The sequence below is a fragment of the Cupressus sempervirens genome, chromosome 10 (assembly GCF_028749045.1).
Source record: "Cupressus sempervirens isolate cs-2001-9-10 chromosome 10, ASM2874904v1, whole genome shotgun sequence".
NCBI classification, from domain to species: domain Eukaryota; kingdom Viridiplantae; phylum Streptophyta; class Pinopsida; order Cupressales; family Cupressaceae; genus Cupressus; species Cupressus sempervirens.
This window is the reverse complement of record NC_143127.1, coordinates 240791832-240863920: the sequence shown is the minus strand read 5'-3', so window position 1 is coordinate 240863920 and position 72089 is coordinate 240791832.

Genomic DNA, 72089 nt, shown 5'->3' with positions numbered 1-72089 from the left:
TAGGAATGGTTATTCCTTGATTTAGGAATGATTTATAAGTTTGATCTTCTTTTGAGAGGCTTACATCCATGATTAGTTATATGGTATGGTTTTGGGTGTTGTTGAAGCTTCTTGTTGGGGTCTTATGGAGGAGATCATACTTGCACAGTTTACATCTAGAGGTGTGTTTACATTTGGTCTTGGTTATCTTCCTAGATGTATTGGATTTGAGATTGGTTACAGATTGTGATCATTGGTTTGTGCTCATGTATGTCATGTGAGAGATGACATGGTCATTTCTTTATCTCTTTGCTCTATTGATTGTGGAGAACTTGGGAGAGTATTGGAGACTTGTTATGAGAGTTGTTCTTGCAAGTTATTGGTTTATGTATTGTGGATGTCCTTGAGACTACATGGGTTCACTTCTTTGAGATGTTGTGAGTGAATTGGTTATAGATTTGACATTATCTTTTTGCAGTGGGTCTTCTTGGTATATATGTGGTAGGTATTGCTCTTGAGGCTTGTGATTGTAGGTTATAGATTATATATGTTGATGATGTGAGATTCACTTGGTGTACCTTTGGAAGAATGGATAGTTGGATGGGTTTTACACTTGTTGTGGGTGCTATTTCAGCTATGGATATTTTGACAACTATGAAGACATGTGATTGCCTTTGGATTAGGTTTTTTGTGCTTAGCATTACAGTTGATACATGATTTTATGATCTTCTAATGTGATAGGTTGGGTGGTTTTCTCTTTGGATGGCTTCTACGTATGTTTGGTGGCAGTGGCATCATTCATGTTTGAGATGTTGGATACCAGGATGAAGCACTTCATGTACTTTGATCCATAATGGTGGATGTGCTATAAGGGATTGTTTCCTTGTTCATTTATGTGGCTACATATTGACCCTATGCAATGTATACAAGAAGTGGGAGATTGTTGAGATAATGGGTGTTGCACACATTGCATAATATTTTTATATTGTATTATTTTATTTTATTATGTAATGTTGTACCTAGATGGATGTGCAACATGTAAAGATTCCCATGAGATATACTTGATGAGTTGTATTGTAACATTGCGATAATATTTCATGTAATTATTTAATACTAGGGAAAACAAATAAATACCCAATATTAAATGTGGGGTCAGTGGGTTAGGTAGCACATGGTTTATGTAATACCACTTGGTGGTTATGTGACTTGCTACTATATAAGCGGCCATAAGGGTAGTTGTAGAGAAAGAGTGTGAGAAAAGAAAGAGTTGAGTGGGACAAGGCTTGACAGGTTAGCCAAGGGAGCATTTGTGAAAGTTGGAAGCATAGCCTAGGATGTGTGGATTCATGCTTGCTCACATAGTTTGCTCAGTTGTGGCTATGGCTTTGAAGGCTTCCATGGTTGTATTGCAATGGTGTTTTTTGCTAAATAATACATGGTGATGGATGCTTTTGGAGACTGGGTTTTTCCCTCAATGAGGATTTTTCAAGGTATATCTTGTGTCACAATTATTGTGGGTATGTTGTCTATTCTCTTGCATGTGGATTTTAATTCTATATTTATTTCAGATCTATTATGTGTTATGTGGAAATGGTTATATTCTTTATTGCAAGTTTCCTTACACCACCATGATAACTAAAAAGGGGGCTAAATTCGTTATCCAACTATTAAAATAGTTATCAAAATTATTAATCCTTAACCATGTAAACAATATATCAACCATAAGAAGATATACAGACACAATAACACCAGATATGTTAACTAGGGAAACCCTTGATCATAGGGAAAACCCTGATGGGGATGGTACCCATGAAATGATGTACTAATATAAAATTTCCTTGTAAGAGGATGGACTATGTTAGGGGCCAATGAAATACATTCAGTATATTTTAGTCCATGTTAGGAGACATTGAATCCCTATTAGGATATTCCAACTCTGTTAGGAGTTGTAGAAGGTAGAAGGACCCACTATCCAAACAACTTTAGGGGAAAGACTGCCAAACTCATTGTCCAACTAGTCTCTATATTATTCCTTGTAGAATATAGAAATTAATGATCTCTAACTCCTCTTTTCTCTTGACCAGACTTATTCTCTTTTGATCTCAATACCAAATCACCAACTTCGCATATCCCTTGTACAATTCGCACTTTACACATCAATCACATAATAGGACCTCATTAAGATATTACAATACACTACATCTCTTTGTAATTATAAGTCACTATCAATTCACAATATTTACAAATTCTCACACATGTGACTACTAACCTTGCACACTTACTAACATCATCATCAGGTTGTCTTCTATCACTTTCTAATTGTGCTCATCATGATTCTTTGTGAGTGAAGAGATACAAATCAATCATCAAAAAACCACTTATCAGGTTCTCTGTCTTTTCACAATCTTCTATAATTCATGAATATCTTCTTTATGTCTTTGACTATGGTATGTGCACTTGTCCACAGAACTAGGATATGGTATCGAATACATTCTCAACTGTAGTTGACTTGATCATCAATACATAGTTTATACAACCTCTTTCTCTATCTACTACTATGCTAGTCTTCATAGAAATAATACTATGTTGACATCAATGATAAACACTATCATGAATGCAACATTTCAATTATGCTATCCATCTATCCAATGCTTAGAATACTCCTACAAAGGAATACCATCAAAATCCCTGCCAAAAACCTCTTGTATATGTCATTATATGTTATGTTGTACATGTGTTATTGTCTGTATTGGTACCCTTGTGTTTTGTACTTGGATTTGTGGTATAGTAGCACTAATTATTTTTGGTCTCCATGATGGTGGTCCAAAAAGACTCTTCTATATAACTCTTACATGTCTTTCCTCATATGATCATATCAGCCTCAAATTTGGTAAATCTTGTTAGAAATGATAGTCCACCAAGATAACTAGTGGGGGAGGGGGGGGGGGTGTGAATCAGTTATCCAATAATTATCAAACTTAAATAATCTTAACCATTCAATCAAAGTAAACAAAAAAAAAAACCATACTAAGATGCACATACATAATTACACCAGATATGTTAACTAGGGAAACCCTTGATCAGAGGGAAAACCGCAGTGGGAATGAATTCCTTTTTAGAGGATGGATCCTGTTAGGAGTCTATTACAACATTTAGTACATATGACTCCATGTTAGGAGACTTTGAATCCTTGTTAGGAGATTCCAACCCTATTAGGAGTTGTGCCAACCTTGTTAGGAGTTGTAGAAGTCAAAGGGACCCACTGTCCAAACAACTTCTGGGGCAAGACCATTAAACTCACTGTCCAACTAATCTTTCAACTATTCCTTGCAAAATAATTATCTTTACTATACTTTAACTTCTTTACTTTGTCCTATCAACCATACCAATCACTGTCAGACGTTGTAGACTAGGTCATGAACCTCAGACCCATATATCAAACTTTTGATCTTATAATAAAACCTTGGCAATGGAGTTTTCTTCACCTTCGCTCTGCTCTATGCATTTTGTTCTTCGTGCTTCTTGAAATCATTCCTTCATTCCATAAAAGATAAAGGAAAACACCCTTACTTTATACCAAATCCATAAAATAATTTCCTAAGTCAGCTATTACACGTTCTCAATTAATTATTATAGGACCTCATTAAGAACATGTTACACTCAACGATAACATTAAGCTTTTTCCTTGTAACTTGAATAAATTTCTATATGTGTAACATTATGATGAGTGAGCTTAGATATGTCATCTCTAGAAATGCTTATTCACATATTTAACTTTAGCTTCTCAAAATAACAACTTTGCTAAGAGATATAACAAGTTTACTAGAACATGCTTATGTAAACTCTATCTTGGAATAGTCTTCACTAAAACTTGCATAACTTCTTCCAGATTTAATATCTTATGATTTTGAGGTTAGATACATATACTAGACACTTAGTATTATCTCCCTTTAACCTTGCTAGTGAAAGTACTCAACAATCTATCTGTACCAACTTGATCTTTCTATTGTTCTTTTGCCAGATACTACAAAAAATTGCTATGTTGACATCAATGACTTATTGGGCCCATTTTTCGTTGCACCAAAAGCCATGACTGTTAGTGAACATGGAACACCACATAATTAACCACCTGTGGGCAGGGGAGCGCGTCACATCACCCAAAAATCTCCCCCTCGACGCGCATACCAGGTGCTTACACGGGTCGGGAAGGCATCGAGGAGATTTGAACCCATGACCAGGCCAAAACCAGGCTCTGATACCAATTGTAGGGCCCATTTACCATTGCACCAAAAGCCATGATTGTTAGTGAACATGGAACACCACATAATTAACCACCTGTGGGTAGGGGAGCGCGTCGCATCACCCAACGTGACAAACATAGTAATGAATGTAACATATCATCATGATAATGATCTAATCATGTTTCTAAAATACTCCCCCATAGAAGTATCATCAAAATTCATTCTTTCAACAGACCCCTTTGTGCTCTTTACATGTTATGTACTCATTCCCCTATATTTGTCTTCTCTTAGGGGTATCCCATAGTGGAGACACCTCTTAGTGGATGTACATATAATTTATTCAAGTAATTTCTCCTATTAATGTGTTAGTAATGACTTTAATGTGGGGACATACACTCTGCTCATTTTGCATTCCAATAATGGGGTAGTGAATATGGATTCTGAGTATAGCTTGGGGTACTTTATCCCTGGATGCTTAGTTTGCTTCCTAAGTTATCCTCAAATCCATGCATTGAACTTCATTCCATTCACATACATCTTGTGAATCCCTTTATGGATTATGTACAATCCTAAATAATGGATTCTTTGTGCACACCTTCAATATAGGAAGTAAGCATCCTTGACTTTGGGTCTTTCTTTCGTTTACATGCACATATGTTAAATCTCATCTATGGGTAACATATAACAATATTCCAAGTCCCATACATGGGTAACATGGTCTTATTGGACCATTTCATAGTGATATGAATAATTTTGGTCTATGGGTGGGCCTTTTGATGTGTTGACTAATGGGTTACCACCTTGTTAAACTATTTCAATGCCATCTTTTTTCCAGTTGCTCTTTCGAGATTCATAGTAGGGTGGGCACTCTACTGGGAAAGATAATCACTCCTCTTCTTCTCTTTATTTTCATTTAGTGATCTCTCTCTTGCTATGATCTAGGAGTTCACAAAGTTTCAATCTCTTGAGGGATTGATGAATTCTTTGTCTCCTTGATCAAAATAAGAGTATCTTATGCTTTGTGCTCTACTTTACCAAGAGTTTAGATTAATTCCATACTCTAGATAAAGTGGGGGCTAAATTAATCATCTTAAATTGGAAGCACCTCAATTTAATAAAGATTTAGAACCTATTTAATTTGAGCTCATCAATGTCCTTACATTTTTCCTTATTTATTTCATTTTTTGTCCTTTCTCCTATGTATAATTGGGGTAAAACCTAGTAGATCCTCTTTAAAGCTCCTATTTTCATGATGTTAATCTTGAGGTACAATCTATCCTCCTAGGTCCTTCTTTCCCTTCATATATCCACTTTGAATCAACACTCTACACTGAAATGACTATATCTTAGACTATGTGCCTGCTTTCTAGGATTCAAGACCTTTTTGGGGATCTCGAAGGAATCCCAAAGGTCGAGCCCCTAGTTGTCAGGGGTGCAATGCACCCCTGATTGGGCCCTATTTTGGGTCCTTTGTTTGGGTCCCATGTCTAAATAGATTCAAGGTGTTGATTCCTAGGTAGGTCTTCCTGTGGGAGTTAGTCAATTCTGAGCTCTATATAAACCCTTCCATTTGCTCCATTTCTCCATCACACTTACACACATGATCAAGTATTCACAAATTTTCAAGTCTTCAAGCATTCCTTCATTGAAGATCAAGGATTCAAGTATACAAGAAATTAAAGGATTTTATCTTTAATATCTTTATCACTCCATTCAAGAGCCTTTGTTGCATCTTCTACATCTATTCATCTTCATCTTCTTGATCCAAATCAATTGGTGAAGTAAACACATTGCATTTGACTCGAGAGATCCTACTATTGTAAGATGAATTTGTACATTTACTTTATAGTTTATGTTATGTCAATTCAAGGTTAATTCCTAACTAGGGTTTGACCAAGGAAGACCTGCCATCAATAACAAAAATATTCTTTTTGCAGGTTGTGGATATCGAATCGATGAATAGGTTGCAGATCTGAGTACCCTTTTTGGCTTTCTTCATAACTATGAAATCATAATCAATGTTGCACACATTCTAATAGGGCCAACTAAGCCACCGCTAATGCATCAATGGTGACTAGGACCCACTTGATTATCCAGTTCACCCTTGACAGATTGTTAGATTATTTCTAGGTTTTATTTGTTGTGTAGCTTTCGGCCTAGATCTGACGATTTCCCTTCATTCTAATAGTACAACAAGTATAAAAATAGATTCTAAAGGTGTGTTCCCTACCTTATTTTTCCTTTCAACATACTTATCTACATATAACTCTAGCTTATCATATCATCTAGTGTTCCCAAGGATTTGGTTATCCTTCCCCTTATTCTTCCTAGACCTAGTTTGCATTAGTGCTCCTTTCTTGTTTGGTTAGCACTAGTTTTTCTAGACCTAGCTCTTTAGAATTGGAATTGAAAGGGCTTATCTTCTTGACTTCCCTCTCTCTATTATCTATATGTGTGTTGGTTATGTGGTGAACTTAGGTCCTATACCCTTGATTCACATTTCCATTGCTACAATTATAATTTATTTATAATTTATAAATATTGTTAAAATATTACTATATAATAATTACATAAATTGCAAAAACAAATAGTAATACACTAAATTTTAAATAATAAATATTAAAATATAATCTATTTGATAATTTACTATATTTTAAATTTAATTATTTACCAAAATAAAATAATAAATTATTTTATATATTTTAGTTTTTAATTTTTATATTATACAAGATAAAATAAGTTTTAAACATTTTTAAAACTAGTTACCAAATTATAAATAAATTAAATTTTACAAAATATCTACAAAATCAAATTTAAATTTTTGAACATTACCTAGAAGTGTTTACTTAAAGCCAAATACCCAAATACTCTGTCATATGTCGCTCACCCTGGCAGAAGAAGTTGCTGCAGAAAAACAAAGCAAGTCATTATAGAAGTAGTCACCAAATGCAAGGGAGTCTTTGCTAGATGTAAGGAAAATGTTCGTTGCCACCAAAAAACAAAAATACCCAATGAGAAATAAAAATTAAAAAACATAACTTTGAAGTCCCAAATTTCAATCTATCATCAACATGCTAAACCTAAATGTTGACTTTTTAGATGATTTTTTGATTTGCACACAATATATCCTACAAAAATTACAATGTTTTTAAAGTTTATTTTGCCTACATTATTTCAAATGTTTATTTCAACAAGCAGTGGGTTCTGCAATATTTCACGAGTTTGGAGAAATAACACCATTTTTTAAAACTATACATGGAACAAAATGCCATGAGAAAAAAGAAACCTACCAATAGATTCTTCAACCCTCTCTTTTTCTTGTGCATTAAATAATTCAACAACATTGGTTTCCTTTTTACTCTTCTTTTGTACTAGAAGGCTCTTTCCCTTTATGATAGAAGTGGGAGTAGATGTGGCACTTTCTTCCCTAGTACAAGGTTGAATGAAATATTACAAAGCTCACAAACTAGATTTTGCATACTCTATCAGATTCCCTCAATTTAATGCCTCCCCCTCAATGTGCAATCTAGTTGCCTCAATTTTTTCTAATTGTGTTATAGCTTTGCAACCTTTCATCCCTTGACCACCTATCCACTAAAGATGTCAAGAAACTCTAGTATAGTTGCTAAAATAATATTTTTTTCATAAATGGAATTCCCATTCCCTATTACACTCCAATTTTTTCTTATCTTTGTTTGCTCTTGTGGAAAATTGAAGGAGAGGTCTCTTGTGGCTGAATGAGCCTCTTACATGCTTTTTTAGGCATTCAAAAGGGAAATTAAATGTGGAAGAGCATGTTGGCCATAATACATTCATACTAGTAGTAATTGAAGACACCCCTATAGATGCCCTAGTACTACATTGTTTTCCCTTTGAGATCGAATTTATTGAGTTCCACTACAACACTATCACTACTACCACTTATCTCACTCTCACTCCTACTGCTTATCATTTTGAAATGTCTAACATGCTTCCAAATTTAAAAGTAAAATAAAATCACTCAAAGTTCCCTCTTTGTATGTTTCACAATGCAAAACAAATGTAAAACTATAATGAATATCAAACATATGGCCATAACAAGGAAGATATACCTGGAATGAAAAATATTTTATGCCAAACCCTCCTCTTGCAACTCAAAAATGAAGGCTTTGTTGTTACTTGTTTCTTCTTCTTCTTGCCAAGAATGAATGAAATGAAGAAAGGAAAGAGAGTTAGCCTTTTTAGAATCCAAAATAGGGTTTACAATTTTTTATTTGATCTTAGAGTCATGTGGGACCCACCCATAACCCTCAATAAGATGGAAAATAAGGAACTACTTTGGGTATTAGGGATGGTTGGGCCATCCCTAGTACTCAAATTCATGATCACATTTTGAAATTGATGCTTCTTTTGAAAAGGAAACTTTCCCTTTTTTGGAACAAAAATGGCACGAATAGGGGACATCAAAATTATGTCTTAGCATCCTTGGTATGAAACAAGGATGAGAATAGGGGTACTAGGCCAGGGGGAGTATCCCCATAGAACACAATAGAAAATATATTTTGTTGTTTATATTCATATCATTGAATACATGGGTAAATATTCAATTGTCTTTATATGAGGGTAGTCATTGAATAGTTGTCAAAGTCCAAGATCGAATATTAGCTAATTCTATGAAGTAGAAAGTTAATTTTCTAGTGTAAATTCATATTGTTGGTTACATATGCAAATATTTGATTAAATTTTTAAGAGGGCTATCACCAAATAGTTGTCTAATTCTAAGATCAAAATTTATTAGACACCAATCTATTTACTGTTGAAATTAAAAGTGGAAGCTATTTCGAAGTGATCCACGACTTTCATTTTTATTGAATAGGAGTTTTGTATGGGTAGCTTAATTTTTGAGAAAGCATATCAAATCATATTCTGCAATTGCACTACTATATGTTTCATTATGACAATCGACAAGTCCTTTATATGGGGTAGAATTCAACAAAAGGCATTTTTTAAATTGAAGTAAGAGATTAACAAACCACAGGTGTTTGACAATACAGAACTTACAACTTCTAGCATAGGTAGAGGCAAATTTTAATAATAAATAATTGAATAAATTAAAAAATAAATGTATTATTTATATATTAAATTATGTATATAGATTATAAATTTTATATTAATTTTTATTTATAATATTATGTAAATAGTAATATATATTAATTCTCAATAATAATTTAAATTTTGAAATTACTTCATAATAGTGCTGAAATATCTTGAACTGGGATTTTTTTTCAAACCTGATTTGGGTTTTCAAATTTTGTCATGTTTTGCTTCATTTCATTGCAAAATAACACACAAACATGCAAACTAAATGTGCAAAATGAAATGATACCAAAAAATAATTAATTATAAACACAAATCTATTAGTAGTGATTCTGATATAAAACATGCATGATCATTGCATCAAATATACCATTGTTAAAATGCTAGAAAATGCAAATAAAATCTTCCAAAACATGTTTAAAATAGTATAAATTTTCTCAATGATGAACCTTGAGTGAGCCCACCTCTCAAGTAGTGTTGGGTTTTTGTCCATCATATGAATATCCAAGGGTTTCCATCCTCAAATATGGCTGATACAGTAAAAAAAGTGCAATAATGGATAAAGTTTTAAGTATTGAATCAACATATGATAATACTTGTTATATGAAGGAAATTCATTAAATAGATTATCTTAACCACTTTGCACCTCAAATCATAATGTGTGATTCACAATAAACTGTTTCCCTCCTCCAAGGGGTTTGTCCCACTTCTAGAAGGCTTAATAAATAAAATAAATTCATTTTATAATTTTTTCTTAATAGTTTAGTGACTTCATATTTTATTGCCTTCTAAATAAAGTCACTTTATGACTTTATTTTACAACTTAAGTCACTTTATTTTTATAATTCAATTTGGTACCCAAAGTGACCTTTACATTATAATATTATTTATGTGCTCAAAATAATATTATTTATTTATGAATTAATGCCAGCCTCTCATCCCTTATATCTCTAAAGTAGTCTATCAGGATGACAAAAGAATAGGTTAATCAACACTTGAATGATCATTGAGGAAAAGAAGACATTACAAGTGCATACTAGTTATAATTTTAGAATCAGTGTATAATATTAATTATATGGTCATTTGCATCAAAATATGTGGGATGGGCTTGTGGACGAGCTATGGTCATTTCAAAGTTGTGATTTAGAGAAAATTCATTAGTTGTATCTTAGATGCCTTATGCAATTAAAGATGTTTGAGGTCCTTTCAAATTTGATGGACAACTACCAGTGTTCTCCTGCTCCTCTATTTGGGGTTTTCTATAGGTTGAAAACTAATGGACAAAATGACAAATTATTTCCTCGACGATTCTACATTGGCTTTTATTTCATTTTGGAACTTGACCTTATTTTAAAGTAATTTGGCAATATTGTAAGCTTTTCAAGGCTTTCATGAGCTTTTACAATAGATTTTTCACATTTTTGAGGAATTTAACAATATTGTTATGTTCATTAAGCACAAAAAGTCATTGAAAATTGGGTCAATGATCTTGTCATGAATTGGAAATCTTTTACGGAAAAAATGGGTTAGCTCCAAGATCCAAGATTAATCAAGTATTATTATTGAAAACTTTTGTAGATTATTGCTTCTCTTCTTGACACCACATTGGTTGCAAACCCAAACATAACACCCAACACTTGGAAGTTTTTCCACCTAAAGTGGAGAATTCAAGTCTATGTTGATGTGGGGGATGTCCATAGAGCTAGAACTAGTTGCTTTTATATATCACTATGACAACAAGTTTAATAAACAAACACATTTGAAAATTTGAAATATTTGAAAACAAAAAGGTATATTATACAATAGGCAAGAGCCTACAATGAATCGGTAAATTGCAAGCCTCTCATCAAGGAGGTCTTGGGTTCAAGTCTACTTGAGATTAACACATAATAATAATTAATCTTGACAATAATAAATGAATAATAAGAAATCTAGGCTTTGGTCAATTACCTATAATAATAATAAAAGGTAGATTATACAACACATTTTAGATTCATAGAAGAATGAAAATTAAAGATGAGATTACATTGTGAAAAAAAAAATGTAGGCAAAAAAAAAGTTCAATAAATTAAGAAGTCCCTAGTGCTTTTGCAAAATCCTTTTAGTACAATTTCTTTGGCAATTAATAGGCTCTTGCAATTAGATAAAAATAGCAATCCAAACACTTTGGAGCCATAAAAATAATCTTTCTCTCACTTTTGCAATGACAAGAAAGAATGAAAGTTAAGAAAAGAAAGTTGATATTTTCTTATGCTTTCACAAAATGGAAATGTATTTTCTTTGTCTTCAAATTGCCTTGGAATCCTTATTTTAGGGTTAGAGGAATGTTTTTAGGCATGTGGACAAAGAAAAAAAAAAGAATCAAAACAAGGAGATTTCCATCGTAGGGGAAGCATGAAATATTTGTGTATTCACCTTCATGGCTTGGGAAAGGGAAAGGTTGTTGACACTGAAACAAAACATACCCACTCTATGTATAATCATGTGAAAGAGTGTGTAGTGCACTTAGTTTATACATAAGAGCAACTTGTTTGAAGAAATTTTATTTTTAAAACATAAATTTAAGAGTATCTCATTTAGATGTATTGGAGATGGATATAATATAATTTATATGTGTATCTGTCAAGCATGTTCCCATGGGTAGTGACTATCTAGCAAACTAAACCATAAAATTTATAAAGGAAGGTTGGAAAAAATACTTAGTGTCTCCCTTGGTAAGACATACATTTTAATTTTTTGTAATCTAGATCTCATGCCATAATCACCTCTATGTGTATAATATAGAACCTAAGAAGGTATCATTTTATTGTGTAGGACTCAAGTCTATGAATCATTTTAACTTGGATGTGTGATGTAGGTCTTTGAAGTACCACTCATTCATTGCTTAACATTAACAAAATTAGAATTTTTTGTAATATTGCATGCCTCCTCAACTTTATTGCAAAGGAGGAAAGTAATTTGAGGTAAGGGTAGGATGTTAATAGGTAGGAAAAATAGAAATTTTAGTTCTAAAAGTAGTTGTTCATTGACTAAGGGAATGTGGAAGGATTGAAGTGAGATATAAAATGCAATAAGTGGGATGCACAAGTAGTACCCTCCTTCCTCAATATAATTTAGAGTTACATGTGAGATATTACCAACGAGTAAGAATAAAGATAATGTATAAACACAAAAATGGGAAACTAGAATATTAGATTTGTTGATTTCATGGAATTTGGAAGTAAGCACTAAGAATGGAAGAATGTTTGACAAGTAAATGAGTGGAAGAATGTTTTCATAAGAAGAAAGAGAAGATGATATTGTATATGTGAGTTATGATTATCTAAAGGAATGAATGTTCTATAAAAATCCTTTGTATACTCCAACAAAATTTCTCCCTTGCCTTGATCCTTGCAATTTCTTTAGAAAATCTAACTTGTAGCCTATTCCAAAATGAACTATTTCTTTACCTTCTCAACCATCCAATATCACTTGAGAAATTATTTTTTTCCTCTCGTATTTATTTCTATCTAAACCTCCTTCCACAAAATATTGGAATGACCCTTCAAATTTTTCTTTGTAAACTTGCCTTGATCCCGATCCTCTATCTCCTCACTCTAAATATTCCCTCATCTCATTTATCCAATTAGTAAGCTATTCCACATTAATATTTGTGGATTAATGTGAAGCTTCAATCTTTGATTTCTTTACAATTTTTTAGATGGCCTTTTGTAGTCAGACTTGATGTTTATCAATAAATTATTCAATTCTATCCTTAGATGGATCATCAATCTCTTCATCTTCACTTTCTTCCCTTCTACTATATTGAAACCTCTTCTTAGCTCCACTTTTGATGTATTGATTTATCTTTTGAGGGATCTAATATCCTCATCTACCTAAGTATTCCTTCTATTGATATTTCTACCACTATACATATCTTAGAGGCAACTTATTAGTTAGCAGTTTGTCTATGTGCTTAGGAACATCATGCTGTAATACAACTTGATGAGAGAAGGAACCTAAGACTTACGACATAGAAACAAAATTGAATCCAATTTCTATATTATCTAATGAAATACATTTCTATTTAAAAGAGGTTTAAAAATAAGATAAATGTAATCCTTACATGTTGCAACACTTACAAACTTACACAAGTTTTGAAAATACCCTTTTCCATAACCTAATCTTCGTCCCATAAAACTTAATCATCCCAATCCATAAGATGGGTCTTAAATAAATTAATTTTTAGTTTGGTTCCATGAGTACAACTTGAGTTTTGAAATTTTGGTGGTTGGTGCAAAAATATCGATTTTGAAATTCAAACTAATTTGAAAATAGGGAATTTTTCAAAAGGTTTTCCAGCTTCTGGTAGGCATAATATTTGATTTGGTTATTTGATTGACATACCATTTGAATTGTTGGAAATATATCCAATGATTTATGCCCTATGAATCAACTCTACCCATTTTTTCAACCTTAGAGGAATGAGAAGATAAGATAAGATAAATTTATTAATGTCCAACAAGAGACCATAATGGGTCTAAGGGACTAAAAACATACAACTAGTGAAACAACTAATACCAAAAGCACCAATTGGTGTTCAAGAAAAAAAAAAAAGGAAAGGGAAAAGGAAAAAAACCCAACTAGAAAGACTAAGGATCCTTTCTAGGTGAGAAAAAGTCCAACACCAAATGATAGGGTCCAGGGTTGGGAAGAGCCCTAGACCATCACAGAGTTCACTGGAAGTGTAGTGTCACTATCAAAAAATATCTGCTATAAGGCCTCATGTGCCTAAAGTGAATAGAAGTGGGAGGATCAAGTCATTGCTTTGAGCCCTAGACAGGGGATGTTAGTGAGAAATAGGAAGTGATAATTTGATTAGAAACCTACCTCGAAGGGAAAAGAGTCTGCAAGGTGTGGTCATAGAGCTACATGGCCTTTTGAAGGAAAAGAACAAGGCATCATTGGTTGATGTAGTTTAAAAAGGATGAAAATGATGTGCACTCTCTGAATAAGCAGTGATACCTCCCTTTGATCTCATAGTAGATAGGACACTAAAAGATAAAGTGAAAATTAGTCTCAACCTTATCCAATGTACAAAGATAGTAGATTTGATCGTCTTTATTGATCTAGAAGACAGTTTGGATGTGAAGACGGTGGGTGCCAAAATAGAATAATCCTAATGAGATGTGTAGGGCATTGTTCCATTATTGAGGTAGATAAGGAGGGTGTGAAATGACACCATCTTGAATGTCCAAATGATGCTTAGCATAGAAGGATATCCTTAGCTAAAGACCACTCATGGGTCTACACTAGGTCATGATGATGTACTATCTATAGATGCCAAATAAAACATGGCCATTCAACTCCTTTTGAGAGGGGAGAAGGTGGATAGTGGCATCTAGAGAGTATTGGAAAGGAGTGAGGCAATTAATCTCAATCCCAATCAAGCCTACAAAGGTAGAAGCTTGTCCATACCTAAAATGAGCTTTACTACCAAGGCTAGATTAAAAATGGATGTAGACGAGTAATAAGCCAAGTAAGACTATATGTGATGCCCATCGAGAAATTTTGTGAATCCACAAAGATGGTAAAGAAGCCATACTAGGTTAAAGATGGCCCTAAGCCTAAAGGGATGAGCCCCAAACTTGGCCAAAATAATGCTATGAGGAGTTGATAAGTGGCATTTGATGGTGTGCTAAAGGATGAGGATCTTATCTGATGTAGGAGCATCCTAGGTTGCCTTGTTATCCTACTCATTTTTGTTCATTATACATGTTGATGTCGAATCATTGTAGCTCTAGTGGATGCTAAGTTACTATAGCTCTAATGGATGTCGAGTTATTATAACTCTAATGGATGTCGATTTATTATAGCTCTAGTGGATGTCGAGTTATTGTAGCTCTAATGGATGTCGAGTTACTATAGCTCTAGTGGATGCCAAGTTACTGTAGCTCTAATGAATGCTGAGTTACTATATCTCTAGTGGATGCCAAGTTACTATAGCTCTAATGGATGCTGAGTTACTATAGCTCTAATGGATGCCAAGTTACTATAGCTCTAGTGGATGTCAAGTTACCTTTAGCTCTAATGGATGCTAAGTTACTATAGCAATCTAGTGTTGACTGAGTTTTCCTTCATGTGTTGAGTTACCCAGTATATGTCGAGTGACTCTTCATGTACCGAGTTACCTGGTGTATGTTGAGTGACCCTTCATGTACTAAGTTTTCCTATTTATGCTGAGTGTCAACATTTGGACGTGATTTCTACGAGCCAACTTGCAGGATTTATTTCAATCATGACATTTATGTTAAGATCTTTTCTTGGGATGTGTCTAGACCATTGTTGGGCCAGCCTTTATCTTGTGTAATGTTTTAGAATGAGTTGTAAGTTGTTTTGGCAAGTATATATAGAGTGTTTAGGCTTAGAGTTAGGACTATTTTTTTGGGGGATTTGAGAGCAAAACGTGAAAGTTTGAAAAGTTTGTTGCATATGTATCTGGAGCTATGAATTTGATGTTGGATCTTTGATCTTCAATATATTTTGTATCTGGCCATAACCTAAAAGGCCTTATAGCTAGACATGTATGCTAATTTTTGATGAATCAATAAGTGTTTTCTCTTCTTCCTCCTTTGTTTTTTGTTCTATGTGTTGTGTTTTTGCTATGTTAAACTCTGCATAGTTGGTTTGGATTGTTGGCTGTGCCATTGGCCCTAGTTATTCAACCCTCACTACGTTAGGTGATATCAGAGCTTGAGGTTCGTTCTTGTGGTGATTCTATTGTGTAGAACCCTAAGTGAATTTGGTTGTGGGGTAGCAGATTTTTGGACTTGACCTATAACTTGCAAAGGGTTACGATCTTGCAGGAACCTGATTTGTAAAGATGGTTTGAGGTAGAAGAAATGCTAATAATGCAATATTGAATGCATTGAGACAAATTACAGCCAGATTAGATGTTGTGGAGACAAGCCAAAGGAGAGGAGCACATCTAGATGATTTAAGTGATGATGAAGCAGTAGCACCAAACCCTAATCCAAAACCTAAAGAAGACCAAGATGAAGCAAGGTTATTGAAAGTGTTGTCTAGGGAAAATTCAAAGCCTATTGTAGAAGTTGTTCCTTATGATGGAAAATTGGGTACTAATACTGTGTTGGATTGGATCTCTGATATGGAATAGTTCTTTGAGTATGAAAACACTCTTGATAATAGGATGGTGAAAATTGCTATTACAAGGTTAAAGGGTCATGCCTCACTGTGGAGGGAGTATTTGCAAACTAATAGAAAAAGGAAAGGAAAGGAAAATATTAGAACCTAGCTAAAGATGGTAAACAAAGTAAAGAACAAATTCCTTCCTACTAATTACCAAGTTAGCTTGTTGAGAAAGATGCAAAATTTGAGGCAAAGAGACATGAGTGTGAGGGAGTATACTGAGGAATTCTATAGATTGGACATCACATCTGGATGTGTGGATGATGATGTTGAGAAAATTGCAAGGTACATAAATGGATTGAGATCTGGAATACAAGATGAAGTAAGTTTTGTGAAGTTGGAAAGCGTGGAAGAAGCATACCAATATGCCTTGAAGGTTGAGGAGATCTTGACAAAGAAGCATGAAAAAAGACAAAGAGGTAGAGGTGGTAGATTCTAGAGAGGCAGAGGTAGATCTTATGGTGAAGGTGGTAGAGCTAACAATTTTGTATAGGATAAAGGAAAATCAAAGTGGAAGAATGATGAAAAAGGAAAGACTGAATGGAAAAGTGGTAATTCTTACCAAGGAGGTACTAATTCTTACTAAGAAAGAGGTAATTCTTATTCCAGAGGTGATTTTCATGGTAATTGTTTCAGATGTGGTAAAAAGGGACATAGATCTTTTGAATGTAGATCCTCTAAAAGTGGGCAAGGTAACAGAAATGTCGTGATTCAAGGAGATGATGAGGGGTCACCAAGTGGACCTAAGGCTAGAGAAAATCTGATGGTGAGAAGAACCTTATGTAATAAGGGAAGTGATGAGGAACCTATTTTAAGGAGAAGTCTTTTCAAGACAAGATGTAAGATGGTTGGAAAATTCTACAAAGTGATCATTGACAGTGGAAGTTCTACAAATTTGGCATTAGAAGAGCTAGTTACAAAGTTGCAATTGTAGAGGCTAAAGCATCCTAAACCCTATCATGTTTCATGGATCAAAGATGAGCATAAGATATTGGTAAGTGAGCAATGCCTTATGAAGTTCAAGATTGGACATTATTTTGATGAAGTTTTGTGTGATATTACGTTTATGGATTGTTGTCATATTTTGTTGGGTAGACCTTGGCAATATGATAGATATGCTATGCATGATGGAAGATTGAATCAATATACTCTTTGGGTGAATAAGAAGAAACAAATAGTGTTGCCTTTAATTGAAAGTCTAGTTGAGGTTAATTGTACTACTATAAAAATTTGCATGGTTAATGGGAAACAATTTGAAAAGTAAATGTAAAAGAATCAAGTTTGGTTTTCTATAATTCCAAGGAGACCAAGTTGTGTCAATAGTAACCAAGTGCCAAAAAATTGTGTTAACCGAGTGCTAGTTAGTGGTGATCAAGTGATAGCTAGTAGTATTGACCGAGTACTAGAGGAAATTGCAAATTTGCAAAATGAGTATAAAGAGATTTTTGTAGAGGATATACCTGATGGTTTACCTCCAATGAGAAGTATAAGTCATTGTATAGATCTGATTCTTGGAGCTAGTTTGTTGAATAAAGCACCATATAGATTGGCACCTACAAAGAATGAAGAACTTAATAGACAACTGCATGAGTTGTTGATGAAAGGTTTAATTAGAGAAAGCTTGAGTCCATGTGCTATACATGTTGTATTAGCACCTAAAAAGAATGGAGAATGGAGAATGTGTATTGATTCCAAGGCTATTAACAAGATCATAGTGAAATATAGGTTTCCTATGTCAAGGATGGATGACATAATGGATTGTTTGAGTGGAGCAAAGTATTTTACCAAGATTGATTTGAAGAGTGGCTATCATCATATCAGAATCAGAGAAGGTGATGAATGGAAGACCACTTTCAAGAAAAAAGATGGTTTGTATGAATGGTTGGTTATGCCTTTTGGTTTTACTAATGCACCTAGTACTTTCATGAGGTTGATGAATGAAGTTCTGAAAAGATTCTTGGGTAAGTTTGTGATTGTTTATTTGGATGACATTTTGATATTCAATAAGACTAATGAAGAACATCTTGAGCATGTTAGACAAGTATTGCAGAAATTGAAAGAGGAAAAATTGATGATTAATCTAAAAAGGTGCTCTTTTATGCAAGAAGAGATTGTGAATTTGGGATTTTTTATTTCAACTAATGGTTTGAAGATGAATCCTGAGAAGGTAAAATTTTTTTTGGAATGGCCTACACTTGAGAATGTGGGTGAGGTAAGATCATTTCATGGTTTGGCTAGTTTCTACAGAAGTTCATAAGAAATTTCCATTCTATTTGTAATGCTATGACTAAGACAATGAGAGGAGATAAAAAGGAATTTAAATGGACACATGGAGCTGATAAGAGTTTTGAGACTTTGAAACAAAAGGTTGTTGAGTTACCTGTATTGGCTTTGTCTAATTTCAATAAGGTATTTCAAGTTGAATGTGATGCAAGTGGTAGTGCAATAGGAGTTGTATTAACTCAAGAAGGTAAATATGTTGCTTTCTTTAGTGAGAAGTTGAATGATGCTAAAAGGAAATATTCTATGTATGATCAAGATTTTTATGCTATTGTTCAAGCATTGAAGAAGTGGAGATATTATTTGATTCCTAAGGAGTTTGTGTTGTATATTAATCATAAAGCTTTACAATACTTGGGAAGTCAACATAAATTGAATCAAAGACATATGAAGTGAGTTCAGTACTTGCAAAGTTTCACATTTTTTATTAAGCATAAGAGTGAAGTTACTAACAGACTTGCTGATGCATTGAGTAGAAGATGTTCTTTGTTGACTGAAATGAAGGTTGAAGTTCTTAGTTTTGATGAAATGAAAGAATTGTATGATGTTGATCCTAATTTTTTTGAGGCATGGAGAGAGTGCAGAGCACCAAATTTGACAGATCAATAAGTATGATAAATATTTCATTCAAGAAGGTATGTTGTTCAAAGGTATTCAGTTGTGTATCCCTAGAAGTTCTATGAGAGTTAATCTAAATAAGGAAAATCATAGTGGTGGATTGTTTGGACATTTTGGAATTGATAAGACATTGAGTTTTCTGAAGGATAAGTATTATTGGCCACAAATGTATAAGGATGTTCAAAAATTTATGAAAAGTTGTGGAGTTTTTCAAGTTGCAAAAGGAGTAAGTCAAAATACTGGTTTGTATACACCTATTATTGAACTTGAGAAACCTTAGAGTGATATTAGTATGGATTTTGTTCTTGGACTGCCTAAGACAGTGAAGGGGTATGATTCTATATTTGTTGTGGTGGATATATTTCCTAAGATGGCTCATTTCATACCATGTAAGAAGACATCAGATGTTGAACATGTTGCTGAACTTTTCTTTAAAGAGATTGTGAGATTGCATGGATTACCAAGAAGTATTATTTCTTACAAAGATAGTAAGTTTGTTGGTTATTTTTGAAAGACTTTGTGGAAGAAGATGGGTATTGAGTTGAAGTTTAGTTTTAAATTCCATCCATAGATAGATGGATAGACAAAGGTTGTGAATAGAAGCTTGGGTATTTTTTTGAGATGTTTAGTTGGAGATAAACCAAGTAATTAGGAAGTAGTGTTGTCACAAGATGAGTTTACATATAATAATTCCGTGAATAGGAGTACAGGGAAAACACCTTTTGAGATTGTTACTAGAATGCAACCTAGAGTTATATTAGATTTGAGAGATATTGCTGGTAAAGAAAAAAAAAAGCATTGTAGGAGAAGAATTTTTTGATTTTATGGAGTCTTTACATAAGGAAGTGAAGTTGTGGTTGGAATAAAGTAATTAGAAGTATAAGGAGAATGCTCATAAGTCTAGAAGAAATCATGATTTTGAATTTGGTGATGAGGTGATGGTTCATTTCAAGAAAGGAAGATTTCCTATTGGAACATATAGTAAGCTGAAGATGAAGAAATTGGACCTTGTAAGATCTTGAAGAAGTTTGACAGTGGTAGTGCTTATGAAGTTGAGTTACCTGATGACATGGATATATCTCCTATATTTAATATTGTTGATTTGTATATGTATCATGAGTTAGATGATGAAGTTGTATCAGAAGATTATCCTAAGAAGTAGATTGAAGAAATTGAATAGATATTGGATCAGGGAGTTGGTAAAAGCACAAGAGGAAAAGATTACTATGAATATTTGGTGAAGTGGAAGAATATGCCTATTGAAGATGCTTCATGGATTTCTCAATCTAAGTTGGATTCAACTCAGATTGTGACATCTCAATGATTTAGGAGAATCATTTCTTTCAACCTCAATTGTTTGATGCAGGAGTATCTTGGGTTGCCTTGTTATCCTACTCATTTTTGTTCATTTTGCATGTTGATGTCGAGTTACTATAGCTCTAGTGGATGTTGAGTTACTGTAGCTCTAGTGGATGCTGAGTTACTATAGCTCTAATGGATGCTAAGTTACTCTAGCTCTAATGGATGCCAAGTTACTATAGTTCTAGTGGATGTCGAGTTACTATAGCTCTAATGGATGTTGAGTTAGTGTAGCTCTAATGGATGCCGAGTTAGTGTTGCTCTAATGGATGTCAAGTTACTATAGCTTTAGTGGATGTTGAGTTACTATAGCTCTAATGGATGCCAAGTTATTTTAGCTCTAGTGGATGCTAAGTTATTATAGCTCTGATGGATGTCGAGTTATTGTAGCTCTAGTGGATGCCAAGTTACTATAGCAATCTAGTGTTGACTGGTGTTCCTTCATGTGTCAAGTTACCCAATGTATGTCGAGTGACTCTTCATGTGCCGAGTTACCTAGTGTATGTTGAATGACTCTTCATGTGCCGAGTTACCTAGTGTATGTCGAGTGACCCTTCATGTGTCGAGTTTTCCTATTTATGCTGAGAATTAGCATTTGGATGTGATTTCTGTGAGTTGACTTGTGGGATTTATTTCCATTGCAACATTTATGTTAATATATTTTCTTGGGATTTTTCCAAACTATTGTTGGGTCGGCCTTCCTCTTATGTAATGTTCTAGAATGAACTATAAGCCATTTTGGCAAGTATATATAGAGTGTTTAGGCTTAGAGTTAGGGCAATTTTTTTGGGGGATTCGAGAGCAAAACATGAAAGTTTAGAAATTTTGTTGCATATGTATATGAAGCTAGGAATTTGATGTTGGATGTTTGATCTCGAATATATTTTGTATCTAAACATAACCTAGAAGGCCTTATAGCTAGGCATGTATGCTAATTATTTGATGAATCAATAAGTGTTTTCTCTTCTTCCTCCTTTGGTTGTTGTTCTGTGTTGTGTTCTTGTTGTGTTAAACTCCACATGGTTGGTTTGGATTTATGGGTGTGCCATTGGCCCTAGTTATTCATCCCTCACTGTATCATTATCCATTTTAACTAAGGTCTAGTCAGTATCAAGAAGAGAGGGGCCCACACAACTAAACCATAGAGAAAATTCAGTCAAACCAAGGAGCCCACGAGGGACAACTTGTAGGTAGTGTCCTAAAAGTGATATCTAAAGAATTGTCTCTCAAGCTAGGGATCCAATCCCTTTTTTGACTCTATTTTGCATGGCGGGTCTCAAGTTGAAGCATGGACCAAAGAACTTAACCTTGAGGTAAGTATATGAGGAATCAATCTCAATCTTGTGCCCCCAAAAATAGAAGTGGAGATGGGAAGTCTTCACAAAAGTAAAGACCATCATGTGGGTCTTTCCCATGTTCACCACCAGCTATCTCAAGTCACAAAAGGAAGACAAGCCATCAAGAAGTCTTTGGAGGCTCTCTAGAGAAGAAGCCAAAAGAACCACATCATCTGCAAAAATGAGAGTGGGGATCACGACCTAGTACAAGTAGCAATCATCATTGGGAAGAGAAGAATCATGAAGGAAGGTCTCAATTTGATCAATGTAGATTCCAAATAAATTAGGGGGGAGAGGGCAGCTCTCATTCACCCTAATTGATGCTCAAGATCATGTTGGAGAACCCATGAGGAGACCTGAATCTACCCACCATAGACTCATTTAATCTTATAATGGTTTCGAAAAGAGTCACCAAGATCTCAATGTCTTTGGGCTACTAAAAAAGAGCCTCCCTAGAAATAGAGTCAAAGTTTGTGCAAAATTCTATAAAGTAGCAATAAACTTTCATCAAGTGGTAATGAGGCTCCTCAATAATAGCCTCCAAGAAGTGCCTCAAATCTAACTTAGAAGAGCTCTCAACATATTTTGAGAAACTAAAACCTTAATAAATTTCAAATGGTGAATTATTTTACTCTAATTCTTTTGCCAGATGTTTTATTTTCCATTTGAAGCTTCTCATGATCTCTTATCCTCATCAACCTTCAAACTAAAACTTACTAAAACTAGCATGTTGACCCAAAACAACACAACTTTGAAAGCTGGAATTTCTTTATTTAACAAATACGTATACAAAAAATTTAAAATATAGAGAAATATTTTTTGGATAATGTAAGATTTACTTTGTAGCATTAGATACTTGTATGTCAAAACCTATGCAAGACACAAAGGAAATGGTAAACCAAAATCATGTGGAATATTTAAAAAAAGTACTTTGGTAAACTAGAACTAGGTGTAAGACAAAACATATTTCGTCAACTTGAAGTATATGGAAGAAAAAAAGCTTTTAGTTTAAATCAGATGTATAAAAATGACAAAGGGGTTGATTAATTGGAGACCTCTTATTCATTCTACACATTCATCTTTTAATAGAGTTTGATTTTCTTGCAATAAAGTAAGGCATACATCTAATGAATGTAGAAGTTAGAAAAGGAGTTATGCTTTTAATGGATGATGATATCATTACAACAAGTTTAGACATAAGGTAGTTCTATGCAGAAGAAGACTGACTATGAATATATTTTTTAAGAACTTGATTTGATATTGTTATGGTTGCAATGGATATAGATATAGAAAGGCTGAATGCAAGATAAGTATCAATGCTAGGAATAATGAAAATACAATAATGAAAAAAGGTGGCCCAAATTTTTATAACTATAACATGACAAGACTTATTACAAGAATTTGTGAAAGTATGGATCAAAATAATGATTATTATGATGCTTACAAAATATTTAAAAGGAAGACATGATAAATATTTGATGAAGAAAATAGAAGATGATTATGAAGGTGATTTGATATTCTAGATATTGTTTCATCCTATACTAAATGACTTTGACTACAAGGTCAAAGAGGGATTTTTCTTGTGATTCTATTTCTCCCCTCTAGGTTCTCTATTGAGTATATCCTCAACGCAACAATAAGGCTTGAAGGATTTTTAGCAGGTTAATAGGTTTCCTCCTAAGGTAACTAACTAGTATGGGAATGGTGTTGTCTTATATGTAGACAAGAATATTTTCTACCTAAATGTAATAAATCCTAGAGTCATTTTGGAAATTGAGTTTCTTTATGAAATGTTGAGAAAAAATGCATGAGCATTATCAAAAAATTGGTCAAATTTACAAGGGATACTATTTGTTGTTGCTAGCTAAAGGAAGGAAAAATATAAGGATAAGAGAATGATAAGAATGTCTACAAAGGCTTCATTTTATGATAAACAAGAAAATAATATTAGAATAATATGCCCAAAGAGTTTCTCTACTATGGTGATTATTTCAAGTGGAAATTAATTGGAAGAATATAAGGGTATTGGTGATTAGAAGGAGACTATAGTGATTGATGTATAGGATACTATTGGTGAGGAACATGTTGTTTCTCTTTTTTCATTAGATGAAGATCATATATGAGTTAAAAATATTCTTAATCTATAGAGACAATCTAGAGGACTAAAGGTCATTGAAGATATGTTCCATGTGTTAGTGTAAATAATTATTATTTACACCTACTTAAGTTTTCTTAGGATAAATGCTTTATTTTATTATTTCTTAGGTTAGACACCTAGGAGTTTGCATACTCATATGAGTTTTCTTGTTGACAACACATGAGTAAGAAACTCTAATTTAGCACATGGTGTCTACAGCACTGGAGTTTGCATAATCAACTGAGTTTTCATGTTGACAACACAATTGTTCACACTCTTAATTAAGCACATGGTGTCTAAAACATAATTTACATCACACACCTTTGTAGGCTTATCCTCTCATCATTGCACTAACTCCTGTGCTTAATGGAGGATAATCCACTCTTGGTTGACATGTGCTTAGTTGTGAGGCTTATCATATTGCTAACTCCTAGACATTCTAGAAGCATTCTAGAGGCCTTTATATACAGGCATCCTAGTGTACTTAAATATCAATTACAATCAATTGAATATCATATTGTTATTATGATCATACTCTATTGGTCTATTTTGTGGAAGTTATTGTGCTTCTTGGTCTTGGGTGATTTTTCCCTAAGGAAAATTCTTACACCATGAAGTTAAATTGTATGCTCAAGACACTTTTCTATTTCTTAGGTAGAACCTTTGAGTTGTGTCCCCCTCATTACATTAGTAAGTGCATTAGAGTAGTGCAACTATCCGAGAGGAGAATTTAAGCTTGTTTATTTCCTAGAATAATGCTAGTGGTTATTCTAAAGGGGAGTAATGGTAAGTATTTTTTGTCCTTTGACCTTAATAGAAAACTTAGAGAGAGATAAAGGAAATGTATATTTGAAAATGTGTTTTATAGAAAATTGAAGTGTATATAGAAATGCATAAGGAAAGCCTTGGCTAAATTTTAGTCAGGGGAAGTTGACGATGATTTAATTTCTTTATCAAATAATATTTTGTGGTTTATTTTGATAAATGAAAAGGTGGGGGTTGTTGGAAATTAATTTTTTTGTTTTTGTTTTTGTCGTTGATTTCAAGAACTATAGTCCAGAGGTATGTGTGGAACATTCATACAAATATTCTAGTATATTTATCTAGAGGATGAATGTTGGTTTAGAGGAAGTACATATGTGTGATGAACATAATATTGCTATTGAGCAATGGAAAATGGGTATGTATTATGGAGATCATGTGAGAAACATGTTTGTCACTCTTTTAGCTTTATATTCTTAGTCTCAAAATATGTGGTTTAGTGACAAAGATATATAGTTAAAAATGACAAGCATTTAGTTGTATTTTTTAGAAGGATTCAAATTTAACATTAAAGGTTAAAGATGTGCAAATGTAATTTTTAATTTATTTTGATTTTTGTCTTGGTTGTAGTGATTCCTTGTGTTTTGAGAATGGTTCCTAGGGATTTTGTAACCATGTGATTCCATTATTATGAGTTTTTGTTACGGTCCAAAAATGTGTTGTGGTGACTTTTTTAATTAAAAATTGACAAGTGTGATAGATTCTATTGTAGAGTTTGGATCTCACCATTGTATGTGGAGGTATGGATACATTTGGCAAGTGATTTGGTCCTCTAAACATTGTAATGATATGCATTTAAGGTAACTATGAAAGTTGTTCCTATAACTATGAACTTGGTATTAGAAAATGTGTAATATGTTCATGGTCCCCTCTCTCTCCTCAAGTCAATCACACTTCATGTTTTTGGTCCTAGTATCAAATTTTATAATTATATGTTATCTATCCATGGATTCATTTTATGTTTGACCTATGTTTTGGTTGAGATTCTCTTGGCATGGGATCTTATTATAATTAATTGTTGACATCGGATTCACTTGCTAACATTTATCATAATTTATCTATCTTTTGTTATTGTATGTATCTTGTCCTTGTGATAATTAGTCTTGGATGTACATGTTACTTTTTGTATCTTGTTACTTTGGTAGTGATCTTTTGCTTGAAAGTCCAAAGTAGTGAGATATTATCTATATTTAGTGTTAGATAGGGAGTGAGCCTTTGGTTGCGAGTCTAGGTTAGTGAACACCTACTATTTTTGGAATCAGGCTATACATCAGCAAATTATATTTTTGGGCAAGTCCTTCTATGATTCTTCTAGTTTGTGTTTGCCACATATAAAAATCTTATTTTTTACGTATTATTGTTTTATTTCATTGTTCATTTAATAATTTGTGTGGTGGATAGAATTGATGGTTGGTTAATTGATTAGAAACAACTCCAAAATGGAGTGAGGAAGGAGAAAGGTAGGAGTGGCTAGTTTTAGGGACTACAAAGGATGAGGATGAGTCTAATGGAAACCATGTAGACCTAACTCCTATGACCCATGTGATGCTGATGCTAGCCTTTTTTTTAGGTTGGTTGGGGCTTCTAGATTTATTTATTTATTTATTTTATTTTTTGGTTGGGGGGGGGGGGGGGGGGGTGTTGTTCCCCCTCTCAATGGTCTCCAAATATGGCTACTTTTTGTGTGTGCTTGTTGGCTTAGCGTGTTGCATTCTTGGGGGAAGGATTTTTCCAAATTTTATTTCTTTTTGTTCTATCTTATGGGGACATATGTCGTATCTCTAGAGTCTTAGGAAGGAAAAAATTAGGTAGAAAAGTTGAATTGGATTTTGACTTCTCTTTGAAAAAATGGCATCCTACTTCTTCTAGATCCCATTTATCAAGGTTTTCATTGTGTTGTAGTTTGTTTAGGTACATATCTATTTAAGGGAAGAAAACTATAGAGCTTTTTTTTGCTTAATCTAAAGTTGAAAATATTGCACCTCTTTTCTCTATCATGTTTGGAAGAAAATCTAGGACTATTGTTAGCTTTGGAGGGGAATCCCTTTTGAGAAGCCTCTTGCTTTCTATGTTTGGAACATGGTCTCTAAGGGCTTCTTGGCCCATCTCCTATTTTTTCTCTATTTTTATGGATCTAATTATGGGCACAAGAGATATTATATTTTTGGAGGAGGTAATTATTCTTTGCTCAAGTTATGGCCTCCACGGTTTTATGAGTAGGTGGTGGACTTGGATGGGCCTTTTTCCTCTAGTTAGACAAGCCCATTTTGTGTGTCTAGAGGGGTGTTTTAGATGTGTTTTTTGTGCCCCTATTTAGTGTGGGGGTGTGGATTTTTATTTTAGGAGTTAACAGATCATTATTCATTGTCTAAGGCAGTGTTTGGATAGCTCTGTTACATTTTAAAGATATTTAATTTTAACCTAATTTGAAATGTCTATTCAGTGGTTTGGAGGAGTTTTAATAAAATATTTGTAGTTGTTACCCTTTAGGTTTGAAAGTCTCTTTTGGTATCTCAATATGCTCTTCTTATATTGGTGAAGTTTTTTTGTTCTATTATAGTTTTTGAGCTTCTTGATTTTGGATTCCTATATTTGGAGTTTCTAGAGGCTATTTGAGAAGGATTTTATTCGAAGTGGAGCTTTCATGCTTATGGGTATGTCTTGTATTGAAGTTGCATATGCTAAGTTCTAGTGTGAGTTATTAATTTTGTCTTTGTAGATTTATCTTTGGGGTCTTTGGTATCTTGTGGTTGAGGTGGTGAAGTTGTATTGAAAAGTTGGATATGTTGTCATTGATATTGATATGTCTCTCATTTGATGTTAATAGATTTATAATAACATTTGGATGTTTATTCATATAACTTACATTTCTATCATATAATATGAATGCTTCTTATGTAGTTTCACTAGTAAAAGGGAATGTTTAGATAAGTTTCATAGGAAAGTTAATAAATATTAGAATTCATGCACCACATGGGTTGATTTAGATGTTGCCTACATGGTATATGTAAAATTGTATATGTTGACATGGTGATTTGGTCAAGTTATGGCATTATAGATAAATAATAGTCATCTCACTATTTGACAGTGTGATAAAGTGTATTGTCCCCTTTCTGGAATTAAATTTAATGATAAGAAGAATTAAAATTAGATTAAATAATTTGATAATGAAAATATGTATATGTTCACACTAATTAAATTAATAATAATACATTTTGATAACAATTATCTAAATTATTATTATAATGATGAAAGAATATATTATAAGTAATATTATATAAAATAATATATAATACCAAAGAAATTATATGAATTAGTATTAAAGGAATTATCAATAATAAATATAAATAAATAATAATATTAATACTAATATTATAAAATATAGTGGTCAATTCTCACCAAATTAAGTGACAGTGATTACCATTAATTTATAAACATTAAAAGGGAAGCAAATTAGACTTAGTAAGAGATCTGTCTCTTGGTAGGCAATCCTTTCATTATGCCAAACATATACAAGTGTCATATTGTGGCTAGTACTTGTCATTAATTAATAGTAAAGAAAAATTATATTTGTTTTAAAAGATAGAATTGTATAGAAATCAAAACTGAGAACAATAGATATGCATTATGCACAATCACATGTATGTGTTGTTTGAATAACACTAAAATAATTTTATAATTATACTATTATATTTATTACTTTTATAAAAATATTAACAATAATATATTTATGTTATTATAATTATTATTATACAGGTAAACTTCTTGATTTTTTTATATACTAACATGACTAATGACATTGACAAATTTACTACATATTATTATTTTTAAAATAATCATCACAAATATAATTTAATTTTAGTATGTAATTTAATGCCTAAATTTTAAAGATAAAATGTGTTATAAAAGATCATTATACTATGAATTATACTATAAAAATTAGAATATTTCATAATAAGATATGCCTGTGCAAGTATAACTAAAATAAAAAGTTACTCTAATTTGAAATGTACTATCAAAATTTAATTTTAAATAAAAGTAATTTAATGAATGCAAATTAAAGTGAATTCTTGTAGGAAAATGGTTCAACATATTTTTACAAAATGGTAAAATAAAAATAAATAATTGTTCATGTTAGAATATTTAGAATAACTGAGAGGGGGAGAGTGAATTAGTTATCCAAAGTCTAGATGTACCAATTGAACAAAAAAACACTTAAACAACTTCATATCTTATCATTCCATAGCTCGGTCTCTACAGTCAACTATTAGCAACATCAACTAGTTGTCCACTATCCTAAATGTAGTGTACTTGTAGAATGTAAACATTAATCAGTAAAACACCATAGATAACATCTACACAAGTTTGACATTGGAATTTAATGTGGAAACCCAATTTGGGAAAAACCACCAGCAACATGTTGCTAATTTTCACTCTTTTGAAGTAAGCTTCGTTAGGAGCCAACCTTGTTAAAGGTTACAAAACACACTACTAAATGTGACCTTGTTAAAGGATTTAATCACCCTAATAGTGGATTTACATATGACTATTAGGTCAACCTTGATTAAAGGATTTCAAATACTATTTACAATGGTTAGAATGTATAGATCACCGTCCATCTCATAAAATAATTAACTATCTAGCCTCCATTGGCATCTCTGTCTTTGAATTTCTTGGAAACCCTTCAAGAAATCACTCTTCACTTCTTTTCAACTCACCTCAGCCTTCTGCTGAGATTCACTAGTCAATAACATCAACATCTGCTCCAATCTTTCAAACTCTTTGAAATATCACTCTCGAACTATTTTAAATTTTTCCCTTGTACCTCCTTAAATAGGTAATTCTAATTTTTTTTCTGCTTAAGCATCACTATAGATCTTAGGGTTTACAATTAGATTTGCACATATAATGAATCTAATCGTCATCTTGTTTTTCCTCTTCTTTTCTAAAACTTCTCTTGGAATCCATCCATTAGGTCATTTACCTAATCCTCTCTTGATATTAAATGATCCAACTCATCAATCTTTATCTTCAACACACTTTCCATATTCCAAAAAATCAACTTAGTTGGCTGGAAATTATAATTTTTCATAAACAGTTAAAATGATGTTCCTCAACCAACATTGTGTTCTGACACTCGGTCATCATTAGGTTACTCAGTTGCTACCAACATTCTATTTGGCACATATATTGTCACTTGAGCAATATTGATGCTTGATCAACACTACTTCTACTCAATGTTGGAATAAGTATTTGGGAAACAAGATATTGAGAGGGGGGGTGAATCAAGATCTTAAACTTTTATCTTCAAAACCAATAACATAATTCCACACCTAATTCATCTCATAGATATACCATAAAAATTAAAATGTTGTAACATCAATGAAATACATCACGTCCACAAATATTTCAGCATATAACACAATAATTTGATTACCCATAAATACTTCAAGATGAAGGTAAAATGGGGGTGGGGATGAAACCCACAAATCTTTATTATTGCAACAATAAAGTTAACCTATTAGGGTTACAATTTTTGATCATAAAGTATGATCTACCCTATGAGGGGTCTGCCCTATTAAAAGCTTAAGAGACTATTAGGTCTCACCTTGTTAAAGGATTTTATACTCGTAATGAAGTAAGGAATTTGTTAGGATGTTTATATAGGTCTGTTAGGACCACTCTATTAAGAGATTTATCATGCCTCAATTAACAATTATTGATTTAGTACCTGACCCTCAGCTTTCTCTACAAGCTGATCTTGGTCTCCTCTTTACTGTATCACTAATTCGATTCTCCTAATCTAATAACTATGTTCAGTCCTTCACTGCTCTAATTTCTCTTTGTCTTCTCTTCTTTACTCCTTCACCTATGCATAAGGATACTTTTCCTTATCTCTTTTTCCTTCTTCATACACACACACACCCTTTTGATTCTAGGGTTAGAATCCTCCTTAAATAGATTCCATGTGAACATTCTATATCTTGATCAATGACTTACACTTCATCATCTTTTGTTGTTTCAATCCCATTTTCTGATTGGTTGAGTTGCATGCCTTGGGATTATTACCTTCTGTAATGATGCGTGATCAACATCTTAGCTGGCTCTTCAAATATTGAATATCATAAAAAAAGTCAGCCAAAATAGTTTACATATGTGTTTGTGCCATTAAAAACTCATATGTCAAAATTGAACTACTTAGCACTTGTCACACAAGGTAGGCTATGAGTAACTAAGGCCAATAGGCACACTCAACTACCCAAAACACCATGCAAGAGTTAACACAACAAAAGAAAGCACAAAAGAGAATAGCACCATAGAGAGAGAACAATATTCTTTATTGATTCATGAAAATATCATCATACATGCCCAGCTATAAGGCCTTCTAGATTATAGCTAGATAAAAAATACATTCACGATCTAAGATTCAGCTTCAAATTCACACTTTTCACTTCTACTTCCCCAATCATCTCTTCCAAAAATTGCTCTAGCTCTAAGCCTGAACACTCTATTTATACTAGCCAAAATGGTTTACAAATCATTCTATAACATAGAGAAGCCATAATTTGGCTCTTAGCAAATATTAAATACCCATCATCAAAATAAACCTAACATTAAATACACAAGTCGGCCTGCATCAACAATTAAATGTCTAGAAATGGATATCTGAGAAAAATCACGATATCTCCTAGCTCTGATTGAATTAGAACTATTGCTTCAAATTGTGGGTATTATTTTAGGTCATTTACAACCCCTTAAGTTTGCAAAGGCTGATTCACCAAGGATAAGTGTGCATCCATCCCAAAAGTCAAGCATAGAAAACTATCATGCAGAACTGCCAAAAATCAATACTCTGGGAGAATTGTCATATCTCCTAACTTATGAGGAATTAGAACTTTCATCTTTGATCATAGATATTACTCTAGGCCTTCTTCAATCCCTAAAGTGTGAAACCTCTCATTCATTATGAAAAATTAGTTACATGGTCTACAATAGGCACCTAGGAACTAGAAAACACAGTCTCAGCAAAACACAATTTCAGTAGCAAGGTAAAAACTAAAAACATGTAGGATAGTAGTGCAACCTAGGATGCTCCTGCATCAACTTGAGTGCTCTAACACTCAATCATGTAAACATATTCATGTTGTTACTCAGCTTCTATATAATAGTTTACTCAACACTTAGTAACTTGTCAACATGCTTGGTCTCTACTATATTACTCAGATCCAACTATATTGCTCAGCTCATTTCTCTACTTGGTCACTACTAAATACTTGGCAATCACTATCTTGCTTAGCATAAGATTTGTATGTTTGGCCTTTACTAGATAACTCGATCGTAGTGATTACCTTGTAATCTTGCCTAGTAAATGACTAAGTTTTTGGACACTAATTGGCAACATAGGTTTAGAGATCAATTCTCAACACATACTAGCACTCAGTCGACACTAGCATCACTCAGCATAACCTTCAAGTTCCTTAATCTTCTTCTTTGTTGCTCAGTCAATCCTATGCATTTGATCTATCTTTGTTCACACTTTCAAGACTTGAGCATTACTGTCTTCTCCACTTGTAACATGATTTAAACAATCAATTTATCTTGTCAAAGTCCAACTAATCAAATGTCCATTTGTAGTTTCGTCTTCATAACTCAACCTATCATATATATTCTTTTGTTATGAAAAAATTCTCAAATTTTCTTCTTCAATCAAATAGATATGTTACTTAGATTAGATAGAAAGTTGTCTTACCAATAGGTTTAACATCAATGACAATATAAAAATTGTTCAATTATAGTTTCCAACAATCTCCCTCTTTGGCATCAATAGAGACACCTCAAGTTACCATGCAATCAAAAACTTGTACTGTCTTGAGCAACACCCTCAATGTATTGGACCTTGATTAATATCCTTAGTTTCATTATGATTCTAATCTATAACTCTCTTTATGTCATATCAGATCTGGCAACATCATTAGACTTATGAACTCCCTCTAAGTAATCTATCCCTCTTGCATAGATATATTTTTTAGCTTTCAATATCTCTCTCTATCATTTTGATCTTCTTCTGCTAAATAATCTTTCTCTCTACTAGATAACCTCTCTGATAATCTCTCCTTCTTCATGGTAACTAAATTACATCCTCTCCCTCTCTAAAAAAAATTCCAAAGACATCTTTCTTATGCAGTTACTTTCATGTCAGTTCTAAATTCATCTTCATGTGTCATCTTTGTATGATTGATCCATCATTTTGTTCTTCTTCTTCACTACTACCTTAGGAAACTCCTAAAGTAGAGTTGTCTACATCAATGTGTAAGATAGTATGATCAACACATTTGATGCAAAGCACCATCTTTTCTTAAGTTTCTTTGTCTAGGGGAATTACCCCTAATTTACCTCTAAGATATTCATGAGCATCTTTAGGTAAATCTTTAGTGAATATGTCAGAAATTTTCTCTTTTGTATTCACATATTCTAATTTCACTTCTTTGTCTTGAACTAGCTCTCTCAAGTAATGATACTTGATAGCAATGTGCTTTGTCTTTGTGTGCATTATAGGATTCTTTGATATGTTAATAACACTAGTTTTACCACAATAGATAACCACTACATCAATAATTTCTTCCTTCATACCTTTCAATAATTTTTAAATCCATATGATAATTGAACAATTCACTACTCCTGCCACATACTCAGCTTTAGTTGTTTATTGGGAAATGTAGTTTTGCTTCTTGCTTGTCCATGAAATCAATCTCTTACTAGAAAGAATGCACCTCTACTTGTGCTTTTTTTTTCATCAACATTTCCTTCCCAATCAGAGTCAATGAATACCTTCAATTCAAACCTGTCATTCTTATTGTAATACAATTCACAATCTTAAGTTCCTTTTAGATATCTTGGTATCCTTTTCACTACCATCATGTGGTTTTCTTTAGGACTTGCAGAAAATCTTACAACTATCCCAACTGCTAATGCAATATCAAGTCTACTATGAACAACATATTGCAATTTTCCAATCATTGATTTGTATTGTGTTTGGTTCACATTAGTAGAATCGTTATTCTTAGATAACTTATGTCTAGTAGATATAGGTGTACTAATTGGTCTTGAATCTTCCATCCCAAAAAAAATAGTATCTCCTTGATATATTTGGACTAAGTAATGAAGATACCTTGTTTAATTTGATAAGCTTGTAAGCCAACAAAGAATTTGATCTCTACAAACATTGATATTTCAAATTCCTTCTTTATTTCATCATAAAGATATTTGCATAATGCTTCCTTGCCTCTAAATATGTTATCATCAACAAAAATTTCAGATAACAATACCTCATTGTTCTTACCAATCTTCAAGTAGAGATTGTTGTTAACATTTATTCTTACAAAACCAATCTTCACCAAGTAGTTATACAATCTTTTATATGAAGCTCTAGGCACTTGTTTCAAACCATATACAACTTTATTCAGCTTACAAACCATATTTTTCTTGCTAGGATCCACAAATCCTTTAGGTTATTCTATGTATACTTCTTCTTAAAATATCCCATTTAGAAATGTAGATTTGACATCCATTTGAGATAACTTAAATCCTTTATAAGAAAAATATGCAAGCAGTGTTTTAACTCCTTCTAGTCTTTCTATAAGGGAAATTTTTTCCCTATAGTCAGCACCTTCTTCTTGTGCATATCCATACCATAGTTCAAAAGGTGTAACATTTGTACCTTTCTTAACTTGCACTCTAGTTAGGATATTAACAAATGTACTTACAACTTCTCTCTAGTATTTTTGTGACACATCTTTCTCCATCATCAATGTTCTAGGACAATCCATGATTGATCTATTTCTTTTTTTAGCTATTCCATTTTGAGGAGGGGTCCTAGGTGTTGACATTTTTCTTTTGATTTCTCTTTCATTGCAAAATATGTTGAACTCATTGGAAATGAATTCACCACCTTTGTCAAATCTCAAGCACTTCAAACTCTTCCATTTCTCTTTTTCAACTCTGGCCAATTACTACTTAAATAATTGAAAAGCATCATATTTTTCTTTAAGAAAAATCACAGTCATCATTTTAGAGTATTCATCAACAAATAGAATGAAATATTTGTCTCTACAATAGATTTTAAGACCAATAGGTCCACATAAGTTATTATGAACCAATTCCAAAATATCATCAGATGAATATGTTTTGCTCTTGAAACTAGACTTTACATTATTTTTCCCAATTGACATTGTTTACATGTGGCATTATCATGTTTCTTCAGTTTTGGAAAACCTTTTACTCTTGTCATTTTACTAATGCTAACCAAACTGTCAAAGTTTACATGACATAACTTCTCATGCCATAACCAAATATCTTCATGTTGTATAAACAAACATGTCTCATCAGATAAATCTAGATAGAACAAGTTACCTCTTGTTTGATCACCACTTCCAATCAATTTACCATCAATATCATCTATTTTAGCCTTTGTGTGATGGAATTCAACTTTGTAACCTTATTTTTTTAATTGTGAAACACTTAATAGATTATAGTTAAGTCCTTCAACCCAATAAACATTGTCACATTTGATCTTATCAGTTAGTTGAATTGATCCTTTACCCTTCACAAGACATGGAACATCATTACCAAATTTAACATAGGTACTGTTGTATGGTCCAATGTTCTCAAATTTACTTCTATCACCAGTCATGTGATTTGAACAACCACTATCAATTATCAATCTATCACTTTTATTCACATAAGAGATTAATGTAGTTTTCTCATCTTCATCAGAATCTTCTTTCATCACAACATAGACTACTTCTTCATCATTACTTTCAGATTCAATATCATTTCTTCTTCAATAATATAACAATATTTCTTACCTTTATCTTTATAGTCCTTATTCTTCTTGTATTCTTGGTCATCTCTTCTTCCTTTGTACTTTATTTCCTTTCTCTCATCCTTATCTCCTCTATCAGGACATCTAGTAGCAATATGACCAACTTTGTTACATGAAAAGTAGATTATATGAAGTTTACCTTTGTATTTTCCTTTTCTTCTTCCAAATCTCCTAGCTATCAATGCCTCAAGTTCATCAAGTTCATCATTAGAAGAGTCATTGTAACTGATCACATGTTTTCCTTTTCCTTTCTTGCTAAGTACTAGTTGTGATTTAAAAGGAGATTCAATAGTAGAAGGAGTGTAATTATCAAAATTAGACATCTCAAAAGTAGTAAGCCTACCAATTGCACCTTCCAAAGTTAGGTCATTACCTTGTGTACATCTCAGTTCCTATATTGCAGAAACCCTAATAGCATATATAGGAAGTAGAGTTCTCAATACCTATCTTACTACTGTCTCATCCTCAATCTTTCTATTAGTACCTCGAATAGAATTGACAACCTTGTGATTCTTGCACTATACTGAACTATGTTCTCACCTTTCATCAAACTTACCTCTTAAGGTCTTTGATTTGTCTCTCAAGACATTATCATCTCCTCCATATATGGTCTTTAGTTTATCCTGCATTTCTTTTTCATTATTGCACTCTTTTATGTCATCAAACTCAACATAGCTTAGGGCTGAAGTAATCTTCAACATTGCCTAATTGTGTTCTTGCTTTTCTTTTAGATATTGAGTAGTCAAAGAGACTATTGTTATATTCACATATGCATTGTCTAAAAAATCTATTACAACATCACCAATACCAACTATATGTAGCCTCATCAACATTTTCCATGTAGGAAAATTCTCTTTGTTCAACTTTGGTAACTCCTTTTTGTACATCATCTAGATGTACCAATTGAATAAACAAACACTTGAACAACTCCATAACTTGGTCTCTACAGTCAATTATTAGCAACGTCAACTAGTTTTCCACTATCCTAAATATAGAAAACTTGCAGAATGTAAACATTAATGAATAAAACACCATAGATAACATCCACACAAGTTTGACACTAGGATTTAATGTGGAAACTCAATTCGGGAAAAACCGCTATGAACATGTCACTAATTTTCACTCTTTTGAAGTGAGCTCTATTAGGTGCCAACCATGGTAAAGGTTACAAAATACACTATTAAATGTGACCTTGTTAAAGGATTTAATTACCCTATTAGGAGTGGCCTTTGTAGATGACTTTAAAGAATTGAATGTCATCCTATTAGAGGATTTACATATGACTATTAGGTCAACCTTGATCAAAGGATTTCAAATACTATTTAAAATGGTTAAAAAGTAATAGGAGGGTTTTGATATGTTAAGTAGAACTCACTTGGCATGTACAAGTCACTGCTTAGCTCATAAATTGATTCATTTTCTAGCCTCCATTGTCATCTCTATCTTTGATTTGATTGGCAACCCTTCAAGCAATCACTCTTCACTTCTTCTCAACTCGTCTCAACCTTCTACTTAGACTCCCCAATCAATAACATTAGCATTTGCTCCAATCTTCAAAACTCTCTGGAATATCACTTTGGAACTATTTTAAAGTTTTCCCTTGTATCTCCTTAAATATGTAATTCTCATCATTTTTGCTTAAACATCATCATAGATCTTAGGGTTTACGATTAGATCCATCACATACAATTAATCTGATCACCATCTTATTTTTTCTCTTGTTTTCTAAAACCCTCTCTTACAATTCATCCCTTAGGTTGTTTACCTAATCCTCTCCTGATAAATGATCCAACTCATCAATCCTGATCTTCAACACACTTTCCATACTCCAAGAAATCAACTTAGTCAGTTGGAAATTATGATTTTTCATAAATAGTTAAAATGTTGTTCCTTAGCCAACATTGTGTTATGATCCTCTATCATCACTAGGTTACTCAGTTGCTACCAACATTCTGTTCGACACATATATTGTCACTTGATCGACACTAGCATCACTTGGCATAACCTTCAAGTTCCTTAATCTTCTTCTATGTTACTCAGTCAAGCCTATGCATTTGATCTATCTTTGTTCACACTTTGAAGAATTGAGCATTATTGTCTTCTCCACTTGTAACATGATTTAAAAAATCAATTTATCTTGTCAAAGTCCAACCAATCAAATGTCCATTTGTAGTTTCCTCTTCATAACTCAACCTATCCTCTAGCTTCTTTTGTTATGAACAACTTCTCAAATCCTCTTCATCAATCAAATAGATATGACACTTAGATCAAATAACAAATTGTCTCACCAATAGGTTTGACATCAATGACAACATAACAATTATTTCAACTGTAGTTTCCAAGAATTCATACAATAAATATTTTAAGAAATTTGTATGAGATTATTTTACAAAATATTTATAAAATATTTGATACAAGATTCTTATCTGATTTTTTTTCATTTTGATACTTTGTTTTGCACAACTAATCACACACAGTGACATAAAAATCAGTAGAGATGAATTTGAGCTAGAGAAATTCATTTAGATGTAAATAATTATTTTCTAGATCAATTTAACTAGATTAAAAAAGGATATGTCTTTAAATATACTTACTAAAATGAAAATATTTCACACTAAGGAGATCCCTTGAAAATATAATTAAAAATAGAGAAAATATTTTAATTTGAAGTGTAATGTAAAATGTAAAAAGGTCCCTTGAAAATCTAATTAAAAATAGAGAAAATACTTTAATTTGAAATGTAATATAAAAGAATATTTTTTAAAAAAAAATTTGAAAAAATTAAAAAGTAAATAAAAAATAAAGTAAGTGAATAATTTAAAATGGTGAAAATCAACAATTATAAATTAAAGTATTTAATATAATTAAAAATTAATATTCCTAATTTAATATTCTTAATATAGTTTAAAATCAATATTTAATATTCTTAATATTCTTTTATTTACAATAAATACTTTCGAAACTTATAAACTAATAAAATTATTCATTTTTACATATTGTTACTCACACCCTAAAAACAAACCTAAAATTAAAGTGAATGATACTCACAGCCTAAAAACAAATAGAATTCAAAAGATGGACATAACTAGTAGTTGTACGTTTATGTTCGTTCAACAATGAGCCAATAGCATTCTTTTTTTTGGTACTAACATGGAAATTGATTACAAATAATTAACTGAAAAAACTTGTAGTAATCAAAAAATTATTTAAAGATGTTTGACATATGAAGGAGAGACAAAGACAATCATTGCATAAATGATATAGTAATTTTAAAGGTAGCTTAAATTCATAACAATGAGTGGTGTGTCAAAGTCCAAAAACTATCATATTATGGTATTGATGCTAAAAATAATAAAAGAATGGATGATCAAATAATTTTATGTTTTTTGCATAATCTTATAACACCATAAATATGAAATATATGCATCAATTATAGACAAGAGCCTACATTTTTCCAATAATTTTATTCAATCTTGTTTCATGATAACATCACCTGTGACAGTGCCTAACAACTCGAAGAGGCTAAACAATGAATGAAAATTGTTAATCAGTTAAACATATCCCATATATGTAGATTACATCATCTAGGAGAGAAAACATCAACCTTTTCCCAAGTTTTTCTAATGTTCCTAAAGTATTAATCATACAAATATTCTTTCCCCTTCAAAATACATGAAAAAATAAACAAAATCATTACCACCACACATGGAAAAAAGAACTTTAAGTCCTCTAGGATCTTCTTAATGCATAAGTACAAAATTATATGATTGTACTAGATAAAACTATTTTTTAAATTAAAATAGGTCCAAAAAAATTGGAAGCTATATTTGTAATTCTTTGCAAAGCTATCTTTACAATTTCTGTGGAAGGTCAAAAATAATAAACTAAATAACTAATAGATAAATCTTCTATCTAATTTTTTCATATGTGCTAAATTCATAGCCCAATAATATAAAAATAAATTAAACCACAAGCCTTGTTAGCTACATCTTTACAACCCTCTTAACTTTGCATTTAGCTACTCCTATGGTTTCATTATAGATCATTCCAAAATTACATGTTAAACTTATAGAAATTCATATTAACCAACTTAATTTTAGTCCAACACTCTAAGAGTTGTTAGGATGCATTCAACTTCCTCAAGTTTCTCTAAAACTCAACCATTACATGCTATTTACCATGCTTGTTAGGGAAGATTTCAAAAACCCATGTTTGGATGCTACATTGGACTTGTATTTATTATGAGACAAGAGCAATAATCAAAATTCAAATAAGTGACAAAAAGTCCTAATTCATTATATTTTATTTAACTTACACTTACTTCATACATCTCTAATATAGATTGATTAGACGTGTTAATTACTCAAATTTAAACATTGATTGAATTTCATTAGAAATAGTGAGCCTAATTGGATACCACAAAAAATGTATTAAATAATATGTTTCAAACATCAAGAATAATATATGTATACATGAAATTCTCAATGACACTTTCAAATCAAAATTCTATTACAAATTTGATGCTCAAATATCTAGTTTATTCAAACCCTCACTTTACTATAAACTATTCATTGTCAAATTACAATACAAGTGGAAAACTTAGTTTGGATGTAGCTAAATGAAAATTTCATACATAAGGGAATATATAATTAATGTGAATTAACAACAAAATAAGTGGTATAAAAAAAATTAATTACTATCTAGCCTACCATTAATAATGTGCAAAAATGAGCAATATAGGATGAAAAATCATTGAATGAAACTAAAAGTAGGGAACTTATATAGCTGGAACCAGTAAATTGTGAAGTAAAGAAACATTGTAATTATGATTGTGTCTTCAAATTCATAATAAATAATTATACAAGTCTAGGGTTAGAATTCATCTTGACATAACATGTTTAGTACTTTTATATTTTCTAATCTTTTGAAGAAATAGAGCCAGCACATAACATCATTATTATCATCAAAAAATAAAACCACAAAATGAAATCAATGTAATAATGCTAGTTAGAACAAAGAAAGCATTGAGGCAACCTTTCTTCCAAATATACTCTTCCTTTAGTATCTTTTTTCATAACTTGAACAATTTATTGAATATATTTAATAACAAATGAATCTATATCAATTCTAGACTATTTTGAAGCACTTCAAATAAATATTAAGAAAGATACTTATAGAGATAGGGTTTTCGAGAGGCTAAAGTCTAAGTTCAAGAAAAAACAACTGGGTATGAAAGTTCCTATAGATTCTACTTGTTTCAAAATTTTATGTTCATCCATATCAAATGACAAGTTCTCTATTCAATTTTAAATCAAAGAATGTGTTTCTATAAATAAACAAAGTCCAAAGAAAACCCTTCAAATTGGTCAATATAACATAGAAATTGTACACCCAGTAAGTAATATAAAGAATAAATGCGAGAATTAGAAACTATGCAATAAAATGAAACATGAATTATTGATAAAAGCTAAAATTGGATTACAAATATGAAAATATAAAAAAATAGTTTCCAAAAAACTTGTTTTACAAATCAAATTATTTTAACATTAACTAATTAATCATCAATCAAGTGAAGTTATAAAGAATTTGTGAAAAAACACAGACCATCTATTTGTGGTATTCAAAACTTTATAACCAAATAAATTAAGTCTATGATGTCTTTAGAGATTACAATCCATGCTATGGTATTTTTTTAATAATTCAATATTAGAAAAATTGTAATTGAAAAAATAGGTATCAAATCCTGGAAAAAAAAAACACCATTTATTTATGTCCCCATATGTATTTGCCCTCCACAATTACTAAATGAAATTTAAAACAATTAGGATTGAGAAACATAAAACTATATGAATAACAAGGATGTGTGTATTAAGCTATACTTCACATGCAACAACATCTACCAAATATCCATAAAACACCATAAATAGTAACTGGTTGGCAATTATTAATATATTAACATGTATTTTAACAACAAAAATTCCAAACCCATCCCATGAAAAGCTTGATTACTAAAGTGTTATCATCTTAACAATTTAGCATTGAAATTCCCAAGAACCTTAAAAATAAAAGGAGCTTAAAAGTCAAGAAAATGGCTTCATAGATCCTCAATAATTTTGATAGACAAAGGCATTGAGAAACCTCATAGCCAACCAGATCCAAAATTTCAGATACACATATTGTAAAAACTCCCTCACAAAATTGAAATCTAGCTCATAAAATCAAAAGCCCTAAAATGAAATCTTATAAGAGGTACAACTCATAAAATTAAAACACCTTAAATGAAATCTTATAAAAGCTAGAAAAACATTAAAACTTAGAGCTTGAAAGCTATTACAGATTCTTTGTTTTTTCAAAAAAAAATCCTCCATATTAAATGATTCTCTCTTCCATTTTGAATGGAATTTTTTTAATAAGAAAATATAAAGAAAATCTATTATATATGGAGGTATAAAATAGAAACTGTAACTAAATTCGAAATATAGAAGATATATTGAAAATTATAATTGGAGGTATAAAATAGAAACTGCAACTAAATTATAAATATAGAAGATATATTCAAAAATTAGAAGTTGATTAATCAAAAATCAATAGGAAAACAACTAAAAAAAGTTTGGAATAAAGTTTTCTGATTGGGGGTGACAATTTCCCTACAATAAAATTTAAAATTTAGAAGCAAAGCTCCCATATATAAGCCTATTAGCTTAAATATATGATTTTAGTATATTTCAATCCTACTCTAAAAACTCTTATAATCTAGATGCTTTTCCTTACAAATTCCAACAATAGCAAATAAAAAAAAAAGCATTTAGGACTAAAACATATGCATGCAAATTTAAAAGAAAACTTCTAATTTGTATACAAAAAAACACTTCTTTGCATTCCCTAAAGGGTAATGATTTTGGCTAAAATTAAAACAAGTTTAGAAATAAGTTCCTATCAAAGTTGAAACAGATTTAGAAATGTTTTTGACACTTAATTCTTTACTAATTTAATATAATCAATTAAAAAAACTTTCTAATACAAACAAAACTTTTATTCTGTCAAAAGCATGCCTATAAGGAAAAAGTATTTTGACAAATAAAATTTTAGATAAATAAGATTTGTATAAATAATATATTTTCCTAGCTATATTTTATTTTATAGTAAATAATAATATATTAGTGTGATTGGTGGAGCCTCATTAACTATTTAACAATAGTCCATACAATAGAAAATGACTACGTGGACAATAATTGGGAGGTAGAAGGGAATATAAATGATGAAACTTAACCAGTGATAGATGGAAAAAAAGATTACAAGAATAATTAGATGAAACATTATAGTGAGTGTGATTTGAAGTAAAATATAAATAAATAGAAAACATTGGTTAAGAAGGAGGTTTAAAAAAAATGATATATACAACTTAGTGACTGTACCATCGGGATAAACCAAAAATAGCTTTGCATTTGACAAGGAGAACCTATCATATGTAAAGATCCAAAATTAACATATAAGTACCCAATCAACATAAGGAAAATGCTGAATAAATAGCAACAAGGATATAGTGAACAAAATAGGCCTCGATTGGAAGATCACTACAAATCATTAGAGAAAATTATTATTATATAGATATAACATGAAATACATAGACATAGCTGATAGATGAAGCATACTGGGGTACACATCAAAATAGTGGCATCTAAGGATGAGAAGAATCAGTATTGTTAGTTTATAAGTAATTTGGTTTGATAAGGTGATAAATAGTACAAACTATGAACAATAGTGAAACATTGTACACAGTCAGTGATAGGAGATTGGGTTGGGTGAGTAAATCAAAATATTTGTGTTCATACAAAAATCAAAGGAGAACAATCTAACATGTGATGTGGCAATGCGTGTGGGTGCAAGGATATAGGTGATAAGTGAATGGGTGTATTGTTTGCTAAATTTGTCTGTTAATTATAATAGCCGAGTATTCTACTAAATGCAATATAATTCTTATTCAATGGAAGTATCAAGGGTTTAATCTATTTTTAGAGATAATACTAAAAAACTTGATATTAATCATAACATGCACATAAAAAATGGATAACAAATTTAAAGCTTGGAAGATTTGTAGAGGTGCACCAAGATGCATAGTGTATTTGCCATTACATCAACCTTTCCAACGATGTTGGAGCTATGAATAAAATTTAGTCACTCTTATTTGTTAGAAGATATCAAGAAGCATTTCATTTCTTTCAAATTTTAGATTATTCCCTGGAAAGGAGGTAGGGCTTTTTTATTAAGGCGTATCATAAATGGAGCATAAGATACTCATACGACCATGAATTTCAACCTGATTGGAGCTTCGTTGGGCTGATTGAGATCAAAATGATAAGAAATGGTAGCAAAAAGGTTTTTTTGCCATGAAGAATGTTGAGAAATGTTAGAAAATGTTGCTTAGTGATCCTTTGGCAATTTGTTGGAAGGCTTTGCAAGATTCTATAAAAAAATGGACTATTTCACATTTTGAAAAGGTGTTGGATTCATATGGAGACAAAACTCTACAATTTTTTCTTTTTTTCCCATGGTAGTTGTGAGAAGATTCCAAATATGTTGAATTTATTTTGATAGAGGAGAAAAACCCCTTCCAAGATTAGGTACATTTAGGAGCCCTCCTTTTATACTACTTGCTATTGTGTGTGTATTGAAATTTAGCTATTAGGTGTATTTTATTTACTTACCTTCTATATTAAATAGGGACAATGTTGGCCCTGTACTCTGTAAACTTGAGGAAAATGGGCATGGAGAGATCAAAATATGGATAGAAGGATTGTACCATCTATCATTGTCATTAGGGAGAGCATAATTTGGGGTGCATAAATTGGTTGTAGTGATGAAGATTAAAAGACTATCAGGATGACACCATTGACCAAACATATTTCTAGTTGTATATATGTAATTGCATTTGATGAACTCAATAGATATTTTTAGTGTACATAATAATAATTAGTCATGATATTACTTGCATTAATATTGGAAAATTGAAGGCAAAAATGTTTATATTTTCTAGGAATTTTCCTGTATGGTTTAGAATGGCGAATTCATGGGTTATCATCACATAAATCATTAAGGAAGTGGTTCATAGTGGTGATTTTTTATGGGGAAAAGGGAGACACTTTAATAGGGTTGTAGATCTCTACTTATCTGGGCCACTAATCCATTCAAATATGTATGAAAGAGAAAGAGGGGAACTTCCAAATATGATTCCACTTATGATCCAAATTAGATTAGCTGGAACACAAAGCAAGAAGGGGGCCAATGCTAAATTTGAATTATAAAGGGGAATTCAATACAAATAAATGTACTCTTTGGCCCTTAATAGGATATTGTGAATGTGAAATTGAACCAATTTCTTAAATAGTATAAATTTTTTGGTATCTCTAACTATTGTTGTATATTAGTATTAAAAACTTAGTCATTTACAAGGTTGAGTCAGACGGTCATCACTGTGACCGAGCTACTCTACATAGGCCAAGTCATGTACATAAGAAAGTATGTACTAAGCTCTATAGGAGCTGAACAAGTGTATGGTCACTGAGTATTTTCTATATGAGCCAAGTACAACATCAACCAAGTAGTTTTGAGCATACAAGTGTCGAGTGACACAGTTTGTGTTGAGTACAATATAGACTAAGAAACAACAATGTCAAGTGTAAAAAAATAGTAAAGGTAGAGTAGTGAAGAGCTTACATAAAATTCAGGAATGGAACAAATTTTGAGGTAAACCATTTTCAAGCTAACATGGAAGGAACATTTAATGTTTGTAAAGGTTGTTACAGAGAGTTTTACATGTAAATGGCGTGGATTATAGATCCCTATGTTTTGTGATCAATGATTCAGATGGAGAGGCTATTATGGAAGCATCTAGAAACTCTTTACAAAAATATTTAAATACATGAGATCTTAACCTAGATCAGTGAGAGAGCATGGAGAAGAGAAGTGTATGCATGCGAACAAGGACTGATATGCAATTAGTGAAGCGAAGGATCGAGATCACATCAGAAGTCAATGAAGGTATTTTGTTATCACTTAACAAATAAAGTGACCTAATCATGGCAGTGAAGGGGAAGACAAGGATTATCATATCAGAGGAGAGGATCAATTAGCAGGGAGAAGACTCAAAATTAGCTTACAGAGCATACCAAGAGTCAGGTACTTAATCAGTTCTAATCGACTTGAATCAGGGCAAATCTCTTAACAAGATGGTCTTAATATATCTTTGTAAATCTCCTAAAAGATTTCTTACTTTGTTATAAGTGTTAAATCCTCTAACAAAGTGAGACCTAGCAGTCTCTTAAGCTTTTAATAGAGAAGACCCCTTACAGGGTACATCATATTTTATGATCAAACATTGTAACCATAATAGGTTAACTTTATTACTGAAGTAGTGAATATTTGTGGGTGTCATCCTCAGCACAGTTTTACCTTCACCTTGGAGGGTTTCTGGGTAACAAATATTGTGTTATGTGTTTATTTTCATGCATGTGATAGATCAGATTTATGTCATACAGAAAGTTCATTATTACAATCTTTTACATGCATAGGATAAATGGTTAATGTGTGAATGAATTGGCGAAAAGAAAAAGTGTTTAAGATTCTAATTCACCCCCTCCCCCCCTCTTAGTATCTTGGTTATTCCTTTTATACCTCCATCAGTCAACAATTGGTATCAAAGAATTAGTTCTTTGAGAGAAGCTTAAACACTTGGAGATGGAGGCTTTTAAACTCAACAAGGTTATTGACAATCAAGTGATTGACATCCAACTCATACTACAGAAACTTGAGAAAGTAAGAAAAGATTTGAAGGATTCCCTAAAAAGGAGAAAGGAAATTTCTATCCAGATAAAACAATTTTCTTATGTAGAAGTTGAGACTGAAGGACTGTTTGAATCAATCAATTCAAATGACAAAGCAACTACATATCTAATTGAAAAGAACAAACTCCTAAATAAATAAATAAGAGGACTGAAAAGAGAACATGAAATTCAATCAATAAGATTATGTGAAGTGATTGAACAAAAGAAGAAAGTTGAACAAGATAGGACTATGGTTGAGGAAGAAAAAAGAGTAATGGCTACCAAGCTTGAAGAAAGGATATCAGATGTGCAGAAGCTCACAAACACACAACTACGCATGATGAATGAACTAATGTTTGCAAATTAGGAATTGAACCACAAGGATGTGGAAATTGCAAATCTCAAATCAAAGAAGGACATACTAAAGAATGAACTGAAAACTTTAAAAAAAATCTATGGAGAGGTTCAACAAATGTAAAGAGGCAATGAAGTACTTTGAAGAACTTATGAAGTCACCTAGTTGTTCTGGTGGGTTAGGACATTTATGCACTGAGCAAGGAGAATCGTCCAGGAATGGAGAGCTGAGAAATGAAAAGTCAAAGGATAAACCAACATGTTATCACTATGGAAAACTTGGTCATATTGCAAACATTTGTCGAAGCAAATATGGTATACAAAATTCTAAACCTAAATTTACTTGTTACTATTTTTACTGCAAGAAACAAGGACATCAAATACATGAGTGTAGGTCAAGAATGAGGAATGCACCTACTACACCTAGATTTGAAATATATTTTTATAACTATCAAAAGTATGGGCATAGAGCATATGAATATAGATCTCATATAAAACCTTACTAGACAAATCAGAAGAAGAATGATGCATGCTCTAAATGTCACAAGTTTGGACATCTAAGCAAGAATTGTTGGACTCAAGTACATTCAACAAATAAAATAAAAAAAGACAAAGGCAAAGGAAAAGTAGATATTGAGAAAATAAAGAAGCAAATGAATAAAAAATGGAAAAAAAGAACAAAAGATGGAAATACTGGAGCAAATGGAGCTAAAGTCACCCAATCCAATGGAGAAGGTGATCATGTCATCTCAAATAAAGAAAGAGATGTATGTATAAAACTATATATTCAATTGATATATCATACATCAGTTCCTTCCATGAAATGTTCCAAAGTCCATATCTACATATATAAAGATGTATAAGAACAAATTTATGAAGGACTATCGAGCATCAGTAAAATTATCTATGGAATTGCAACATAACCTGAGCAGTTCTGAGCAAAATGGTAGAGACTGAGTGATATGGATGAGATCGAGCTATAAAACAAAGACCTAGTTCAAAAGACACCAATATTGACTGAGATAGTTGGCTTCCACCTGCCTAAGTATACAACATTAATGGAGACCCTAAAATAATCAAAAGAAGGTATATATCAAGAGCGATTTGGATAAGAAGCCTGAACAAGTGAAGATTTGAACCATGCTAAGTAATTCAAATGTGAAAGAAGAGTCTTTGAACCCTAATAATGAATATGGAAGCTTCATCTACCACTTGAATGAGCTAAGAGGTTAGTAAAATTCAACTGGTGAAGTGTGACAGTTGTCCTCCACCAAAGTTTCATGTGTTGAGATAATGGGTGTTGCACACATTGCATAATATTGTTATTTTATTATTTTATTTTGTTATGTAATGTTGTGCCTAGATGGACATGCAACATGTAAAGATTCCAATGGAATATTTTTGATGAGTTGTATTGTAACATTGTGATAATATTTTATGTAATTATTTAATATTGGGGAAAAGAATTAAATGCCCAATATTAAATGTGGGGTCAGTGGGTTAGGTAGCACATGGTTTTAGCACATGGTTTATGTAATACCACTTAGTGGTTTTGTGGGACTTGCTACTATATAGGTAGTCACAAGGGTAGTTGTTGTAGAGCGAGAGTAAGAGTGAGAAAGGCAAGAGTCGAGCGGGACAAGGCTTGATAGGTTAGCCAAGGGAGTATTTGTGAAGGTTGAAAGCATGGCATGGGATGTGTGGATTCATGCTTGTTCACATAGTTTGCTCGGTTGTGGCTATGGCCATGAAGGCTTCCATGGTTATATGGCAATGGTATTTTTGCTGAATAATACATGGTGATGGATGCTTTTGGAGGCTGGTTTTTTTCCCTCAATGAGGGTTTCCCAGGTTATATCTTGTGTCACAATTTTGTGGGTATGTTGTCTATTCTCTTGCATGTGGATTTTAATTTCATATTAATTTTAGATCTATTATGGGTTATGTGGAAATGGTTATATTCTTTCTTTCAAGTTTTCTTACAAGTGGTATCAGAGCTATGGTTGTGTTGTTTGTAACTCTAGATTGAATCCATGGGAATGCATGAGAGGATAAAAGAAAGGGCAAGATATATGAATGATTTATTGCAAATCTGAGGGTTTGGGATTTGCTGTTATGATGGGATGTTAAAAGATTTCGGCATGTGAAATTGTTGGAGAAAAGGATTTTTTTTCAGATGTTTCATTTAAGTGAGGGTTTTGGGGGATAGCTTGCAAAAATGACCTCCTAGGTAAAAATAGACCTCACCATTGGATCTGGGTTGACATTTCCATAAATTTTGATATATAATATGCCCTAGTTTGGGCATGTTTAGAGGAAATGAAAGAGTTTTTTGGTTTCAGCCCATGATGGCCGTCAAATTTAATCCCGTCAGAATTTTTGTCACTGAAAAAAATAAAAAATAAAAAATCGTACTGAAAATGGTAAAAAGACTGTCTTAGTAAAACAACCATAACTTTCTCTCAGAATATTAGATTTCAGAGTTCTTATAGGTGTTGGAAAGCTAATTTAGAGCACTACAATATGACATAGGTTTGGTTCTGTGATTTTTAGATTTTGTTAGGTTTTAAGAGCCCTAAAGTCAGATGTTATTTATTTTGAGCACGAATTAGGGCATAACTTGGGCATACGGAGTTAGATTTTGGACTTCGAGTAGTCAACGAAAAGCTCTTGGAGAGCTCTACACATTGGTTCAGATTTGGTGTAGGTTTGGCATGATTTATTTAGTGATATATTGATCTGAACAATTTATAAATATATTTTGACTATGGTAACATTGTGAGTTTATGGCATTGGAGATTTAAGTTTTGATGTCATTGTATACTCAAGTTTGGTCTCATGATGATATGGTTATCAGTGTTTGGTTTGGATATGCATGATGACTTGTTGGGTCTACAAGTTGTGCAGTGTTGTAAGCGGTCTATACTTATAGGTTGCATTTATGGCTTGGTTATGGGTTGTCTTTGCCCATTGATCTTTCATTATTGATGCATATTCAGATTGGTGGCTTGGATTTGGGTTGTCTATGCCTAAGTCACATGATTTGCTAATATTTTTTCTTCATGTAGAAGGGATGAGATGTTGTTACCAGGGACAGTCATGGTGGAGGATTGTGGTTGACTATTTTATGCTGACAGGTTGGACACTTTGAGAGACAGATGCTCAATTCATGGATGTGATCATGGTGTCATGGATTTTGACATGACATAATTGGATATATAGGTACATCCTTGATATTCATTAGCTTGGATTTATGATTCAGTTATGGTGGTATATCTTCTTGTTTGAGGATCATGCTTATTTAATTTCTTTTGAGGAGCTCATGATGTGCACTTTGAGTTCTTTGATGGTTTGATGCTTTGGTTGATTCTCATGGTTAGAGGATGGTTTTTCATCATTATGTCATGGATAGCTTGGATACATGGTTTAGTGGGAGCTTGTGACAATGATGAGGTGATAGTGCAGGATTAGTTCCTAGTTTGGTTTGGATCTTCAAGTAGGAGATGGATTTTATGATGCCATGGGAGACTTGGTACCATGGTTGAGTGGGAGTTGTTGGCATTGATATATTTATTGAGTGTTTGCAGATGTTGGAGGTTTGTCTTAGATCTTGTTGCTACAGAAGTATCTTTGACATTTTCATGGTGCACTTGTTATCTTAATGGTGTGTGAAGATGGTTAGATCTTGAGGACTCATAGAGTTCTTGGTTATCTTCATGGTATGTGGAGATGGTTCTTCCTGGTATGTGGAGATGGTTTTTCTTCATGGTGTGTGGAGATGGTTACATCTTGAGGACTCACAAGGTTCTTGGCAAAGGTGTGGTTTATGCTTTTATTTGGCATGTTATCCTTGGTATGAGGATGGTTTCATTATTATGTCATGGTATACTCTTGATACGCGTTTAGAGTTGTGACATGTTATAGTATGTTCATGTGGAGCATGTTATCTCTTTGGTTGAGATGGTTAGATCATGTTGTCATGTTTATGTTCCTGAGGCCATGGTTGGAACTTTGACATTGATCTTGGTTTAGTTTCATGGTATTGAGTACACTGATCATAAGCTAGATACTTCATGATATTGCTATGTTGCATTTGGAGTTGGCATGGATTGATTGGTTATAGGTGCTCATAGATACTTAGAGACGGTGGTGATGCTGATTTCTCTTGGATTAGAGAAGTATTTGTTGAGACGGTTGATGGTTTCAATAGGAAGTCCGAGGGGCAGTCACCTGATATGGACTTGAGAGGAGATTGTTCTTAGATGAGTCTTGGTTGGAGACTTGGGTATCTTGATGAGCATTCTCATTCCCCACTCTTGGTCTACTCGACAGTTTGCTACTTGAGATGTATAGCCCATTATTTCTCTTAGTTGCATTACATTTATGCTTGTCTTTCATGGATATGGATCTTGAGCTATGGTACATGAGTTAGTTCTGGAGGGTTCATTTGAGAGATGGTTTAGCATTGGTCATCTCCATGTGCATATGTTGTTATGTTGGTTGAGTTTAGGAGATGGTTTTATATTGGGCATATTCCTTGGATTAGGAATGGTTATTCCTTGATTTAGGAATGGTTTTATTGAGTTTGATCTTCTTGCGAGAGGCTTACATCCATGATTAGTTATATGATATGGTTTGGGTGTTGTTGAGGCTTCTTGTTGGGGTTTTATGGAGGAGATCATACTTGCATAGTTTACATATAGAGGTGTGTGTAGAAGGACATGATACAAGTTATGATTTGCATGGTTTCTCCGATTTTGGTTATCTTCCTGGATGTTCAGTTTTGCCTACATTGGATTTGAGATTGGTTAGAGATTGTGATCACTGGTTTGTGTTCATGTATGTCATGTGAGAGATGCCATGGTTATTCATTTATCTCTTTCCTCTGTTGGTTGTGGAGAATTTGGGAGACTATTGGAGACTTGTTATGAGAGTTTTTCTTGTAGGATATTGGTTTATGTATTGTGGATGTCCTTGATACTACATGGATTCACTTCTTTGAGATGTGTTGAATGGATTGGTTATAGATTTGACATTATCTTTTGCAATGGGAGCTTCTTGGTATATATGTGGTAGGTATTGCTCTTGAGGCTTGTGATTGTAGGTTGCAGATTGGATATGTCAGTGATATGAGATTCACTTGGCATACCTTTGAGGTATGGATAGTTGGATGGGTTTGGCACTTTGCTGTGGGTGCTATTTTAGCTATGGATATTTTGACAACTACGGATACATGTGATTACCTTTGGATCAGGTTTTTTGTGCTTGGCATTTCAGTTGGTACAGGATTTTATGATCTTCTAATGTGACAAGTTGGGTGGCTTTCTCTTTGGATGGCTTCTATGTATGTCCAATGGAAGTGGCATAATAGGAGGTGAGATCATTCATGTTCGAGATGCTGGATACTTTAATTTTGTTGTGGGTACAAGGATGGAGCACTTGGTATATTTTGATCCATGATGGTGGATGTGCTGGGAGGGATTGTTCCCTTGTTCATTTATGTGGCTACGGATTGACGCTATGCAATGTATACAACAAGTGGGAGATTGTTGAGATAATGGGTGTTGCACACATTGCATAATATTTTTATTTTATTATTTTGTTTTGTTATGTAATGTTGTGCCTAGATGGATGTGCAACATGTAAAGATTCCAATGGAATATTGTTGATGAGTTGTATTGTAACATTATGATAATATTTTATGTAATTATTTAATATTGGGGAAAAGAATTAAATGCCCAATATTAAATGTGGGGTCAGTGGGTTAGGTAGCACATGGTTTTAGCACATGGTTTATGTAATACCACTTAGTGGTTTTGTGGGGCTTGCTACTATATAAGCAGCCACAAGGGTAGTTGTTGTAGAGCGAGAGTAAGAGTGAGAAAGGCAAGAGTCGAGCGGGACAAGGCTTGACAGGTTAGCCAAGAGAGCATTTGTGAAGGTTGAAAGCATGGCATGGGATGTGTGGATTCATGCTTGTTCACATAGTTTGCTCGGTTGTGGTTATGGCCATGAAGGCTTCCATGGTTGTATGGCAATGGTATTTTTACTGAATAATACATGGTGATGGATGCTTTTGGAGGCTGGTTTTTTTCCCTCAATGAGGGTTTCCCAGGGTATATCTTGTGTCACAATTTTGTGGGTATGTTGTCTATTCTCTTGCATGTGGATTTTAATTTCGTATTTATTTCAGATCTATTATGGGTTATGTGGAAATGGTTATATTATTTCTTGCCAAGTTTCCTTACATCATGTTATTCCAAAAATTGCAATGAAAGGAGATTCAATGGATGTGCTATCCTCAATACTACCCAAAGTTATTCTAATCCATGATGTTAGGAGTTATTACATGTGTAAAATTAGAGAAGTTGAAGACTATGAGATTAGAGAAGCATATGAAAAATTATGTAATGAAGGAATCTTGAAAGATGAATATAAAGTTGTTGAGAGGAAAGGGTTAACTTGTGCCCCAAAATTCTTGAAGAATTTCAAGATCAAGTTGATTAAGATTATTTTAAGAAAAATACATGGCACAAAGTATTAGTTACATAATAGACCCATGGAGATCATGAAGAAAATGATTCACAGAGTCTCAATCTATCAAACCCTAGATAAGAAGAAAACCATGTGATGCCTGAGTTGTGAAGAAGTTGAAACAAACACTAGAGCCAAGTGGAATGGATGAGGTCTGTCTATTACAAACATTTTTGATCCACTAATTGAATTTTAAGTGAGGGTTATAGCTCAAAAATTTTACCAGTCAAGCAAATTAAATAATGTGTCATGTATGGTAGTGGATCAAGCATGGAAGATAGTGATGAAAGATCATGAATATGATCTTGCCAAGCTACAAAAAGTACAACTAGCAGAGAATTTGTCATTTATAAGGAAAGCAAAGAATTCAATGTGTAATTTTGGATCCCTCATTGTGTTTATTTTCTTTTATAACCAAAAGTATTATCTTGGTATTGGTGATATTGTTTGGGAACAAGACAAACCAATGACTAGACAGATAGATGAATGCATTACTCAATTAGAAGAAAATTTTGAGAATGTTATGGATGCTTATTTTGATGAATTTAAGAAAAGAATGAAAATGAGGATAAGGATATTGGAAGAATCAGTCACAAGGTATTACAGTGACATTTGTTGTCTTGTAGATATAGACAACACATTTGTGTAGGCAATAAAGCTAAGGAAGGCTTGGCTATAAAGTTTTGACTATGAAATTAGTAGTGATCTGGTGAGTGCAAACATTGTTGCACTATTGAAAGAAGAGATAGACACTAAGGTTGAACCTTTTGGGAAATATGAGGAAGCTAAAGAAAGAATAACAATAAATATCAAGATAACCTTTAAGGAGAAGAAAAGGAAAAGAATGATTGAAGACCTAGAAGAAAAATTGGGCACCCTAGGCAATGGAAAGGAACTACTACAATTAACACAAGGTCTTGGAGAGGATGAAGAAAAAGACAGTAGTGATGAGGAAGAGGAAGAAATAGGAGACAAGCGTAAAGCCCTAGTTGTTATCACTCTACCAAGAAAGAAGGCTCAAGGAACCAAGAAGAAGCTAGTAGTGACAACCCTCTCTCCTCCACCACCAAATAAGCCAAGGACTAGGACAATTGCTAGTGTCGAGCAGTTTGCAAAACAAAGAGTAGTAGAGACTACTAAGCCCAGTACCCCTAAAACAAAGAGAAGGAGATTGGTCAGAGGACCACTAAAGGGCTATCTAAATCTATTGAAGAGGTATGTACAAATCTATGCAGGTGCTCAAGATTATCTAATTTTAGATTTGTAAAGTATGATACATTAGATAATGTTGACTAGACCAAAATTGAGGAGGCTATGGTAGATATGATTACTAATCATAAGTTAGCTCGTAGTGAAATTGAGAAGAAAATACCTAAAGATTTATTTGAGAGATTAGAAAGAAGATGGCAGCAGGTAGAAGTAGAAGAGAAAAAGATAAGGACTAACACATTAGGTAGAGTTATGCCTGATCTATCCCAAGATCAATAGGACACATTTTTGGTAAGTATAGGAGCATATTTGTTCCTAAATATAGAATTTTAAATCTTACATAATAAAATGGAAGTTATAGTATAATAGGATGAATTTCTTTGGAAAAGCATTTTTGGATTATCTACCAAGGTAGCAAAGATAGACATTGTAAACATCGAAGATGATTACAATAATGGAGAAAATTTAGGTGTGTCAAGTTTACAAGTTAACATGTCACTAGTACATGTTGATACCCTCGACACTCTAGAGGTCGAGCAATCAAGGCTCACAGATATAGAGGCGTGAACCAAGGCAAAAGACACAAGTGTAGATAGTAATATTTTTTTAGCACCTCACATTGAGGAAAACAAAGGAATAAGTAGGGTTGAACTAAGTGTGACCATTATTGTCTCAAGCACTGATATACAAGCATGAATGAGTGGTGAAAATCCTTCACCAACTCTCAAAGAAGTGTCAAGCAGTAGCACTCCTTCATCAAGAAAAAGGAGAATGATAAAGGATACTAGATATTGAAGTTAGTTTGGATGAAATAATTGAGATGCCACAATTAGACTTGGCAAATCACACCTTGAAGAAAACAAAATTTCTACAAGAAGTTTTGGTGATGAAGAAATGACAAGAAGAGCTAAGATGAGAGCAGAAGCAAAAGCAAGTACTCTATGATGTGAAAAATATTTTTGTTGATGCTTTTGATATACAAAATTTTGACAAAGAAGTGTCAATAATCACCCAGCTTGTAAATATAGTTGATCAAGTCAATGCTGGTAATATGGAGTCAAATGAAAAATTAATGGATTGGCCTACAAGAAGATTCAAGAACAAGGTTGTGGACAAAGTTTTCATAGCCATTGTTGAGCAGAAGGTGCAATTGCAAGAAAAAATATAGGTTATGATAGAACTAATTCAAAAGGTACAACATTCTGTCAGACATGCCAAGATTTTGAAGTGATCTTTAAGCATAAATAAGCCAAATTCAAGCTAAGATGAAGAGATCCAACAACATTATTTATGATTCAGTAGGATCTAGTATAGATCATTACAATAATCTATTGAATGCTCAAGGCACATTGGTCAAGCTTCAGTCAACTAATAGCAACATGAGATCTAAATTGATCTCTATTCAATAAATGATGATACCTCATTTGGAGGTCATGCAAAGGAAGTTGCAAATAACCCAGGATCTTATCACAAAAGATCACAATCTTTTAGTGGCTTACAACTTAATTGATTTAGCTACAAGACTATAATTACATAATCACATTTTGGAAGAAGTAAGAACCACATGGGATCATACATTGACCATGATCACTTGAGTTCATAAGACATTCATTAAGAAATATGGATTGCTTCCATCCATTCCACCCCAGCAACCATGAGATAAGCATTCAGAAACAAGGTGGAAATAAATTTAAAAGGGGGAATTGGATTTGGGAAATATATGTGACATATTTCTTTTAATTTTTTTATTCATTATTTATTTTTGGCATAAGTCATAAGACTTAGGGGGAGAATTCATATCAAATTGTATTTGTAATGAAGTAAATATGACAAAGTGTTTTTTCCACTAATGTTAAAGGGGGAGATTGTTGATATCTATAACTATTGTTGTCTATTAGTGTTGAACACTTAGTAATTACAATTCAAAGTTAGACAGTCATCACTGTGATCAAGCTACTCTACATAGGCTAAGTAATGTACATAACCAAGTATGTATTGAGCTCTATAGGAGTCGAGCAAGTGTATGGTCATTGAGTATTTTCTATATGATTCAAGTTCAACATCGACTAAGTAGTTTTGAGCATACAAGTGTTGAGTGACATAGTTTATGCCAAGTACAATATAGACCAAACAACAACAATGTTGAGTGTTAAAAAATAGTAAAGGCCGAGAAATGCAGAGTTTACATAAAAGTCAAGAATGGAATAGATTTTGAGGTAAACCATTTTCAATCTGACATGGAAGGAACATTTAATGTTTTTAGAGGTTGTTACAAAGATTTTTATGTGTGAATGATGTGGATTACAAATCCCTATGTTTTGTGATCAACGATTCAGATGGAGAGGCTATTATAGAAGCATCTAGAAAACTCTTTAAATAGATGAGATCTTAACCTAGATTAGTGAGAGAGCATGGAGAAGAGAAGTGTATGCATGTGAGCAAGGAGTGATATGTGATTACTAAAGTGAAGGATCGAGACCATATCAGAAGTCTTGAAGGTGTTTTATTATCACTTAATAGAGAAAGTGACCTAATCATAGCAGTGAAGGGGAAGACAAGGATTATCAAATCAAAGGAGAGGATCAATTAGCAAGGAGAAGATTTGAAATCAACTTACAAAGCATACCAAGAGTCACATATTGAATCAGTTCTAACTGACTTGAATTGGGGTAAATCTCTTAACAATGTGGTCTTAATAGATCTTTGTAAATCTCCTAATAGAGTCCTTACTTTGTTGTAAGTGTTAAATCCTCTAAAAAGGTGAGACCTAGTAGTCTTTTAAGTTTTTAATAGGGTAGACCCTTCACAGGGTAGATCATATTTTATGATCAAACATTATAACCATAATATGTTAACTTTATTACTATAGTAGTGAATATTTGTGGGTGTCATCCCCACCCTAGTTTTACCTTCACGTTGAAGGGTTTCTGGGTAACAAATATTGCATTATGTGTTTATTTTCATGCATTTGATAGATCATATTTACATGATATAGCAAGTTCATTATTACAAGTTTTACATGAATAGGATAAATGTTGAACGTGTGAATGAATTGGTGAAAAGAAAAAGTGCTTAAGATTTTGATTCATCCCCCCTCTCTCAGTATCTTACTTATTATGTTTATACCTCCATCAGTAAACAAAATCTAGATGTTGTGTATACAATTAACCCAATTAAGATGTAGATCTAGGGTAAAGATGTGAAGGACATAAAATATGAAAGACTGACCTTGAAATGCATAAAGGAAGATATATTTCAGATCCAAAATTATTAGGTCTAAACTATTTTTTGAATATCTGGTCACATATCTTAGAATGAAATGAAAAAAGAAACAAAACCCAAAAATCTCCTAGAAAATGGGCATTGAAGGACTAGGTCGACTTGGAAGGATGTCTTACAACCCAATTGACATAGTCTGGTGATTTTGTAATGAACTTCTTTAGAAAACTCCTAAGGAGTAGGTTTTAGATTTGTAAGCTCTGACTAATATCCTACAAATAAACATAAAAAAGTGGTTTTGTGGTTGGGTTTGATGAGGACTTGTCTTGGTCAAGCCCTAGGTTAAGGAATTAACTGTAAATTAAAATTTAATTGATAAAAAAAATGCTTGCATGTGGTATATCTAAATAATATCAAATGAAAGATACAATTAACTTTGAAGATGCAATTGACTTTGATATGTGATCAAGTATGTAACTGTAATAGCCTTGACTCAAAGAAACCATAAGGACATCAAAGAAGCCAAAACCTCATGTATGAGAATGTATGTGACATGTCATGGATGAATAATATAAGAACTTGAATGGAATGATGAAGCTTCTTCTTAGAGCCAAACTCCACTACCACCTTAAAGTAAGAAGCTTGATGCAAGAAAGAGATGCCTAGAATTGAATGCTTAAAGATTCTTGAAGAAGAACACATTGATTACTTGCTTTCTTGTGAGATAAATCGAGAACATGAGATATGAAAATGAAGCCCTTAAGCCTCCTTTTATATTATTTTTTGGGTGGGAAAACAACTTGAGCTGATGGGGTAGTTAAATAAACTAATTGGTAAACTCAAGGACTTTCAGGTCCCAAACCTTGCAACCACGGGGACTGGGTCAACTTAGGTTGACCTACTCATGGACTAGGTAAACTTGGGTTGACCTAGTTTAGACCAGGTTGACCTCGACTAGACTAGGTCAACTTGGGTTGACCTTGTCCAAACCAGGTCAACCTGGGTTGACCTAGTCCTAGAGGATAGGATAGGAAGTCCTTAGAAAGGCTCATAGATATGTGCAAGTGAAACTAAGAGATATCATATTGATTCAGAGATAAGGTCAAAAGGGTAGAAAAGAAACATCTAGAAGACCATGTCAAAAAGTGAGAGATGATGAAGAAGAATGAAATAAAAGAGGAGAGGAGGGAAAATGAGCTAGCACCATGCTAAGGAGGGCTAAATGGTCTCAAAATGAAGTGTGTCCATTTTAAGATGGTGCATTTAACCCCCACTTTAGTGGGAGTATGAGGCAAGTCGAACTCTCGGTAAAGGACGGAGAGAAGAAAGACAATGTCACATCAAGGTAGCAAAATTGCTAAGCTTAAGGACACAAGCCCCCAAACTTAGGATCCTAACCCCATTTCCATGCATAAGAGCATGAAATAAAAGAAAAATAAAGCCAAAGAAAACTGTTAGAGTAAAGGGTTAATTTAATTTAATTTATTAAATTAACTTTACTCTCTTGTTAATATTTCTCTTTTATGCACTTGCATTTCCATTTAATAATTAAATAGTAATTATTAAATTTTATTTACCTCTTAGTGTTTCCCTTTTAGGTTTTATGATCTCCTTCCATAAGGATTGATCAATTGTAAATTTCATTCATTCTTTTCAGTGTGATAATATAATTTTCCATATTTTCATAGCCAAATCCTTGCCTCTTCTTTTTATTTTCTTATTTGTTAAAGTTTCTTCCATGTAGGTGTTCTTTAGGTTTTGTGAATTTGTATTGCTCAAATGCTTCAAAAAAAGAGGAAACAAAGCAAAATAAAGACAAAGAAAATAAAAGGAAACAAGCCAAAAAGACACAAAAGGGTTACTACTAAAGCCCAAATCAACTAGTGAAAGAGACCTTAGCTAAGGAAACATCTTGCTCATTAATACCATATTCAGTAGGCTATTATAAAATATAAGAGATCATATAGGAAAGGCAAGAGAACCACAAAGTATTGTGTCCCTTAAGGTTTTATCCCACCAACATGAAAGGATATACATACATACATACATACATACATACATACATACATACATACATACATACATACATACATACATACATACATACATACATACATACATACATACATACATACATACATACATACATACATACATACATACATACATACATACATACATACATACATACATACATACATACATACATATATATATATATATATATATATATATATATATATATATATATATATATATATAGAGAGAGAGAGAGAGAGAGAGAGAGAGAGAGAGAGAGAGAGAGAGAGAGAGAGAGAGATTATCTTGCCCAATAAGGTTTGTGTCCCTTACCATGAATCATAATGAGGAAGGATTTAATGGTTTGGTAGGTTTGTGTGTCTGATAGTCAATCCTAAAAAACAAAAACTAGGATCAAATGGTATAGCGAGTTCTCGTGCCCGATAATCAATCTTGTGCACCCGTTGGTGGCTTATGCATGCATATGTGTGTATGCATCCACCCATAGATCAATTTCTTGGTATCACTATGTAGTGAATATGTGTGTGTTACCCTACGAGAGATTTAGCAAGAAAAAATAAAAAGGTGTGTTTCCTCAGGATGGAGAAGTGTCACTAATACTTGTAGAGGATTTAGCAAAAACAAAAACAAAAAGATGTCTTTCCTCGAGATGGAGAGATGTCACTAATACCCATAGAATATTTAGAAAATGTGTATGTGTTACCCATATATATGAGTTTTATCATTTGTGCTTGTGTATGCAAAGGAGAGACATGAAGCCACAATTCATAGATTTGAGGGTGACCTAGAAATGGTACCCAGTGAACAAGGCTAAAGTACTCCAAATCATACTTGGGATCTATATTTTCACTTCATGAAAACTATGTACAAAAGATGGTGTATATATTCCCCCTCCTTAGGATGACTATGTAGCCATAAACATCATAAGGACAAGAATCAAGGATACATACTTATATCAAGAAGGAAATATCCTTTATCAACAATGTATACCATAAACTTAGCAAAGAGAAACAACTCTTATAATCTTGGTAAATAGATAAACTATTAAAGGATATGTTAAAATTAGAAGAGACCCTGAAAGGAAGAGATCTTATGTACAAGAAATCTACCTTCAAGAGGAGTGTCATGAATAAAGATACAACTTCAAGAAGAACAAGAATGCACCTATTCATCCACCTATGTATATGGATCCTTGGATGAAGGATGACAAGATTTAGAGCACATGGTAAGGGAAATTATTTATAATGAACATGGTTTTTATAATAAATAAGAGATGATGATCAAGGATATTCATCTCTTGTACAAGAGAGAATCTTGATTAAGATACAATTCCTTATAGGAAAATAGTGTCGCATAATAAATAAGTGCTAAAATACTAAGGGAATTTGATCCTTAGACAAAAAGATGGATAAAGAATGTACAAAAAACCTTGCCCCACCATGTGTGAATAAAGAAATAATAAAGTCTATGGTAAGATTATAGAACAACATCTCGTAAGAATTAAAGATGAATCATAAGTAACAACTGATAGTTGTGCACAAAATGCAAACATGCCATATCCAATAAGAAGTATTATATAATAAAGCTGTAGAACAAGAATTAGTATGCAAAGAACATTAACAAATAAAGTAAACATTCACAAACCAAAAACTAAATCCACATATATGCTTAGACAAAGAAAGAAAATAAGAAGTGCAAACCTCACAAGAAAAAGCACTCCATGCTTTCTTGATTCTGTAGATGTGTCGTTTTGCTGTGGATGTATGCTCAAGATGCTCAAAATTTGCTTCAATGGAGATGGGTAATGGCAAATTGGTAACTTTGTGAGCTCTCAATTTGGCATTATAAGGGTAATATTGATGGCTTTGGTTCTCAAAATAGCATGGTAACTTTAGCTCAAAGATTGTTGATGAAATGGCTTGGGATGGGATTCAATTTATAGGCTAAGGGGTAGATGGATGGAGGGCTTAGATGCAAGGATGGATGAAGGCTTAAGGAGGGCTAGGATGCACTCAAAGGAGAGCACATGGATTGTGCTTGTTTAGCACCAATGGGAAGGTGACACTTGTCACAAGGAGGATGAGTGTGAGAGGGTAGGGTAAAGGGTTGGTTAAAGGCATGATGAGTGGGGTTGAGTATGTAAGAAGGATGTAAGAGGAATGAGTGTGGAAGAGGGAAGAGTGTGGAAGATGGGTGTAAGAGTCATGAGTGGGCTTGTAAGAGTCTTTTATGTTTTGTAAGAGCACTCATGACTTAGTGGTTGGGTTTTTTGAGGAGAGACTTTGGTTTGGATTAGGAAAGTCTTAAACTTGTTTAATGAATGTGACAACATTATGGGGTGGATTAGGCTTGGGTTTAGGATTAGATTAGGGATGTTAGAGATGTGCAAGTGGATGGCATTAATGAGGGTGGGTGAGTTAGTGGCTAAGCTTGGTTAGTATGGGTGGATGGGGTGGATTAGGCTAAATGGAGGATTAGAGATAGGTTAGGGGTTTTTGAATTTGAGGATTTCATTTATCAAATAGATTTATTTAATAAATAGAGATTTTTGGAATTAGATAGGAGAAAAGGATTTAATTGATAAATAATAGATTATTTGATTTATCAATTAGGACTATAGATGATTAATTAAATTAATCAACTAGGGATGGCAAAGGATTAATTAAATAAGAATTTAATTAATGATGCCTTTAGAGATGGCTAAATTAGATTACCAAAGCAGTGTAATCAAATTTAGGTGTCTACAAAAGCAACACTGTAGATGATTAAGGAAAGAAACATCAAAGGATACCCAACATTAAATGTTAGAAAATATATCACATATAGTAAACTATATATGATTATTAAATAAGAAACATTAAGATTCAAGGTATATCAAATAGGAAATAGACACAAGATCCTACATGTAACAAATCTTTTCATAGCCAAAGATTAGTTTGTAGCATAAAATAATTCAATCTATAGAGAAATTAAGGAGGAAGATGAAAGGATGCCACATTATTCCCACTTAGTTATCACGAAAGAGACAATAAAGGGATAGCAGATCGTTGAGAGAAAAGAAAAGAAAATTCCAATATATGCCCTAAATGAGAGAATTTTTTATAATAAAGATGCACTTACAAACATAAGATTATACTTAGGATACTAATCCATAAGCAACCACAATAATGCATACAAGAGAAAACATCAAATTATAAGAGAATGCAAGTTCATAAAGGATAGTGGAAAATAGGAGAGAAGAAGCATCACATTATACCTCCCTAAGTGGTTTCAATTTATACTAGACATGTGATTTCAAGAAAACATAAGATTGAACTTGGGATGTTAGTCCACAAGTAATCACAATAAATGAATACAAGAAAACATGTCATCATATAAAAGGAAAATAAGTAAATAAAAAGGGAAAATGAATAATATGATATAGATAGAAAAAAGAAATAGGGCCTTGGCCCCCAAGTGAAGAGACAATGGGAATGACTATTATGTTACTCAAAAAGTAGGACAAAGAGCCCCCAAAAGATAGGCTAATAATGTCTTATGGCTAGGAGCAACATAATAGGATTTTGGATGCATCAATTAAAATGATCATGAAAAAGATAACATTCAACATTGCAAGTTATATGAAACATAATACAAGAAATGAATTGAAAATAGGGTTGAAGCATAGATAAAGAAGATCTCTTAGGTTTAATTAGATAAAAATGTAAACAGAAGCATCCGATATGCATATACTTGTCAAATAAAGTTGTTGGATGCACAAAGTCAAGAATAGAAAATGTTGGTATGAAATTTATGGTTTCCCAATCTTGACAGGTTGAGAATCCAATTATAGAGTCAATGTGAGTAGGATCCTTAGGATCTAATGGTAAATTTCTAAAAATAAGTCATAATAATCATATTTTTCAACAAAACCTATATTGAAGTAAGATAAGTCATGAGAAGGGGGACCAAATGTTTGGTCTTCTATTTCTAAGGCACTTCTAAGAGGAGGATAAACAAAACTCATAAAAGCCTCATGTATAGAAGGTATATCAATTAAATGTGTAGAAAGAGGTTGTTCATCTAAATGTGCCTCATGAGGAGGGGAATAATCCAAGTCCTTATCTAAGGGCTCATCCCAAGTAGGAGAATCATCCAAGGAGGGAGGAAAGCACACATTAGAGGAGAAATTTTCATGAGGAAGAGAGTATTCAATATTCCTATCCAAGGGCTCATCCCACATAGCAACACTATCAAGGTTAGGAACATCATGAATCACTAAAGGTTGATCAACATCATCTTTCAAAAGATGAGCCTCAATAAAACAACATATTGAAGTGTCATCATATGCATAAAATAGAATATGTTTAATATCATGAAGATAACTTGAAAGTAAAGATAACAACCCCATTCAAAGGAAATGTAATCTTAAAACGAACTAGATGTAATATTTTTGTATTTTCAAAATGCAAGTATATGAAATGAAATCTATATGAAAACTATTAGAGTAAAGGATTAATTTCATTTCATTTATTAAATTAAATTTACTCTCTTCTTAAGATTTCAATTTATGCACTTGCATTTCCATTTAATAATTAAACATTAATTATTAAATGTCATTTGCCTCTTAGGGTTTCTTTTTAGGTTTTACGATCTCTTCTATAAGGATTGATCAATAGTAAATTTTATTCATTCTTTTTAGTCTTATAATATATCTTTCCATATTTTCAAAGCTAAACCCTTGCCTCTTCTTTGTCTTTTATTCTCTACGATAGGTTATTGCATGCAAGTGCTCTTTGGGTTTTGTGGATTCATATTGCTCAAATCCTTCATGTTATCAAAGTTGAATCTGTTGTAGCTTGTTATTATTTGGAGAAAAAGAGGAATGAGGGTTTGAAGAAATAGATTTGGATATTTTCAAGTATTTTTTTTGTGAAAATTGGGGGATCTCTAAATTTTGGAGGACTTTGAGGCCAAACAGACCTCATGGTTGGATTTAGAGGACATCAAACCCCCTATTTTCATATAAAATTCATCAAATTTGGACAACATTGACCTAGAAGGATTTTTTTTTTGCATACTAGGGGTCTACGACCTTGGCATGCAATGAAAAAGGGGATTGCAATTTTTTTTAAATAAAAAAAACTGGTTTTATAACTACTGTGGTTATTAAAATCATACAATAGTTAAACACCCACCGTTGCAGTTAGCTAACCATGTGGGGGTTTGTTCACACTATTTGTGGTTTAACTAAACACCATAGGTGGTTCACCAATGGCTCTGCTACCCTCCAACCACCTCAAACCAACCTCCCCCAAGATAAGTTGCCACCACTCAACTCAAGCTCTGCTTTGCTAATAGGCCATTGACAAGCTTTGCTCTACCCAGCTTGAGGTCACGTGGGGGTCAACGGCTAAAATTTTAAGCCCCTTCAATTTTTTTTTTTTTTTTGGGGGGCAGGGTGGGGGGGAAGTTCAAATTTTTTTTTGCACTTCTAGAGGCCTTGTTAGTTTTTTGGCTCTAACTTGAGCATACGATATCATTTTTTGGAAAATAAAATATCATTAGAAAGTTGATTCTAAGATGATTTTTTCTATCTTCTAGGGGGCATAACTTGCTCATTTTAGGTCTATTTTTCAATCTGAAAAAAATGTCAAAAAGCTCTTCTTGAGCACTTTCCAAATTCTCTATTATTTCACTAGTATTTTTCACCAAGTATTTTTGATACTCAATTGAAGTTTTTTTTCTCTTTTCTTGTATACGCATTCCTTTTAATAGCTGGGGTTCAATTTTTTGCATTGTGGGGGTGTTTTTTTTCAATTATTTCCTATTACAACATTAGTATATTAGAAAAATTCAAACACTAAATGTTAAAAAAAATGATCAAGACCTCTTCTCATCTAGTTCTTCTAAACCCACATAACTATCACACATGGAAATCTGCTATGCAACGACTTCTTAGTTCAAAGGGTTTGTGGTCTTGTTTAGATATAGTGCAACAAGTTTTTTAGAGTCAATATCACACTTTGTAGCACAAAAATAAGATGGATGAAGCCATGGGTATAATTTCTTTGAGTGTTTCAGATAGCTTACACTTTCATCTTAATGAGTCTACCACTTCTCAAGAAATGTGGGAATAGTTCAAGAACTTGTTTTGTACCATCAATGAGTTTAGAGAACTTTGGATTGAGGAAGACCTTACTTCACTTGTACCAAATGCTTTTCCCTCTATTGAGGACTTTTTGTTGAGGTTCAAATAGTAGAGAAATTTGTTACATGGGTGTGGAAAAGTGAAGATAGATAAGGAGTGCATCTATCTGATTCTATCAAAGCTTCAAGGAAACTTTCATATTTTCTCTTCTACCTTCCATTCTACTATGGATGTTTTGGGTTCTTGATTTTCCATGCCCACTTTTGAGGTTTTCTATGATCATTTGACTAGAGAGCAGCCCAAGCCTACACAGTTGGATACTCTCACAGGATCAAAGACCTGGGCATTGGTTGCTCAGACATCTATAGGGAAATCTAAGCCAAAACTAAAACCCAAGTCAAATTTAACAGATAGTGAGAGTTCCTCTAAGCCAAATCCTGAATTAGATGCTTGAAAATCTACTCTGAAGGGTAAATCTTCTAAATCTAGTGAGTCCTCCTCCAAGACTAATAATTTTATAGGTGATCCTTGTAGTTTTTGTGGAAAGGAAGGACATCTAGTTTCTAGGTAATGGAAACATCCTGAGGCTTTAGAGGAGGTCATGCAACATCATAGTATTGCTTCTCTGAAGCCACCACCTCCTCCTTAGGGAAAAGATGTGTTCTTTCTACATGAGCATTGTATTCATTAGCTACTTGGATTCTTGATTTAGGTGCTTCCCATCATATGACACACTCACCTAATTTGGCCACCTCACTTTCTCAGAGTGTTACTACATACATTGTATTTGGTGACTCTACACAACTTTCAATTTTAGGTTCAAGCACTATATCTTTAGAGGGTGGTTCACTATAGGATGTTCTCTTGATTTTGGCCATTTCTACAAACCTCTTGTATGTCTTTCAGGTTTTTCATTTTGGCTTTGGTAAGATAGCTGAGTTCTCACCACATGATGTGGTTATTCAAGATCTCCATGATCCTTACATGGTTGTTGCCATTGGGAGTGTTGATCATCAATCTCACTTATATCAGTTTAATGGCTTTGAGATCTCTGATTCTACAAGTATTTCTCTTATTTCTTATGCAAACATAGTGATCAAGCTTTGGCATGAGCATTTTGGTCATGTTAACTACAAATATCTATAAAATATGAGTATACAAGCTAGTGATTGGGCTACCTTAGATCTCTTCTACTGATGATGTTTGTCGAGGTTATGCACTTGGAAAACATCATAGGGATCCATTTCTGGTAGGTAGATCCACACATGCTAAGGCACCATTGAATTTGATACACAATGATCTTATGTCTTTCCCCACTCCATCCTTTTTAGGTGCTTGATATGTGCTTACCTTCATAGATGACTTCTCTAGATGCACATGGGTTTACTTTTTGAAGTACAAGCCTGATGTCTTTGATTCATTTTGAATCTTTAAGACATTTTTGGAGAAGCAGTCTAGTATTTCTCTCAGGTGTATACATACTAACAATGGCAAGGAATATGTGAATCAATCTTTTAGAGATTTTTGCACTAAGCATGGTTTATAGCATCAGTTCATAGTTCCTCATACCCCTCAACAAAATAGGGTTGCAAAGAGAAAGAATATGACATTATGAGAGATGGCCAATTGTATGATATATCTCAAGCTATGAGTTTTATATTTTGGGCTAAGGCTATCAATTGTACCAACTATATTTAGAATTGGATGCCTCACAAGGAATTGTGACATTTGACTCTTGAGGAGGTTTGGACTCATGTCAAGCCTGATATTTCTACATTCCACATTTTTGGTAGTGAGGCTTGGACAGTTATTCTAGATGCTCAATGGAAAGCCATGGAGAGGAAGAGTAGACCACTCATCTTTGCTGGCTACTATGAGGACGTGAATGTGTATAAGTTCTTTAATCCTAATGTTGGAAATATAAGATAGGGTAGGTTACTGAGAGGGGAGGGGTGAATTAGGAACCAATAAAACTTAATCTTAATTCACCAATTAATCCTTCATATGTATTCTAATCTAATTGCATGCAAGAAAAACTAAAAGCATTAAAATATTCATAACACTTTGACACACACTATGGTAACCTAGAAACCTTTCAAATAGAAAGTAAAATTGGGGTAGAGATGATACCCACAAGCTTTAGTATTGCAGTATAAAGTTGGCCTGTAAAGACTTACGATGATCACTTCTAATGATCTGCCCTATTAGGAGCAATAAGGACTGCTAGGTCCACCTTGCAAAAGGATTTACAAGCATATAGTAAAGTATGCACTCGGTAAAGAGATTTACAAAAAACTATTAAGTTTACCTTCTGAAAGGATTTAACTATTCCACCTATTAGGATGAACTAGTGGCTGATCTCTAATATACAACTTTGATTTTTTGAATGAGATTCCTTTGTAACAATCAGCTTATTTTGATAGATAAATCTTTGTTGCTCCTTATATTTCTTGTATCCTTTTCACTTCACACTTTATTCTTCTCATATATGCATACTTCTTATCTCTATATATTCTTCTTTGAATGTGATACATATATACCAATCCAAATTACAATTCATCAAAGTAGGCTACAATACAAGTTTCACCAAAATACACAAAGTCGGTCCAACTACTAGTACTCTGGTTCTGAAGACAAACTTGGTGAAGTTCTGATACTCGAAAACCATTATCAATGCTCGGCATCATCATGCACTCAGTAGATGTAGAAGCTTGGCTCATACTAATCACTTCCACATAGTTTGAACTTGATCTACACTAGTGATTCAATGAATACTACAAAACTTGGCATATAAACTGAATCACTTGGTTGACACTACATAGCTTAGTCAACAGTATCACTATGAGCTTGATATAAAATAAATCACTTGGTTGACATTACATAGCTTGGTCAACACTAGATTCACATTACTGAAGCTATAAACTTGGTAAACACTAGAGAAATTAGTTTGCATTGAGAAACTCAGTAAACACTATGGAGCTCAGTGTACACTAATAATCACCAACTTGGTAGATACTACTTGATGCAAACTAAATATTTTTCTTGGAACTCGGTAGCAACTATAGAGCTTGGTAGAGCCTGAATTACTTGGTAAACACTATAAACTGCAAGATAAGCTCAGTAGCTACTAACTATTTGATTAAGTGTGTGTGTGTCACTAATAAACAAACTTGACTATAATTTCAACAATCTCTCCATTTGGAATTAGTGAAAAAAAACACTTACCAATCAAAATTAAATTCTCAAAAAGTTCAAAACAATCTTTAGTCTCCATCTTGTGTATTTAACTCAGTAACATACTCTTTTTTTGAGATTTTGCAAAATTGCTTTTGTAAGAGATGTTTATCTGAATATTTGTACATGTATATATATAATATTATGATGCTCCCCCATGCATATATATTCAACATACTTTACATGTTATATAAATATGTCTCATGTCTTAATATTATATCTTCTCTTCTTATCTTCTCCCCTTTTATTACATCATCACATATTCCCCCCTTTTACATATTCTCCCCCTTTTTGAAATAAATGTCAAAGGTGTATGCTACATGGTAATGCCAAAATATGACAAGAAGTTATAATGTACCTTTAAAATTAGTGACATTGTCTTGTTCCAATTTTCTTGTAACACCTTGCTTGCATGCAATGTAATCTGAACTTCTTTTGATAACTCCATCACATGATCAGCTATGGAGAATTTGTTGTCATGGATGAGAGTTTTGGCATGTGCAATGTGTTTTTGCAATGCATCCATGTTTGGAAGAATCATGCCTTGTATGTCTACAAGTGTGGCCCTTATCCTAGCTTCTTCCCTTAGTAATTATGCGTGCATATTAGTCAAAAATTTGATCTTTGTGTAATGAGCATAACTATAGCTTAGGTCAAGTGAAAATTGGTGTGCACTTGCCTTTAGGTCTTCATCTATCTTGGAGAGTTTATCTTTGATTTCCTAAGTAAAGATAGATGTATCACATAGTTTATTAAATAGAGAAGTGACATTGTTGGCAGAGGTTTCCAATGAGCTAAGAATAATAGGTAAGTCTACTTGATATATTGCAATCTTCTGTGCAACTAGCTCCAATACTTTTTTTTTCAAATTTATTCTCTGCTCTTTGCAACATTTTTTCTTGTCCATTTAGATCTTCATTAAATTTCTAAACAACTTATGCTAATTGAGCCAAAATAGGATGAGAAGTATCAACCTCAGTGCTGAGTGCATCTACAAGTATGTTCTTTGCATCTTTTAGCACTTGGTTTTCTCTATTTTTCTCCTCTCTAAGCCTCTGTTGCTTAGCTATCTTCTACAATAGCTCAACTACTATATGCATTTGATCAGGATTTAGAGTAGAGATATCCCAATTTAGGATAACTATATCCTTAACAAGATTAATGTCCTCTTCTTTATCTTTTCCTTTGCTAGAAACCTTAGTACTCGGTTGAGGCTTTCTCTCAACTATCTTTGTACTAACTACTTGTACACTAGGAATAGTAACAATAGTGTAAATAGAAGGACTAGCAACAAAAGTAGATATTGCACTGATTGTAGAAATACCTAGTTGTTGAGTACCAAATCTAATAGAAGAAGCACTGACTACTTGGTAGATGAAGTGTCGATCAGTTTAGCCAATGAAGTACTTAATTGAATAGGTGCAAAGATTGGTTGAGTTCTTTGATTTGTAGTGTTTTCCATAACCAACTTGGCAGAATCTTTCTCTAAGCTTTATGGCTTTAAAGCTTTGCTCAAAGAGTGAGGAAATGAGGCCATAATTGCTACTACAATCTTCTTAGGGTTGGTTTCCTCAATGCTCTGAATCTTAGGGAGATTCTCCTTAGTAGCTTCCTATTCTTGCTCCTCATCATCTTTATTATCATCATTTGTTTCTTCTTCATCATCATTTTCCTTTTCTTCCTTGCCATCTTCATCATCATCTTTATCATTGACATGAATAAAAAAATCACTCTTCCAATGAAGATTGTAGATATTCTTCCATGTAGTAGTGGCAGTCTTCACCACATGTTTAATGTCATTAATCAGTATCAAGCAAGTGTTAAATTTCAAAGTGATTTTTTCTTCATTCTTCTTCTTGGACTCCTTTACTTATTTTTCATTAAGACTCGGTGTGAGTTGCCTCAGAGTCTGCTCATATATATCCTTTACAATTTTCTTGGCTTCTTCTTTCCATCAATTCATTGGGAATTTGTTGTACAAGTTAATCAGGTGAATATTTCTATTTACCTAGCTTAGACATAATCGTTTCTTTAGATTTCTTCTTATCCTCTACATTTTTGGTCTCATATCTTAGTGATTTAAAATTTTCCATGCTAGCTCCAAAATCAATATCTTTCAATTTCTCTTGAAATGTGGGTGGGCACCATTTGAAAACAACATCCTTTGCTTCTTCACCCAATTTTAATTTCTTTCTAGATGTTCTTGTGAATACTGCAGTAGATGACTTGGTAGGTCTAGTTATGATAACCTTACCTTTCTTCTTGATTGGCTCTTCTTCCTTTGATTTAGTTTCATTTGTCTCATCTTCTGCATCATCTTCTACATTATCATCTCCTTTACCTTCTGTGAATAGAAGAGTAGAACTAATTTGTCTCAGTTTTTCTATCCTCTTCTTTCCTTTGCTGATAGCCTGAGGAATCTTAATTTCTAGTTCAATTCTAGCTTAGGGTTTTGGTAGTCTTTGTCTTGGTCAACATTGGAAGCGCCATGATTTGATGAATCATTTTCTTCATTATGAGAATAGGCTGCTCCAACCATAGCTTCCCATTGTGTTCACGGCTAAGGGTAAACCTTATCCATTTTATCTAAAAGTCTTAGGGCATATGTGGAATGTGAGTTAAACCCTTGG